This window comes from Gambusia affinis, linkage group LG11 (assembly GCF_019740435.1).
Source record: "Gambusia affinis linkage group LG11, SWU_Gaff_1.0, whole genome shotgun sequence".
Taxonomy (NCBI): Eukaryota; Metazoa; Chordata; class Actinopteri; order Cyprinodontiformes; family Poeciliidae; genus Gambusia; species Gambusia affinis.
Genome location: NC_057878.1, coordinates 64,531 through 125,478, shown reverse-complemented (window position 1 = coordinate 125,478; position 60,948 = coordinate 64,531). Strand labels below are relative to the sequence as shown.

At 40.4% G+C, this 60,948-nt stretch overlaps 1 protein-coding gene across 1 annotated transcript; it reads right to left on the bottom strand.

The window, feature by feature from the left end:
* Positions 1-364: 364 nt before the first annotated feature.
* On the bottom strand, positions 365-55,135 carry ubxn4 (UBX domain protein 4). The gene is made up of 12 exons (XM_044132325.1): positions 55,059-55,135; positions 54,003-54,031; positions 53,780-53,898; positions 49,662-49,827; positions 44,838-44,958; positions 38,985-39,039; positions 28,259-28,423; positions 28,051-28,166; positions 25,098-25,200; positions 24,297-24,428; positions 14,532-14,740; positions 365-781 (listed from the first exon to the last, which is right to left on the bottom strand). The coding sequence occupies exons 1-12, from the start codon at positions 55,133-55,135 to the stop codon at positions 643-645; spliced, it is 1,431 nt and encodes a 476-aa protein (XP_043988260.1). The 3' UTR covers positions 365-642.
* Positions 55,136-60,948: the final 5,813 nt, after the last annotated feature.

Below are 60,948 nucleotides of genomic sequence, written 5' to 3'. Positions count from 1 at the left end.
CAGTACCCAATGGATGTTTATTCCTTTCTTCAGCTAGCTCACACACTTCTGACTTGAAATAGTCAAATGAAAAACATTTTCAGTAAAATTTCTAATTCCAATGTAAATCAGGGTCAAAGGGTTTTTCTGTTTCTCATCGTTGTGTCACTGGGGGAAGATGCTTCACCCACCCTGCCTGCTGGTGTTCGTACCCATGGTGCTAAAATTTGCAGCCTGTTGTAATCAGCATGTGAATGAGCCCTTTGAGATTTTAATTGGAGATATAAAGGCCAATATAAATACATTTGATTATTATTATTATTATTATTATTATTATTATTATTATTACAAAGAATTAGGTACCAGACACAATAAGGTCCCCATGACTGGTTAAAATTTGTTTATTGAATTTACTAGATCAGTAATGAGCACAAAAACAGAAATAGTGGCTTCACACAATCAAAATTATCCATTCAATCATGTTAAATTCAGAAATATTTTACTCATGTCAAGGTCAAATGGGACTAAATTTACATGAACATGCAGACAAAGTGCAGGAACGCAACTACTAAAATGGAGAAAGAAGAGACTGAAAAAATAAAATATAAATCAGAATTTAAAGCGGGGATCTGGGGGTGCAGCAGCTTTATGTCACCCAGGGTATTACATTTGTTGGGTCGAGTTTCCATTCCAGGTATTGTTATCCTCATCATCATCCTCTTCTGTCCGAAGTGTGCAGATTTTACCTTCTTTTTTGAAATCCTTTGGCTGGGTCTCCAAATTTTGTTTGGTGGGAGTTTCTCTGAACACAAATATAGAAGCAAAAGTTAAGAACAAAACAATATTAAAACAAATACAACCTTATATATTTACATAATAGCTTTTGCTAACAGGTATTAGTAAATACAATAATGTATTTTATACACTCAAAATGAGCTTTTTCCAAAACTGATACAAGATAAAGAAAACAATTTTTCTTGATGAAAACCAAGATTTATGCCTATTGTAGCTCTTATTGTAAAGGAAGAAGACCGTAGTATTTTCCACAGTAATTAAAGCCAAGACAAAAAGTTCTATGTCCAGCCAGGACATGGAACTGTCAGGGATTGCACTGAGTGTGGCAGCAGAAAGGAGGGAGGTTGACCGTTCTAGTACAACCGTTGATGCAATCCTGATCATATACCGGTCAAGAAAATCTGGTGTCTGGACGTTGAACTGTTGGTGATTGGTCTTTGTCAGTTTTACAAAACCCACAAGTTGTCATGGTGACTGTTTACATTCACCATGTTCACATTCCTCCCTCTGCTAACCTCAAGGTAGCTTGTGACCTCGCTTGCAGACTGGACATCTGGCAACATTCATGGTTATATCATGGTTATATCATGACATCATAGACAGAACTCTTCACTCGGTATGTGAGCTGTCCCACCAGAGAGGAGAGGACTCGCTGTATGCTGATGTAAGAGGTGCATACAGTTACTCTCCTCTCCCTCTGCTCGGCCGGTCCGATCATAACCTGGTGCATCTCAGCTCATGTTACGTCCCTCTGGGGAAGAGCCAGTCTGCAAAAATGAGGAGGTGATCAAAGGTCACCTCAGGTCACTGAGACACCACAGCAGGGGTCTCAAACTCCTGTCCTGGAGGGCCACTGTCCTGCAACCTTTAGATGTGCCTCTGCTGCACCACCTGAATAGAATAATGAGGTCATTCAGGCTCTGGAGAACTGATCTACACCAGGAGGAGGTCATTAAGACATTTCATTCCAGTGTTTTGTAGCTGTGGCACATGTAAAACCTGCAGGACAGGGGCCCTCGAGGACTGGAGTTTGAGACCTGTGCACTACAGGGATGTTTTGAGGCCACTGACTGGCAGGCACTCTGTGTGCTGAATATGAAGGACATCGATGAGCTCATGAGTACACGACATCAATTTCTGTGCTGACTCCATCATCCCTACTGAGACAGTTTACCCACATAACAACCCCTGGGTAACAAAGGAGATCAAAACTCTTCTGAATGAGAAGAAAAGGACTTTCGGAAATGGCAGCAGGAATAATGTGAGAGTAATATAGAGCTGCTTGAAGGTGGAGATCAGAAGAGCTAAGGAGGATTACAAGAGGAAGCTGGAGAGAACAGCTGTGTGAAGCTGACACCCCACCCACGTCAAAAAATTCAGCAAATAGTCTGAATGGTTAGTGCTCCGTTTGTGCAGGTTTGTGCCGTTAAAATTTTCGTTTGTGCAGTTTTGGTTTCTGAGATATTAAAAGTTATTTTTTAGGTCATCTAGAGTTCACCATCCCCCCATATCGCTCCAAAACAAACCAAAGTGCGCTAGTTCGTTAGTGCTCCGTTTGTGCAGGTTTGTGCCGTTGAAATTTTCGTTTGTGCAGCTTTCGTCTTTGAGATATTAACAGTTATAATTTTGGCCGATGACGTCACCATCCCCCCATATCGCTCCAAAACAAACCAAAGTGGGCTAGTTCGTTAGTGCTCCGTTTGTGCAGGTTTGTGCCGTTGAAATTTTCGTTTGTGCAGCTTTCGTCTTTGAGATATTAAAAGTTATAATTTTGGCCGATGACGTCACCATCCCCCCCATCTTGCGCCAAAACAAACCAAAGTGGGCTACTTCTTTTAATTCTTCAGATTTTCAGCTGTTGTACAATGTGTACCTTTTGTTTTGAACTTCAATAAAGACTTAGAACAAGAAAAAATGTGTCTCATTTCAAGTAATGTTTCAAGATAGCAATGTTTTCTCGCGAACGTAGCGTTCTCTCCACAATAATTGAATCCTGCTAATAAAGGACATGCAGCCTTGACTCTAACGTAATGTGTATAACCTGTTCAACTGTGCTTTGACTTCGGAGGTGGTCTGAACAATTATATTCACATTGTTGACGTACTGTCTGCTGATTATGCAGCAAACGTGTAAAAAATATACATTAGCCTATAACGGTTCAAAAAATAGAAAAAAAAAATCCACAGCCAATTTGCTAGTTGCTTGAGCAAAGTTTTTGCAGAGTAAAACGGAAATGTGGCATTGGTTCAGAGTTCATCCAAGTAATGTACTTAATATTTAGTAAATATATTTTCAATGCAACGACTTTCATTTCATCCAATTTCTTACATTAAATGTGTATGGGCTTCAAGGATTTTGAAAAGCTCCACATGTTTTGCGAACTTTGACATAGTTCTCACACAACTGGGATTGGCTTCACCCACTAGTGAGCCCCCTCCCTCACCACCCCCGATCTTGTTTTGGCGGCAGAGCAAGTGTAATTTCAACCTCTCGTTAATATTCTAGCGGTCTCAAATCGTTTTGAATAAGTCATTTTTGGAATTTTTTCAACCCCGATTTTGATTTTTTAACAAGGTAAGTAAATTAATGCTCAGGCTTCACATAAAATATTGACTCAATGCAATCCATCCCCATAAAAGCAAAGAGGATGTATGCAGGGCTAGCTTATATATGCATTTATTTAAATTCACAACTTGTATTAAGTCGATATTTCAAACCTTTTGAAACATAGCGAGGCATCATCTTGCAGCCTTTACATTTATATTGAATCATTAACACTTAAGCATATGCACAAAGGGCACATCTTCTGAATTCAATTAAAAATTTATTCCAAAGGAAAATTTAATTTTAACAAGTACTTACATTTTCATGTAACAATGCATTATTGAATTATATATTTTTTTAATTAGCTTAAATGTTAGAAATTAAACTGGGAAAACCAACTTGATATTTTTAAATTCAAGACTATTTTAAGTGTGCAGACACTGCTAGAATACAATTTGTGTCATTTTTATGCAATTGATGCCTCGCTATGTTTTGGTAGAAAAGGTATTATAAATCGTGTATACAGTTAGAGTAAGACAATATCTGGTAATTGTCTTTTTGTTTTTTTATGAAGTTGCATGTGCCTCATGGTTTGCTATTGACACACCCAAATATCTGTAGTGTGAGGCAAAGGGTTTCTATCCTAATTGAGAAGTAATGAACCATGAAAGTGACTGTTTTGAAAATGCAATTTAATTATACATTATTATAATTATTACTATATTATTATTATTATACTCTTTTTTCTATTTTTTGAACCGTTATAGGCTAATGTATATTTTTTACACGTTTGCTGCATAATCAGCAGACAGTACGTCAACAATGTGAATATAATTGTTCAGACCACCTCCGAAGTCAAAGCACAGTTGAACAGGTTATACACATTACGTTAGGGTCAGGGCTGCATGTCCTTTATTAGCAGGATTCAATTATTGTGGAGAGAACGCTACGCTCATGAAAACATTGCTATCTTGAAACATTACTTGAAATGAGACACATTTTTTCTTGTTCTAAGTCTTTATTGAAGTTCAAAACAAAAGGTACACATTGTACAACAGCTGAAAATCTGAAGAATTAAAAGAAGTAGCCCACTTTGGTTTGTTTTGGCGCAAGATGGGGTGACGGTGACGTCATCGGCCAAAATTATAACTGTTAATATCTCAAAGACGAAAGCTGCACAAACGAAAATTTCAACGGCACAAACCTGCACAAACGGAGCACTAACGAACTAGCCCACTTTGGTTTGTTTTGGAGCGATATGGGGGGATGGTGACGTCATCGGCCAAAATTATAACTGTTAATATCTCAAAGACGAAAGCTGCACAAACGAAAATTTTAACGGCACAAACCTGCACAAACGGAGCACTAACGAACTAGCCCACTTTGGTTTGTTTTGGAGCGATATGGGGGGATGGTGATGTAACCCTTTAAGTGTGGGATGAGACCTCGCTGTTCCTTAGACTCTGCGTTGTGTTTTTCTTTAATTGTTGTTGTCGGAAGGAAACTTGAGGCAGGAATCGGACACACACGGGTTGCGATCGTGGTTCAGATCGTTTATTCGGCCACCCGACAGCGCAGCGGCTTCGCCTTCAGAATTCACAGCAAATACTTCAGAATTCACAGCAAATACTGCCGTGTCAACATAAAAAGAAGAAAAAGACAAAACGATACAAAACTAACTATTTGGACATTAAAAGTAACATTTGGCTACATTGAGGAGCTGGCGGTCAGTATTGCTTACCTTCAGAATTCACAGCAAATACTGACCGTTGTACTGCCAGCGCACCGTAACGGACGCCAAGTACGGCGTTCTTTAACGGACACACTTTACCAATTTCCATAACTCAAAGAACAAATCTAACATTTTGGTGACATCCACTGATATATTTAAGCTACTGCCCTACATTCACCCGTTGTTTCTTTGATGGCGCCCCAGTCATCAGGCTAGACACAAAACAACAATGAACATACAAATAAATGAATAAAAAAATAAATAAAAAAAATAAAACTGTGTGATGTGTCAGTGAAATGGCTAGCATGTACTCCATTAAGTGGAATTTTCTAAGTGTTTTACTGCTTTTCTGGCTTTAGCTTTCTCCCACAGCTTCCGTCCTCTTATTATCTTTTGTTCAGTGTCTTCAGTTCCCACTACTTGTGACTCACAGGAAAATCTCTTTGGGGGTTGTCGATTCCTCTGCATGTTCCTTCTAAGAGCACTGGGTCCAGGGGCTGCAGTGATACTCCCATCTGTTACATGTTCCGTCCACCCTTTAAATTTTCTGTCTGGTATATTCACTCCATCCATTTCAGGCTGCTCAACCTGTTTATTTGTTGTCTCGCCTTCGACTTCCTCCACAATTTCCTCCAACTTTTCGGGCTCTGAGTGCCCCATCCCTGCATTCCAGAGGCTTGTCTTGTCATAGCCTCTGCGTTCTCCATTATCTCTTCTGCTGTGCCCACCTCTGCCTGCTCTACTGGGAGGAACATACATTGTGTAAGAAGGTTCTGGTGGACCACTCTCTCAGTATTGCTGTTTTCTGGTCGCACATACACACACACAGGTATGTTGGGTTGCTTTTTCATCACAATGTAAGGTTGAGACTCCCACTTGTCCCCTAGTTTTTGCCTTCCCTCTACATGGCAGACTTTGACTAAGACTCTGTCCCCTTGGTTGAAAATCTGACCCTTTGCCTTCTGGTCATAATACTTTTTCTGTTGACTTTTGGCCTGATGAGAAGTCTGGTTTGCTTGGGCGTATGCCCGTGACAGACAGTCATGGAGTCTCTGAACATATGCACTGTATTCTCCTGGTTCATTAGCAGTCTGGAGCCCAAAGATGAGGTCAACTGGGAGTCTAGGATGTCTGCCGAACATCAGAAAATATGGTGTATACCCAGTGGAGTCATGGAGTGAACAATTATATGCGTGTGTCATTGCATCTAAGTACTCGTGCCACCGAGGTTTTAGATGTGGCTCTAATGTCCCGAGCATATTCATGAGTGTCCGGTTGAACCGCTCAGTGATGCCATTGCCTTGTGGGTGGTAGGGGGTTGTGTGGGTTTTAGTGATGCCCATACATTTGCACAGCTCCTTCACTACAGCACTTTCAAAGTTGCCCCTGGTCAGTGTGCAACTTAGCAGGAAGTCCAAAACGGCAGAAAAAGTTTCTCCACAGCACCCTGGCCACTGTGTTGGCCTTTTGATCTTTAGTGGGATATGCCTGTGCGTAGCGTGAGAAATGATCCGTGACCACAAGGACATTCTCCATTCCACCCTTTGACTTTTCTAAAGTCAAAAAGTCAATGCATACTAGTTCCATGGGGGCATTACTGTGAATACTGACCAATGGAGCTTTGACTCCTGATGTTGGCGTTTTCCTGAGGCAGCATCTCTCACACTGCTCACACCAGGTCTTTATCTCTTGGAACATCTGAGGCCAATGAAATCTCTCTTTTAACATCTGAACTGTTCTCTCAAAACCCAAGTGTCCAGAGTCATTGTGAAGAGCCTTCATAGCTTCCTCGCGCAGCTTCTCTGGTAGCACTAGCTGTTCCACCACTCCTCTTTGACGATCACGGCCTGCGACGGTACATGATACCGTCTCTGATCACTAGCCTCTTCCACTCTTTTAGGAGAAGACAGATCTGTCGGCCACTACTGACCCTCTCACTCCGACTGGGTTTCACATTCCGACTTTTGTAGTGCCAGACAGGGCCAATAACAGGATCCTCCTTCTGTCCTGCGGATCTCTTGCTTTGTCATGGCGGGAAGTGACTCCATACCCATGTCTCTGTATGGCTCATTAGACCCTGGTGATTCTGAGTCCAAGTTGGCTGAGGTCGTTGTGTTCTGCTTTGAGGAGTTGTCTGGATCTTGTATGGACTGACTTGCATCCTGTTCAGGCTTTTTGCTGCACACCCGCAGAGGGCATGAGTGCAGAGTCTCTGTGACCTCTTGGTTGGACATACGGAGAGGGCATCAGCATTCACATTGCTTTGTCCTCTCCGGTACTGGATATCAAAGTCAAAAGCAGCCAAAGCAGGAGACCCACCGTTGCCCCGTGGCATCTAACTTTGCAGAGCTCATGATGTACTTGAGGGGGTTATTGTCTGTCTGGACAGAGAACTTGCGCCCATAGAGGTGGTCATAGAATTTGTCTGTTACCGCCCACTTCAAGGCCAGGAACTCTAGCTTGTGGGCGGGATACCTTGCCTCTGCTGGACTCAACCTCGGCTCATGAAGGCTATGACTCTCTATACCATCTTGAACCTGGACCAGGACAGCACCTAGTCCTTCCCCTGATGCATCTGTCTGAAGCACAAAGCGGTAGGTTGTAGTTCGGGTATCCCAACACTGGCGCAGTTGTAAGTCTGTGCTTTAGGGCCAGGAATGCCTCCTCACATTCCTCTGTCCATAAGAATGGTGGGTCAGAAGCCAGACCTTTTTTCCCTTTTTTCTTCATTCTTGGGTCACCACTAGTGAGCCGGTATAAGGAGCTGCCAGGACAGAGTAACCACTGACATAGCGCCTGTAGTAGCCAGCAAACCCTAGAAATTGCAGAACCTCTCTGCGGTTTGTTGGCCTGGTCCAGTCTTTGACTCTATGAATCTTCTCTGGGTCAGTCCGATTCCCTCAGCAGATACCAGGTGGCCTAGGTACTGCACTTCTTTTCTCATCAACTGGCATTTAGAGGGTTTCAGTTTTAGACCGTGTTCCCGGAGCCGATCGAACACCAACTGCAGTCTGTTTAGATGCTCATCAAAGGTTTTAGAAAAGATGATAAGGTCATCCAGATATATTAGAAGATGGGTGAAGTTCAGGTCTCCAAAACAGCAAGTCATGAGCCTCTGGAAGGTTGATGGAGCATTCTGTAACCCAAAAGGCATCCGGTTGGCCTCAATCAGACCCATTGGTGTACTGAATGCTGTTTTGTGCTTGTCCTGCGCCACCTCCACCTGCCAATAGCCTGAAGTGAGGTCAAGCGTGGAGAAAAACTTGGCCTGCCCCAATGCTTCCAGAGCCTCTTCTATTCTTGGCAGGGGAAATGCATCTCTTGTGCTGCAGGAGTTTAGTTCTGATGTCGATACACAACCGTAGTGAGCCATCTTTTTGTCACCACCACTACAGGTGAAGCATATGGACTCTTACTGGGCCTTATTACCCCTGCCACCTCCATCTCAATCAACATCTTTCTGACATCTTGCCACTGTGATGGGGAATCTTGCGATAGGGGAGCCTGAATGGTTTGGAGTCCACTAGTGGAATTTCATGTTGCACTGTCTTTGTGTGACCATAATCTAGAGGATGTTGGGAGAATACATCAGCATTCCTCTCTACCAGCTTTTTAAGAGTGGCGCTGGTTCTCATCCTCGACTGCCGCTTTACTCAGGTCAACACAACAACTCGATATTACTTGGGTCAGATTCAGACATGTGTCTTTGGACCTGCTTCCACAGCTTTGGCCCTGCTTTTTGTCTGAGAAATCCACAACACCATCCACTAGGGAAACATTGGCTAGTTGTGTGTGTGGCTTAATGGTGACTGGATATTGAGACAGGTTCATCACTCTGACAGGGGTGCGTCCTCGTTTCACATTAGTAAGGATCTTGGCAACCAGAAGGTCTTGAGGAAGCTTCAAGGAATGATGGCCCTCAATCAGTGCTGTATAAGTCCTTCTCTGTGGGCCGGCTGTCACCTTGCACATTAAGTCAATTTCTTTTCCCCCAGGGATGTATTTTGTGACCTGTATACACAGCCGGACCCACTCTGTCCTCCACATTATAATGTCCTGTGTCACCAACCTCCAAGAGGGAGGTGTACCATTCTGGATGGCTCTCTCTGACATGCTGGAGAAATTGTTGGCCATAAGTTGCTTGCAGATGAGTTCTGGAAGCACGGAGAACATTAGTTCCTATCAGCAGAGGGACAGACAGGCGATATTCTGAGTCCTCAACTACAAAAGCTGGCACATTTTTAATAACTTATTCCAACACTTTCAAGTTAATGCGTAGAACACCATGGTGGGTTACACTCTGACCAGCTGCACCTTCTATAGGTATCTGAGAGGGCTGTAACTTCTGTTTTTGAAGGATTGGGTGGTTGGACCAGTAGCTGTGGGTAATACTGGTTACCTGAGAGCCAGAGTCAATGAGCGCTCTGCACTTCATTCCACTGATTTCCACCTCACCTTCATTTCTAGGTCCCACTAGTGGAGTGCTCTCTCCTCCATCAGTCATCTTTATGTCTTGTGGCTGGGGGTCTGCCTGCTCGCCCATGGTTGCCCCGGTGACCACAGGCTCTACTCGTTTAAAGGCTGAGCTGGGTGGGGATTGTTCCCATTCATTTTACTGGGATCTGGTAACACTGCTCTGCAGACTCTAGCTATGTGCCCTTGTTTACCACACCTGTGGCATGTCACAGTTGAGATTTGGGCTCGGATTGGAGGCCCTATGGGTGCCTGGACTTGTGGTGGTGGGGCAGGAAATGGAGCAGTAACTCTTGATTCAAGGTAGGTCAATTTAGTCATTTGCTCTGCTTGGCAAAGAGCTAACCTTTAACCAGTTCGGTAAGCTCTGACAACTCTGATACATGGGTGGTCTCTTCCACATTCACAGTTGGGCTGCTGCCAGATGCAGTCTGGATCTGGGTGTGAGCTCGCTTTGATTTGTGGAATGACTGGAACTTAGTTTCTTTGGTCATGTCTCTGAGCTCAGCCTGCAGCTCTCGGAAGCTTAAGAGCCTGGGCTTAAGTGGCGCGATCCTCATGTATACCTCCTCATCATTAAGACCCTTAAAACTGCCGGGTGAGTTTGCAGTCCCTGTCTGGAAATGGCTTGCCACCTCTTTGACTGTCCTCTACCGCCTCAGAGTAGCTTCCAGCGATATGGCATATGAGCAGGCAGACTCCTGGTCTTTGGCTCCGCCAGAGAAGTCAGCCAGTGGATCTAGGGAGCTCTGTGTGTCCCCGTACTCAGCCCTCAGTTCTTCAAAAGCCATCTCAGGGGTTTGGTTATGTAGAGGTAGGTTCAGGACTAATTTCCTGGCCTCGCCACTCAGATGACGCACCACAGTGGAAAACCGCAGGTGTGGCGGGAGCTCAATCGCTTCCAGGAGATATTGCATGTCCCGAATCCAATCCTCCACCAGCATCCTACTATCAGCATTACCGGTGAATATAGGAACACTTCTCACCTGGTGGGTCTGCAGAAATCCGCCGTACGCAGCCCGGCCGTGTCCGTAGAACGGATCTGTATGGTTGTGAGCTGCGTGATTCATAATTTGAGGGTTGGGCCTGTTTGGATGTACACCCCATGGACCACTGGCCGATGAATACAGTGGAGCTTGAGGCACAGTGGGATATCCAGCATAACCTGTGGGATGCTGACTCACTGGCTGATAAAAGTCTACTGGGTGTGGATGGAGGGCTGGAGCAGCAGGCTGCTGCATAATCTGGCCCCCTGTCATAACCGGAGGTGGTAGGGAGGGGCTTATTGCTGCAGTCATATGCATGCCAGTCCAAGGGGTAGAAGTATATTGATCCACATAAGGTGACAGAATTGGGGTTGCAGGGGTGGGCTGTGTGTTCACTCCTCCATCATGGGGCTGGGGAACTGGGGTGTGGTACTGTAGCTGCTGGCCATTAAGTCCTGTGGGTTGGTTAGTTGGCTCTGGCCTCACTGCTGGTGGTTGGTTGCTGGCATCAGCTGTTGCTCCTCCTCCAGGTAGGTAGGTGTGTGGCACCCCTGGGGAGTCGAATTTGTGGCTCAGTACTGGTTCAGGGGTAAGTAGGTGGCTGGATGCTACTATAGAGGGCATCTGCCTCATTGGGGTAACGTAGTTATTCATTATTTTCAAAGATCTCTCGTTTTTTTTTTTTTAAATTAATGTAGACAGCCAAAATGTATGTTTGTATGTGTATGTTCCTTTTTTAGCGTTTAATTGTGAATAAATAAATGAATAAATAAATACATAAATAACTTTGTGGCACAGTTATTTTGAATCACTCCCAAAATTACAGTTAAACTTATATAAATTATCAGAATATAATCACAATATAATAAATATTTCAAACAACATGTAATTAACTTTTTTTTTTTTTTTTTTTTATAAGTCAAAGATAAATAAATAATTAGATTATCTTAACGCACTCACACAAATTCTAATTAGACAAAAAAAAGAAACAGGATATCGTCACAATATAAGAAATATTTCAAACAAAATGTAGTTCACAAACAATTTTTTTTTTTTTTTTTTTTACCTTAACAGTGCAATAAAAATGACACTAAAATAATATGTTGCAGCTTCAGCTTCACACACTAACTCAAATTGTATACTCAACTAACTGCCCGAAACCGTTGGGTAACCGGGCTGCTGGCGTTGTTGCCTAGGTGATCTTGAAGCACCACGATCCGGGTCACGGCACCAAAGATGTAACCCTTTAAGTGTGGGATGAGACCTCGCTGTTCCTTAGACTCTGCGTTGTGTTTTTCTTTAATTGTTGTTGTCGGAAGGAAACTTGAGGCAGGAATCGGACACACACGGGTTGCGATCGTGGTTCAGATCGTTTATTCGGCCACCCGACAGGCAACCGCCTTCAGAATTCACAGCAAATACTTCAGAATTCACAACAAATACTGCCGTGTCAACATAAAAAGAAGAAAAAGACAAAACGATACAAAACTAACTATTTGGACATTAAAAGTAACATTTGGCTACATTGAGGAGCTGGCGGTCAGTATTGCTTACCTTCAGAATTCACAGCAAATACTGACCGTTGTACTGCCAGCGCACCGTAACGGACGCCAAGTACGGCGTTCTTTAACGGACACACTTTACCAATTTCCATAACTCAAAGAACAAATCTAACATTTTGGTGACATCCACTGATATATTTAAGCTACTGCCCTACAGTGACGTCATCGGCCAAAATTATAACTGTTAATATCTCAAAGACGAAAGCTGCACAAACGAAAATTTCAACGGCACAAACCTGCACAAACGGAGCACTAACGAACTAACCCACTTTGGTTTGTTTTGGAGCGATATGGGGGGATGGTGAACTCTAGATGACCTAAAAAATAACTTTTAATATCTCAGAAACCAAAACTGCACAAACGAAAATTTTAACGGCACAAACCTGCACAAACGGAGCACTAACCATTCAGACTATTTGCTGAATTTTTTGACGTGGGTGGGGTGTCAGCTTCACACAGCTGGAGAGAACTATCACCGGGTTCAGTAGTGCGGTTATGGGCAACTTTAACAGAGCCAAAAACTGAACCTCTTTTTTTTTTAACAGATTTGACACTTCAGCCCCTTCACCTTCCACCAACACTCCCATCAATACCACTGGTGCAATACCAATACCAACTCTCTCCCCTGTTCCCTCCTCAGAGTCCTTCATCCCCATATGAATTTCACCTCCTCCCCTCCTCTTCTACTCGGTGACCATCCCCTGTCTGCTAAGCTGGCCACCTCAACGGTAAAAAAATGTTAGACAGCTGGTGAGACTCCTTCATGACAAGGCTGCAGGTCCTGATGGTGTCAGCCCGAGAGTGATCAAAGCCTGTGCTGTCCAGCTTTGTAGAGTCTTTCTTCATATTTTCAAAATGTTGCTCATGTTCCCTGTGATGTGGAAAACATCCCGCATTGTTCTGGTGCCAAAGACGCAGCGTCCCTGTGATTCCAAGGACTTCAGGCCTGCAGCGCTGACCTCCCACATCACGAGGACAGTGAATGCAACTCCACCCGTCCGACTCACCTGGGTGAGAAACAGCCGGCGATGCAGGTGGATCCCCCCCCGGTTGTGTCATGGTTTGTGGGCTAACCGGCAGACCACAGTTTATGTGCCTGTGATACTGTGTGAGTCACAGGGGCTCCAGAAAAAGGACTGTCCTTTTGTGTTGCTGACAACAGCCAGCCTGTCATCTTCACACTAACTTCAGCTATTGTTGAAGTTGCACTGCGACCTGTGATCTCCAGAAATTTTCAAATGACTCAGCTGTGGCTGGTTGTATGAGTACAGGGTTGCTGCAGACAACACTGTCATAAAGTATAGGAGCCATGGTTTGTTAAATGTAAACAAGTTTTAACAGCGAGTTATGTAATATTATATTACTGACCCTAAAAGAGAAATTTGCTTAGTCCTCTTGCATCTAGACAGAACTGACAAAAACCAAACTGTTTATAGATTTATACCCAGGGAGAATACGTATTTTACATACCAAAACATCAGCAATTTTCTCAGCTTTGATTTAAGCAATATTTAATGGAAATCTAAAACCATGTTTGTGGTCAGCACAGTCTGGTTTTGCAGATATGACTCAATCCAGAGTAATGGCGCCTGCAGGAGGGTCACTAGCTGCAGCAGCTGATGGGAAATGTCCAAACAAGTAAAGTATATCAAAGGAGAAATCCTACAACCACTAAAATCTAATGCCACTTCATTTTTGTTTTACATTTTGGGAAGAAGTTCTTTTAGTAATTCCTGGTCCAGGCAAAAAGGTGCATGTGTGTGTGGGGGTTGGTGGAGGGAGGGTAGCAGGTTTTTCCAATTCTTTTGGGTTGTTTGACTCAGTGAAGTGTGAAAGCAAACTGCACCAGCTGAAAATGTAACAAATGTTGAAATTTTGGTTCCCGGACTATCAGGTGAGATAACAGCCCAACTCTCAGCAGAACTGCAGCTGGTCCAGAGGTTCCAAAGCAGGGCTAGGTTAATAAACAATATTCCAAGCTTTGAACTTTTCAGAGCTTTTTTCAATTCAACACCCAAAAATGGAAGTGGTATGGCACATTTGTAAACCCACCAACACATGAACGCAACAGCCGTGGAGGACCTGCAGAGATTCTGCTCAGGAACAATATGTTACAAGGAAACTGTTGGTCATGGACGCCACAATTCTGGCCTTCATATTACAAAAAGAAAACAAAGTGTCCCGTAATTCATTGCCATAATTAAGCACAAATAAAAGTAAATTTTATTATTAGTATATTTGGTAAAAGCATTAGATTTTACTTTCAATGATTATTCAATACAACTGCTTAAAAAAGAGATCAGTTGTTAACTTGATCCCATTTCTCTACACTGAAATCTGACAGCAAATCTTCACCCACACATTGATATTGTAGGGGCTGAAAACAGGCAAAGTTAAAAGTTGCCTGGCTTACTACATACTTTGGTACAACACCTTAAACTGAAACCTTTTGTTTCTCACCTCTTAGCTTGGTTTGAGGAGACTTTGGAGCTGCTCGCAGGGCTGCTGTGCATTCCGTGGACTCTGGATGCTGATGATGAATAAGGTGCAGCAAAGAGAAAGGAGCTGAGAAACCTCCATACAGCAAGCAGAGGGTAAAGGAGTGTACCCAGAGCTGTCCAAATGCCAAATCCAGAAGAACGGGTTACTGTGTTAGCAGGCCTTCGAGACTGAAAGGAAAGTAGGGTCCAATTAATTCTCATACACAGGGGTCATTTAAAAAAAGTGAATCAATCTTTGTTGTAAAATAACAAGTTAAAATAGAGGATTCCAAAAAACCCCCCCCTAACTTTAGAATTCAAGTCTTGCATACAGTGATGTCAGTAACGTTACTGACGTCGGACCATTTTTTTCAGTAACAAGTAATCTAACGCGTTGCTATTTCAAATCCACTAGTCAGACTACAGTTATTTATCAAAATCACTTTGCATTACTGCGTTACTATCTTCTTTTGTTATTTAATGGTATTTCCTCTACTCGTCTTGTCGAGTGACCGACGTCTCTATGCAACAGAAATGTAAACAATGGAGGGAGATGCGCATTTTGTTGGTGGAAAAACTGGAACTATTTTGAGTTTCTGTCGCCAAGTCCGATTATTATAAGCGGTTTTGGGCTTCATTTTTTAAAAGTCGTTTGCAAATTTAATGAGTGGCGGGTTGCACCTTTTTGGGCTCGTTTTTGAACGTGAAGTTACTCATTTGGGTTTGGAAATAAGCAGAGACTCATAATAAATCCCAGAATTTGTCCGTCATTAAGCTAGTTTTAGTCAGTCTCTCTCTGTCCATCATTTCCCGGATGATCCGTCCCGCTGTGTCTTTGTTAATGTCAAGTTAATATATTACCTCTGAATGACGTCGAGCTTCACGTTGCGCTCCAGAAAACTGCAAACATCGAGACCAATATGAACAGCGCAATAAACGTGAAAACAGCCACGAATGAACGTGTCCGTAGTTGCCAATAATTATAATGGCAACTTAACGCCATTATAATTATTAATATTAAGATAAGTGTCACAAATCTGTGCAGCCATCTCAGTGGTGGAGCTGCAGGAGGAGCTCTGTGCGCTGCACTACCAACAAAAAGCGGCCCTGCCGTTCTGCGCTGCAACCTTATCAGTGGAGACACATTGTTGATGTTACCATTATAAAATAGCTTACAATTAAGTATTGGCAAAGATCAATGTGATTTTCACAGGAAGCAGAGGGTTGTTGTTAGCAGCTGCTGAAAGTAACTAAAAAAGTTACCTTTATTGTAACTTAGTTACTTTATAAATCAAGTAGTCAGTAATCTAACTACGTTACTTTTTCAAAGTAACTGCCATCACTGCTTGCATACAGACATAAAAGACATGAATGTCATATTAACTTCTAACTTTTGACTTCTGTGATCTTTTTTTTCCACACTAAAGGAAAATGTACAACTTTAGGGATTTAAAAATCAATCCGTGAACAAGTTTAGATTCATTGTTGATTTTCTCGAATTCAGTCCCCAAAAGATGCACTGATAGAAATTCAGAGACACCAATATTTAATTCAAATTCAAAGCTAATTTATTAATTCCAAAGGGAAATTAAATGTTGTATGATTCATGAATTCTTGAACGTGTAGATTGTAATGCCTGCCGGTATGAAAGATCTCCTGTAGCGGTCTGTGTTACAGTAAATCTGAAGAAGCCTCTGCCTTCCCAAGACATTCTCATGAAGAGGATGTTCAGGGTTGTTCATAATCTTCTTGATTTTATGAGGAATTTTTCTTTACATAATCATCTCCAGAGGTTTCCATCAATTTTCCATCATATATTTCAACAGCAGGAAGAGTTTATATACAAATTAACAGCATCAAAGAGTGTCTAAGTCAGTTCAATCAGCCTTTCAGTGTCATCACTATGTGTGAAACCTAGATTAATTCTGAGAAAGGGGCTGACTTTGAACTATAAATTCAGCTATAATAATTAACAGAGAATGGAAGAGCAGTGTATATAGACAGAAATCTTATATAAAATAGTTAAAAACAAGACTAACTTGCCCTGCAGTGCAAAATGGAGGACTATCATTGCCCAACTTTCAGCATTACTATTGGGTAGCCAATTTCAGATCTGTTATGATATAAATCACATTCTTATGGAGAACTTGTCATGCTAACTGTTGTGTGCTTTCGGCACATTGTATTTATTTCTATTTTTTCTCATGGATCATTTTGTATTGACTTTAGTTGTATGATGCTTTGTTGTTTAATATACTTTGGAGTTTGGATAATTCTTTCTTGTAATTTGGTGCGTTAATTTGTGACGCTGTTGGACCGCCTATAAATAGTCTGGGTTGCGCCAGGTAAAAGGCGACGCCCACTCCCAACAACCACCGACGATGCGTTCTGACGCGGTGCGCACGTCTCCAGCCTGCCTCCCGGTAGTTTTTTGTTAGCCGTTTGTTTGGTTGATGTTTTTTCGCTGTGATTTTGACCTGGTGGGACCGGTTGTCCTATTTTTGATTTTTCCTTTTTCAGTAGTTCTTTTTTTCTTGTAGTCCGGTACTAGCAGGGGCTTCGGCGGCCCTGTATACGGTTGGCCCCCTGCTGTATCGTTTTGTTCTTTTTGATCGGCTCATCAGGTCCAACTTTCTGTTGATACTTTGGGATTTTTGTTTTCTTTTATTTTTGGGACACGGGGAAACTGAGGATTTAATTCACTCTTGCTTTACAGGAACTCAAAAGAAGCTCGTCTAAAAGAAAAGCTCCAGAGAGTTGTGAAAATAAAAATACGTTTGAATCCTCATTTTTGTCTTCATGTCCTCAAATATGTTGAGCCCTTTGTGGATGTAACACCAACCCACTTCTCTTCATGCATCACTTTGCTCAATATTCACATCACATTGTCCAGTAGGTAAATACTTTCTAAATCCACTGATTAAGAACTTTTTAATAATATGGCCACAGTTCAGAAAATCTTTTTTACTTCCTAAAAATGTCAAGAAACCACACATTTTTCCCAGCTACAAATTGGTCTACAAAGGCCTTGCAGTTTTAAAAGACATGTATATCAAAGGTAATTTTGCAAATTTTGAGCAAATGGAGATCGAAGTCCAAATTCTGGACCCTCACTTCTTCAGGTATCTTCAACTTCATAGTTTTGTGTGTAGCTGTTGGTAACTTCCAGTCTCTATTACCTGTGTCACTTCTTAAAGCTATTTTGGAATTCAAGCCACATGATAAAAGAGATATTGGTAAAATTGATCAGGTCATTAATTTCCATAATAATGAGAATTAATGACATGTGAAAAGACAATGGGAAGAGGAAGTAGGTGTTGAACTCTTGGAGTACATATAGCAGTCTGCATTGAAAAATATTCACTCTTCAACTTGCCTAAAGCATTGGTTTGAAGTGGTTCACAGGTTGCACTGGTCTGTCTGGTAAAACTGGCAACATTTAGACCAGACCTACAACCCCACTGTGATAGATGTCAATTGGAAGAAGCCACTCTGTCTCTTTTTTTTGAATTTGTACAAAACGGAGAATTTTTGAAGTCTACATGTAAATTTATCTCTGATGGAATGGGAATATTTGTTAAATCCAACGCCATACTCTGTCTATTTAGGATTGTGCCACAGTTCCCTTACTTTAATCAAAATAACAAAATCCTTTTAGTTTTTGCTACTCTGTTAACATGGAGGAAGATATTGCTTCAATTTAAAGATAAGTCCCTTCCAACTTTTAAATTTTGGCTTATTGACCTTTTCCATAATTTAACTGTGGAAATAATAAGATATGTTACAAGTCTGTGTCTACAAAATCTGGCGACCGGTATTGGATCAAATTAAGAAAGTGAATCCCTCATTTCAATTTCAGAAGAATATACATGTCTAACATTGATTTTTCTGTTTTTCTTTTTCCCAATGTAATGGATAGTGAGTCATTTCAAATAGATTGTCTAAATTATTTACAATTGTAGACTATTTAAAGTAAATTGTTCAAAGTGAATTTTCCAAATTAATAATATCGCAGATTGGTTATGGATGTTTGTCTATTTTGATTAGCATTGTTGGTGGTTTATATTTTGTTTGTTTAATGGTATTTGCACTTTGCAATGTTTTGGTTTTTTTTGTATGTCCCTCACGGGCTGCTGTAGTTAAAAGCTGGTAGAATCATTGTACCAATGAATGACGTGAACTGTCAAGATGTTTGGCACAAAGAAATCAACACTTAGTGTTCCCCAGTGAAAGCAGCGAGGTATGTTTTGTTTTGTTATTTGTATTGCAAGTTTATGTTTCGGATTCTAATATTTGTATATGTTTTAGTTTTCACGGTGACGGAGGTAATTGTGGTGACTGTGATGATTATGGTTGATCTTCAATAAAACGCTAAATTCACCCATTGAGACTGGCTGAGTAATTCAAGTGCTGGGGAGCTGCTACACCCAAAATTGACCTTTACATATCACTACTAAAGTTCCCTATATTGCCAAAACTATTTGCTCATTCATCAAAATCTTTAGAATCAGGTGTTTCAATCACTTCCATGGCTACAGGTGTATAAAGTTAAGCACCTAGGTGTAACCCAGAAGAGAAAACATCTCCTTCTCTCTTCTTTTATTCCCATTAATAAACTTGTGTTCTTTAATCTTGGAAAAAAAAACTCATTTTAAAATTAATTGTCACTGAACTTTGGGAACATAAGACGGAGACTGTGCAAAAATAGTACTGAAATTGATGAGACATCTTGAGCGTGACCCAAAGAAACCGTGTTGCTGCCCATTGCTGTGTCTGTTGCTCAAAGAAATTCCATTTTCTCTTAGTGGTAACAAACCAGACCACCAAATGAAAAAAGGAGCTGAACTCAAAAACACAATTTGACTGGACAAACAAATGAATAAAATACTAAATGAAACATTCAGCTCAATAGGACTGGGGTTTAACTTTTGATATGTCAGCTTATTATTGAAATTGTTTTTATTGTTGCTAACTGTGATTGTTAAACTATTTAACGTTTTTGGTTTCTATTCAATAGCTATCTTTTTGCTAATTTCCTGCCTCCAACCAGTTCATTTCACACTCACCTTAATTCCTGTTGAATCTAGCAACTGGTCCCTAACATCTAAATTATTTAAAATTATTTCCTGAGTCCGGGATTACATAGGCATGCAGCCTGTTTCTATTTTTACAAACATTTGTGAAAGAATGGCCCTCTATCAAGAGGTCAGTGAATTCCAGTGTGGAACTGTGACTGGATGGCACCAGTACAACAAATCCAGTCGTGAAATTTCCTCTCTCTTAAATGTTCCACAGTCAACTGTATTATAAGAAAATGGAAGTGTTTGGGAATGACAGCAACTCAGCCACAAAGTAGTAGGACACATAAACTGACAGAGATGCTGAAGAGCATAATGCCAAGAGGTTGGCAACGTTCTGCAGAGTCAATCACTACAGACCTCCAAACTTCACGTGGCCTTTAGATTAGCTCAAGAACAGTGTGCAGAGAGCTTCATGGAATGGGTTTCCATGGTGAAGCAGCTGCATCCAGGCCGTACATCACCTAGTGCAATACAAAGCCTTGGATGCAGTCGTGTACAGCACACCACCACTGGACTCTAGAGCAGTGGAGATGCGTTCTCTGGACTGATGAATCGTGCTTCTCCATCTGGCAATCTGATGGCCAAGTCTGGGTTTGGCAGTTGCCAGGAGAATGGTACTTGTCTGACTGCATTGTGCCAAATGTAAAGTTTGGTGGAAGGTTGTTTTTCTGGGCCTGGCCCCTTTGTGCCAATGAAAGAAACTCTGAATGCTTCAGCATGCCAAGACATTTTGGACAATTCCATGCTCCCAACTTTGTGGGAACTCTTTGGAGCTGGACCCTTCCTCTTCTGACAAGACTTTGCACCAATGAACAAAACAAGGTTCATAAACACATGGATGGCAGAGTCTGGTGTGGATGAACTTGACTGACCGGCACAGTGTCCTGACCTCAACCCAACAGAACACCTTTGGGATGAATTAGAGTAGAGAATAAGAGCCAGACCTTCTTGTCCAATACCAGTATGTGATCTCACAAACGTGCTTCTGGAAGAATGGGCAAAAATTCCCATAAACACATCCCCTAACCTTGTGGACATCCTTGTGGACCAACATTATATTGAACTCTAAGGATTAGGAATGAGATGTCACTTAAGCTCATATGTGAGTCAAGGCAGGTGAGTGAATTCCTTTAGCATTATAGTGTATATATCCACTTTGGTGCAATTGTTGGAGGTTGTTGGGAGGGGTAAAGGTTTTAGTGTTCCCTGAACTGGAGAAAAAGGTGTTATACAATGTATTATGGTTTTGTTGAACTTATCAATAAGAAACTGAAAAAATATATAACAGTGTAAAGTTATTTTATAATGATTATTGTTTAAAAATGTATCAGAGTAAGTAGACTAACTTATTATTAAAAAGTTGCTGTATTGATACTATAAAGAGACATCAGTGTGTCTGTATAACACCAGAGACACTGGTGTTGTTTCTTTGATGCTCTGCTGAGTGTAATCTGACTGTGGGACACATTTTTGTCCAACTGGAGTTGGGTTTTTGATGGGCAGAATGAAAATCTAAATAATTCTTCAAAACAGTCAGTTTTCATGCACAACCTTCAGGTTTCTGCTACAATGACAGAAACAGATCTTATGAACAAAGACTTCATGCTGTGCTTCAACTAAGTTTTAGTTTAAAGATGAGCACACTTATTCTACCAGGTTTATGCAGGTTTTATGTTATTTCCTTTAATAACACTGTACTGATGTATGAAAGTATGAAATGGTCATGGATTCATTATTTATTGATAAAAAAAAGTTAAAAAGGTGTTGTACAATCTGTCTTAATAATTTCACTAATGACTATTTCACTGCTTAGTTTTCTGTAAAGACTGGAACTTTCAGCCAAAGGTGGTCAATCTAATACTATGTATGGAAATATGAAACTGTGACACCACGTCAAAAACTAAAGATGTACCTAAGCAGTGGCAAAATCAATTTTAACTGTTTTTTTCCCACTACACATGATGCATTGACATTATTTGAGAATTCATGCCACATAAAATCAATATGGACCTCTGATATTAGGCTGTCTATACAGTGGGGAGAACAAGTATTTGATACACTGTTGATTTTTCAGGTTTTCCCACTTGCAAAGCTTGAAGAAGGCTATTTTTTATCATAGGTACTCTTCAACTGTGAGTGATGGAATCTAAAACAAAAATCCAGAAAAATACAATGTATGATTTTCAAATAATTAATTTCCATTTTATTGTGTGAAATAAGTATTTGATCAACTATCAACCAGTAAGAATTTTGGCTCTCACAGACATGTTAGTTCTTCTTTAAGAAGCCCTCCTGTTCTCCACTCATTACCTGTATTAACTGCACCTGTTTGAACTCGTTACCTGTATAAAAGACACCTGTCCACACACTCAATCAATCAGACTCCAGCATCTCCACAATGCCCAAGACCAGAGAGCTGTGTAAGGACATCAGGGATAAAATTGTAGACCTGCACAAGGCTGGGATGGGCTACAGGACAATAGGCAAGCAGCTTGGTGAGAAGGCAACAACAGTTGGTGCAATTTTTAGAAAATGGAAGAAATACAAAATAACGGAAAATGTCCCTCGGTCTGGGGCGCCATGCAAGATCTCACCTCATGGAGCATCACTGACCTTGAGGAAGGTGAGGAATGAGCCCAGAAATACACGGCAGGACCTGGTCAATGACCTGAATAGAGCTGGGACCACAGTCTCAAAGAAAACAATCAATAACACTCTACGCCGTCAAGGATTAAAATCCTGCAGTGCACGCAAGGTGCCCTTCCTCAAGCCAACGCATGTCAAAGCCCGTCTGATGTTTGTAAATGACCATCTGAATGATCCAGAGGAGGAATGGGAGAAGGTCATGTGGTCTGATGAGACAAAAATAGAACTTTTTGGTTTAAACTCCACTCGTCATGTTTGGAGGAAGAAACATGATGAGTACAACCCCAAGAACACCATCCCAACCGTGAAGCATGGCGGTGGAAACATCATTCTTTGGAGATGCTTTTCTGCAAAGGGAACAGGACGACTGCACCATATTGTAGGAAGGATGGATGGGGCCATGTATCGTGAGATTCTGGCCAACAACCTCTTCCCCTCAGTAAGAGCACTGAAGATGGGTCGTGGCTGGGTCTTCCAGCATGATAACAACCCAAAACACACAGCCAGGGCAACTAAAGAGTGGCTCCATAGGAAACATCTTAAGGTCCTGGAGTGGCCTAGCCAATCTCCAGACCTGAATCCAATAGAAAATCTTTGGAGGGAGCTTAAAGTCCGTGTGGCCCAGCGACAGCCCCGAAACCTGAAGGCTCTGGAGGAGATCTGTATGGAGGAGTGGGCCAAAATCCCTGCTGCAGTGTGTGCAAACCTGGTCAAGAACTACAGGAAACGTCTGATCTCTGTAATTGCAAACAAAGGTTTCTGTACCAAATATTAAGTTTCATTTTTCTGGTGTATCAAATACTTGTTCTCCCCACTGTACATCCCTAGAATAAACTCTAACTATCTGATGGTTGTAGACTATCTGATAGTCTTGCGCTTAATCTGAAACAACCTAGTCAACAACATTACCAAACAGCAGCCTAAGCTTTTTTAAAGGTTTTGTTGGCTCTAGTAGCCTTTATTTGAAAGTAGTTTGACAGGAAACAGGGTAATGAGAAAGGGGGAAGACATGCAGCAAATGTCGTCAGGCCAGGAATCGAACCTGCAATCACCGCCACGAGGACTACGGTTGTACTTTTCCCCTGCGCCACTACAGCACCCCACAGTTCTGAGCTTTTGAAACAGGATTTTATTCATCAACTTGGCACCGTTCTATAGTTTCAACTTCAAATTTTTACCACTGGTCCCCTTCCCACCTTTGGCAGAAGAGTAGGCCATCTCAGCAGACTTCTTAGTCAAAACAACTGGCTGTCTTCTGTTTGCATTATTCAAAATGTAAACTTTTGTGGAAAATTTTGATATTTTCCAGAGAAGATGATTTTAAGATTCCTTAAGTGGTTTTTAAATGTCTCAATGGTCTTGTAGCATCTCATCTTGCATAGCTGCTAAATCCATATGAACCCCTGCAGACCTTGAGGTCCTCTGGAATCAAACTACTAACAGTTCCCAAGAGTCAGAACACATGCTTATGGTGAGGGTTCTTTCCACTATTATGGAAAGAATACTCATTTGTAGAATAGTCTTCCACTATTCTACACTATCCACTATAAATGTTGTTGTCTTTAAGAGGAGGCTCAAGGCCCATCTTCTTAAATCCATTTCTTGAATTGAATAATTTCTGCTCAGGTGAAAGATTTTTCATACAGTTGTGTTTTTCCATGTGGGGGATGAAGTGGGAAATTATTTTTTTTGTGAGTTTGTTTATATTAATCTGCACAACAGTTTGAGCTGTTTGAAGTATGAAAGGTGATTTATAAATAAAATTGATTGATTGATTGCCTTATAAGCAAACTTAAGCTTTACCAAGGTTTGTGAATTTAGAGAATATCTTGCCCTGTATCATTTGATTTGACTTTCAGATTTTATTTGTGATGTTACATGTCTTTTTGTAACCATCTGTTTGGTGATTTGCCATGGTACTTTTACACTTGACTGATCCAAATGAAAGAAATGAGAAACTAATTTAAATAGAAAGTGAGGGCATAATAAATATACATAATAAACTCTGGACTACTCACAGGGAGGACAACAATGGAAGCACTTGGAACCAATTCCAGCTCCAGCAGGGTCTTGTTTAGGTCTTCACTGGTGAACTCCCGTCGAGGATACATGGTTGCTAAGGAGAAGTTGCCATACAGATTTCCTATTTCCTGAAACAAAAGCAACACTGCTATTAGATGCGTTAGCTAAGCTATATTTCTGAGATGAAAGTTCAAAGCATACATCAGGAAGAAAACATGTTTAGTGATAAAGTCATTTGAACATATACCACAACAATGTTTCAGTCTGTGCTCGTTCACATAGACAGTTAATTTCTCTCAACATTTGTTTTAAGGATTTTTCTTCCAGGACTGAGAGTGCCAAAGACAAAATTCCGACTTCAGTCCAAAAGACCTAAGATTAGAGTGATAGTGGGAAGGCATTTCTAACTGAAAGGCCTGGACCTGACAAGCATAGATTAATCATCCAAAAGACAGTGGAAACATGCGAGGCTGCTAAACAGTTATGAGGATATGCTTTTTGTAATCCATATAAAGATTTTTTGTTCATCTGATATTCCTTCTAAAATAAGATGCTTGTCTCATTTCCTCTCAGAAAAAATGTCTCTTATTTATATTTACTACATGTTTATATTGAGTTCTACACTCAACATAATAAATAGATGTACATGTTTTACTGTACATCTAACAGTTTGGCCATGTTTCAGAAAGAAAGTGCAGATGAGCAGTTTATATGTGGTAAAACATATTTACAAAAACAGATAAAGAATGAATATGGGGAGGACATACAGAATAAGCACATGATTAAGTCAGACAGACCTCAAAAGCAAAATCCCAAGCCTCCTGCAGTCTGGTCTGTGAGAGAAACTGGTTGGTGAAAGACGAACCATCAGGAAGTCGAAACTGTATCCTTGAATTGGTACTGATCACACAAACACAATGAAGATGCACAAAATTAAAGCATCATTCGCAGAAGCAAAGATAGTTGTAGTTTTTGTCTTGTTTTGGATTCACAGTTTAAATCTGTTCTTCTAATAATCAACTCCACAACCATGCATCAATGCAAACATCTATATGATATTGAAAATATTTTCAATATTGTACAGGAAGATACACTTCCTAATTCAATGGTGCTGAAAATGCCTAAACACATTTCAAGGGCTACATTCATACAACAGGCAAATGTGACATTAACTTTTATATTTTTTTATTTCTTTATTTTTTTGCTCAAATGCAAATCATATCAGAGTCTGAATGGCCCAATCCCGATCTTTTCACCACCCAAAAAATTTGATGTGATCCACTTTCATATACAGTCTCAATTCACATCTCTGATTGGTTTTAAAGTGTCTGTAGTCTGCACAGTCATGTCGCATTTTATCTGGCATCGATATTGTTGGCATGACACATACATGATAATTATGGAACAGAAGAAACTAGATCAGATGTAAATAATAGCTGAAATTTACAAATTTAAAATTATAAAATAAATCTGTCAGTGAAGCACATGACACGCTAATAACACCCTTCTGGCTCTGACTACCACATCCAAACAGACTTCTGGGTTTACTGCTTAAACAGAAGTTTGATTGTAGTCACATCATTAGGCCCTTGCAGCTAAAGCATTGCGAAGACCTATTGTTTTTGTAAAAAAAAAATTCTAATTATTCTTCTGTCAGATGAATTGGCTTTTTGGAGACTTTATCATATTGAAAAAGTCACCAAGCTTCACAGAGAATTGTCCCCCTAGTAAAATTTTCAGATTTTGGTGGAGTCGCGAGTGGGCGTGGCGAAACTGATATAGGAGAAACCGTAAGTCGTAGAGATCCGAAACTTGGTATGTAGGTAGAGTCTCCCAAATAAAGAAAAAAGGTCTCCTGGCGGTACCCCCCAAAATAAACAGGAGATCGTCCATTTTGGGTCAAAGGTCAAATTAAGGCGATTTTTCATTTTTACTCATGTTGAACTTTAACAAACTCCTCCTAGGGATTTCGACCTATCAGCTTCATTCTTGGTCAGGATACAGATAAAGCATGGGGCTTTGAAGTTATCAATAAAAAGACTTTTTGTATATGTTCAGGGGCCGTTACAGGGCACTGAAGTTGGCGTACTTGCCAAAGAAAACAAAACACTACAACTTTCACATAAAAAACTCAATTGGCACCAAACTTGTCGTGAGTGATCCTGGTTGGATGCCTTACGGTCCTAAGTCGTCAGGGTCTGCCACCTAAGCCCCATCCCCTCAGAACAGGAAGTGACTTTTTTTTTACTTTGAAAGCTCTGTGTCTGACCCCCTTGAACTAATCAAGCTGATCTTGAGTCAGAAGATCAGCTTGTGTATCTACCTAGTTGGTCTCACTTGCTCTAAAACGCCAAGACGGTGGAGTGGAAGGCGTGGCCATGGTGGCGCAGCAAAGTGACAGGTCACACTGTTGTCATACATTTAGCTCTAGATTCCATATAATTTAGCCGAGCTGCACCAAACTCACTAGGAGTGATCCTTATCCAGGAATCCACAACAATCTTTGGTGGGTGTGCCTAATTTCCTCTAGAATATATATATATTTAAAAATCAGCCCTGGCATCAGCATTGCCTCCAGCACTTTAGTATTTAGTTAACATCCCCCTCCCCTCCTTCACTTCATCTGGTAAGTTTACACCTTAAAGACGTTTTCATTAGCGCTCTGTCAAAAGAATCCAACAGCTGTTGGTTGGAACACAAGAGTTGGACAGCAGAGGGAGTTCACGCTAAAGAGAGAAGTGATGGAAGTTGTCTATTTCGTCTCACCGATGCATGCGTCATGTTATCACACATTACTGTCATTTTATGCGGGAGTTTCCTGCATTACAAATACCTGCAATCCTCCAGTGAATTGTCAAGGCCCGAGCTAGAGGGAAACAGATACGCACTGTTGTTCTCTCCCGTTCACAATGTGACACTGATAGACTTTCACAGCTAAATTAGACTTTCAAGTTTTCAACATGAAAAGTTGAAAACTTACCATTGTTGTTGTTGTTGGCACTCAGTCTTACAACATTACCAGTCGCTCTCTGCCAGGGAGGACATGGCAATGCATGCGCTCATGTGAACTCAGGAATCGCTACTTAATGCACTAATGCATCAGCAAACACATGTACATATTGCTGATGCCAATACAAGAAGAGAACAAATATCAATCCAAAATATCGGCTGGCCTATGTATCAATAGATCTCTAATAAGAATCTGTAGGATAAGTATGCTTTAAGAATTTACAGTTGCCAGTTTTAAGAATCTCTGTCAACTTATGCGAAGAGTTAAGCTTGACAGCTTCTGGGACAAATCCTGAAAAATTATGACACACTGTTGCTTAATCCTTGCTTGAAGTTTGTTAATGATGTTCCTTTGTTGCTGGGTTTTTCTCACCATCCAGTCTATTAAGAATAGTTCACTTTCTCTATTTTCGCCTCGTGAAAACCTTAGACCATGGTGTGTTTTTTTGAAAAAACAAAAAAAACAAAAAACAAAACAAAAAAAACTTTCTGCACTGTGGGGAATCAAATTCCCAGTCCTGTGGGCATCATGAAGATGTTTTTGTCAATGTCAGTGGTTTTTACAGAGGACATTTTCTTTTAAGGCCATTTTTGCTGACTCACTTTCTTATGGTTGATTTATTTCAACAGTACAGGAGCTACCTTCTTGCTTTAAAACAAATTGAGTTGTCAATAAATTAATGATGTTAAACACTGATTATGTAGTAGTCTTCATTTAAAGCAATCTGTTTAATTATTTACCCCCTCTCTCTGATTAGCGCCTCCCTCTTGGCCTGCTGGGCCTGTAGAAGGTTCTGCTTGGCATCCTTCTCATCCTGACGTATCTTGGCATAACTGGCAGCTCTCTCTGCTCGGTCCTACAACAACCACAATTTCCTCAAGTCAGGAACAGAAATTTCATACAATGACAGCAACCTTCAAATTTAAGACAGGAGAAAGACCAGATTACCATAGCAATCTGTTGCTTCACTCGTTCTCTGGCAGCTTTCTCATCTGCCTTTTCTCTGTTCCTTTCTTCCAGGAGTTGCTTTGTTTTCTCTTGATCCTGCTTTTTCTTAAATTCTTGGTTTTGCTTCCCCATCTTCCTGCGCTCAATTTCTTTTCTGACATCATTCTGAAAAACATGCAAGTAGATTAATAATGACTGAGTAACCCCTCAGTCATTAATAATGACTGAGGGGCTTCTCAGTATAAATAAGTGTTTCTTTTTATATTTAAAAAATATTAAATGCACAATAATTTATCTCGATCTTAAAAAGGGAATAAAATGTTTTTATAGCATAAAATGCTTTTTGAAAGTTTATGTTCTTATGTGTGTTTTTGTCTTAAAACAACGATCCTAAATTCAAATTGTGTTATCTGCAGACTGGCTAAAGTGTTCCGTACAGTGTAATTTCTCAGTGATAATGATAAGTGACAAGCATGATCTCTGAAAAAGCTACATGGGAGGATTACAGATCCCTGACAAAGTAAAACTGACACCTAGCCTAACCTTAGTTATGAGCCATCAACCATTATACAAAGCATTAAAATTGATTCCCTTGGATGATTTTGATCGTTTCCCAAAAGACTTCCACCCATCAGTGCCTCTGGAGGCCTTCAAGTAAATCTATGAAACAAGCTTAGCATTTAGACCTTTGGAAGTGTACCTCCTCCATTCATTTTAGACATGAGCAAATATAAGGTGACAGTGTGACTCTACATTCATTTAAGGCATTCAGATAATGTCATGACAATTTGAAAGAGGCAAAAGAGAAAGCCATTTGGTAAATCAAAGTGGAGCAGAAGAGCCAAAATCAATGCTGAAGCCTCCAGAACAATATCTTCTGCTGTCAGGTTCCTCGACAACAAGCCGGATGAGCAACAAGGACAGAATGGAGAGACAGGGAGCAGCTTTAGCCTGGTAACATGAAACAGAAGCTTGCAGCAACAGCTGGAGGTGATAAGGCTGTTCTGAGCAAACATAACAGAAGCCAACGTGGGCAAAAACTGTTGGCTACACACCAACAAAGGCTGATCTGTAATGGCTGCATTCAACACCACATTCTTTACGTAAAGTATGACTGCTGTGATGCAGCCAGCAGGATTGAGGACCTCTGCAACACAGAGAGCAGACTAATGTGGCATGGAGTCCTTTCTCTTCCAGACAAAATCCAATATCTTTTTGATGTTGTAGGCATCAAATCCAATAATCTAGGAAAGAATGTGGGGCTAGTGTATAAAGTGTGCGTATGCCCAGAAAATGTGTGGCGTACATATATGCAAATTTTTGACCTGCCGTGAAAATGTGTGGCAACAACGCAAATGTTATGTGAGGACAATAACAAACTACAAGCTACTAGCTCTGCATGATATGGTGACTGGCTCGTTAATGAAGCTTCAAACTGCTTTGCTACTGTAAAGAAAAATAATTATTTTTAGTGCTTAATACAGCTAATCTTACCCCAGGTGTAAAGGTTATAATGAACAGTCTGATTTTGAACAAATTTCTTAATTTTGGGGTAAGGGATTTGAAACTAAAACTACTCTATCGGTAAGTATTCAGAAGTAGGAAAATAATGCAGATAAAAAGGGGATCTCTCTGTGAGGCTCCTGCTGTGTCAGGAGGCCATAAAATTAGCATTGCCTGTGAAACAGAACCCGGTTTGGTTCACAGAACATCAAAGGTCTTCTAGAATCACATATGGCATGGTTTAAACTAAATACAACATAGAATGTTGAGATCATTAACATTTTTCTAAGTATTAATAGCAAGTTTTTTAACCAAAGTGCATTATCTAAGTTTAGAATGGTGAATGCTGAATGTATTTGAAAATTGTACTGTCTATGATAATATCTGAATCAAATGGAAATTGTTTCAATGAAAATGTGTTGTTTAGTATTAGAAAATTGTTCAGGATTTATGTGATAAGGCAAAGATTCAAATCTTTGGAGATGCTGATTGCAGATGAGAAAAACTAGGTTTGTGAAGGTAATTTTTCCTTAAATTAAATTACTGAGTTTAACTTGTGAAGGAGACACTTTAAAATTCACAGGTCTATGTGAAGCCCATGGGGTCAGGACGCAGCTGCTTGCTCTTTTGTCTTACAGGAGACAAAAGGGGCTTTTTGATCCTGGCGTGAAATTAGGGGAAGTTCTAAGTTTTATTGCCGTCCAAGGTAGCGTCTGATTGGTCATACAGAGCTACGCCTTAATGAATACATTAACAAGGAGAGAAACGCCTTCACTATAAGAGATCGAACATGATAATAATAATTTAGATTGCTGTTATATTCTGCCGTTTTGGCATCAGCCTTCTCCAAACACATGTCTTTGCCTTTTCTTTCTCTGTCTTTGCCTTTTATTCTTTGTCTGTCTCAGGTAATGAGTCTGTATCTTGGCTGCTTTGCAGCTTTTGTTGTTACTTCATTGTGGTTTTCTATTGGATTAAACGCTGTAACTCTGTGACGTCATCACGCATCGTCGTTCCTGATTGCCACACGCTGCTCGCTGGAAGAACCCGGGAAATAGGAAGAAAGAGAGAGCCAAGCTTTTTCCAAATTAAGCTAACTTAGTAATTTCTTCTTTCAATACTACGTAGAAACCAAGCAACCTGTGCATAAGCAACACTTCGGGTGTCATCGTCTTTCATCACTCCCAGAAGGACCATCTGGTTGCAGAGAAACAAGCTCAGTTCTCCCATTAATTTGTGGTTATCGGGAGTTAAAATTTTCACAAAAGTAAAATGTTCGTTTTTGTGGCGCATCTGTATCTTATTCTGAAGGGATATGTAAATGTTCCCATAGCGACCAGAGTCAGAGAGCGTTAGGGCAGTGGAGAGACGAGATAAGAGGAGTAAAGGTTGTGAGTTTTAGGTCTGGTTCACATGGCACGATTGAAGGATTGTGGGCCAATTTTCTAAACTTCTGTGACCACAGAGCCCATAAAAGTCTAACAGGTTTGGTCGGTTTGTGTGTCCAGCCACACGGCAGGAGCAACACACCACAGACAAACCGATTCCAGAAGAAAATCCAGTAAAACCCCCAACATACTATACATAAATTTAGAATAATCAAACACGAATGACTATGTAGAAACAGTAACAGTTTGTGGACTCATTTTAGGCAACTTTCTCCAGCTCAACAGAAAAGAAACTGAAGTTATTATTTTTGTACCTAAAGAGGAACAATCTAGAGCAGGGGTCTCAAACTCCAGTTCTCGAGGGTCGCAGTCCTGCAGTTTTTAGATGTGCCACAGGTACAAAACACTGGAATGAAATGGCTTATTTACCAGTTCTCCAGAGCCTTAATTACTCTATTCAGGTGTGGTGCAGCAGAGGCACATCTAAAAGTTGCAGGTGCACATCTAAAAGTTCCTCGAGGCCTGGAGTTTGAGACCCCTGGTCTAGAGTTATAGATCTAGAATCAATGCACAGTTTCAGTTATTACAACTAAAAACCAGCGATCAGCCCGACACTTGGGAGTAGTGATGGACTCTGACCTGAACGACCAGAACCACATAAAGACAGTTACAAAGTCGGCCTTCTATCACCTGAAGAACATTTCCAGCATTAAAGGACTAATGTCTCAGCCAGATCTAGAGAAACTCATCCATGCGTTTATCTTCAGTTACATTGATTATTGTAACGGCGTCTTCACAGGTTTGTCCAACAAATCAATCAAACAGCTGCAGCTGATCCAGAATGCTGCTGCTCAGAATGCTGCTAAAACCAGGAAGATAGAGCACTTAATATCAGTTTTAAAGTCCCTCCACTGGCTCCCTGTAGCTCAAAGAAAAAACTTTAAAATACTGTTGTTAAATCACTGAACGGCTTAGCACCACAATACATTAAAGATCTGCTTTTGCTGTATCAACCTGCGAGACCTCTCAAGTCCTCCGGTTCTGGTCCGTTCTGCATCTCCAGAACCAGAATCAAATGAGGAGAAGCAGCATTCAGCATCTATGCACCACAAATTTGGAACAAACTTCCAGAAAACTGTAAAACAGCTGAAACATTAAATTCCTTTACAAACCCACCTGTTTAGAGTTCTATTTGAAACTTTGACTTATTGTTCTGATTGTTGATTCTAAGTTTCATGACTTTGATTTTTATGATGTAAAACACTTTGAAATGCCTCGCTGCTGAAATGTGCTATAAAAATAAAATTTGATTGATAAACACTCAGATCAGCTGAGGATATATACAAAGGATATATACAATCCTGCTTGAACGTTTGTGAACCACCCAAACATGTACTTTGTGGCACCTCCTTTTACAGCCATTACTTCAACTAGACGTCTTCTGTAACCACAAACGAGTGTCTCATCTGTTTTTTTAGGATTTTTGTCCACTCCTTCTTGCAGAACTCTGCCAGTTGAGTGAGGTTGGAGGGACATCTGGCATGTACTGCCCGTTTCAGATCTTGCCACAGCATTTCTATAGGATTGAGATCTGGACTTTGACTGGGCCAATCCAGAGTGTGAATCTTCTTTCTCATAAACCATTCTTTGGTACTTTTGCTGGAATGCTTTGGGTTGTTGTCTTGTTGCATAATCCATTTCCATCCCAGCTTCAACTCCCTGACTGATGGCAGGAGATTCTGGTCAAGAATTTGTTGACAGTCCTGGTAACTTATGGTTCCCTGGATGATATGGATATGTCAGGGTCCGGAGGCAGAAAAGCAGGCCCAGACTTTAACATTTCCACCACCACGTTTCACTGTTGGGAGGCACCTCTTCTCTTTAATCTCTAAATATGGCACCTGTGATTAAACATGTTCTATTGGGTTTAGGTCTAGAGACATGCTTAGCCAGTCCATCACCTTTACCTCTTCAATAAACCAGTGGTCGTCTTAGTGGTGTGTTTGAAGTCATTGTCATGCTGGAACACTGCTCTGTGACCCAGTTTCCAGAAGGAAGGGATCAGACTCTGGTTCAGTATTTCACGGTACATCTTGGAGTTCATGACATGTAACTACGGTACCCAACACCTGTTGCACTCATGCAGCCCCAAACCATGGCATTCCTACCAACATGCTTGACTATAGGCATCTTACACTTATCTTTGTGCTCCTCACCTGACAGCTGCCACACATGCTGGAGACCATCTGAACCAAACAAATTAATCTTGGTCTCATCAGACCACAAGATCTGGTCCCAGAAATCCATATCCTTTGTTGACATGTCTTCAGCAAACTGTTTGTGGGCTTTCTTGTGTGCAGATCTCAGAAATCCATGTTCTTCTGGAGTGACAGCCATGCAGACCAAGTTGATGTAGTGTGTGGCGTATGGTCTGAGCATTGACAGGCTGACCTCCCACCTCTTCAATCTCTGCAGCAATGCTGACAGTACTCATGTGCCTGTCTTTCAAAGACAGCATTTGGATGTGATGTGCACTAAGCTTCTTTGGATGACCAACACAATGTCTGCTCTGAGTGGACCCTACTCTTTAGAAAGCTGAATGATCTTGGCCACTGTGCTGCAGCTCAGTTTCAGGGTGTTGGCGATCCTCTTGTAGCCTTGGTCATCTTCATGTATCTTTTAGGATCCTCAGAGAATTCTTTGCCATGAGGTGACATGTAGGAACTTTCATTGACCAGAATGAGTGCTGTACTACGAAGCTAGTACAGCTAACTAGTCACATGACATTTTGGAGGGAAAATGACAAGCAGTGCTCAAATTGGACATTTAGGAGTGTAGTCTTTTAGCAGATTGACAGTCCTTTGAACATGATAGGGGTCGATTTCAGGAATTTGCCAAGCATGCAAGTTGGTTTCTTGTAGGCGGTTACGGACAGTATGAGATGTGATGAGCTGTGTGTGGCTGGTCTTAGTCAATTCTGCAGATGGACAAGCTGGATGTGGCGATCTTGTGCTGGAGTGGCTGATGAGGTAGATTTGCAGTAATGCCAGTCTGTTGGAAACAAACTCTTAAATGGCCTATGGTCCAAAAATGGACATTGAGCCATCCAGCTACTGCTCTGGTGGACGTCCCTGCACTCAACATGCCAATGGTATGCTCCTGCATAACTTGCAACACCTGAGGCATTACGACTTGTGACAAAATGTTACATTTTGGGGTGGCCTTTAATTGTCCAGTTGTTGCTCATTTTGTCTGATCACCCACTGGACATGTCTCACCCATGCACTAAAAAAAACAACTCACTGAGTAATGCTCACTGACAGGAAGTTGGATTAAAAATTATACACAAATCAAAAGAAATACTACTTTTATACAATAAAATGTTAGTAAATGCTCATTTACAGCTGTTAACTCCACGTGAGAACAATATCTGACATGGGGCGTTTATATTTTGTTCAATATATAATTACATTCTGGCACTTTGTTTTTGTAAATATGTAACCCTTTAGTTTTAGGTAATGCAGTCAAAATATGTAAACCAACTTTGAACTTTACTTTTTTTTTTTATTTTAATTCAAAGGAAAGATAAAATTCACATCACAAGCTAATACTATTTAGTTCAGGTGTTTCCCACTGTCTCCACTAAACTCCAGCTCTGACAGAAAGCTAACAACTGAACTGTTTTTCTTTTTATTACCGTCAGTTCTTCAGAGAGATGAGCTGCTAGCTGCAGTGCTAAATCACAGTCATTCTGCTCCAAAACTTATAGTGTTCCAGGTGCTGATTGTGATTAAACTCATAATTACGCTCCTCTATACTGAGCAGCTCTCTGATAGCAGACAGCCTGTCCACAGTCCACAGCTAAACTATGTTGTTTGGGGTTTTCAGTGAGGTAAATCACGAGCCAATCAGTGAATGCAGTCAGTTGTAAATCAAGTCACTTTGGTGCCGTACCCTGCCTAACCCTAACCCTGGCTATCTGTTCTCAGATTCTCGTACCTCCCTGGTGGTAGTAATAACCTTTTCAGAATGTCAGTGTTCTTCTTAAGCCCTTTAATGAGCCATTCATTAGATCCAGGTGTTAAACCAGGGAGAGAACTAAAACGGCGGTTTTCAAAGTGTGAGGCGCGCCTCCCCGGGGGGGCGCCAGAGCACTTTAGGGGAGGCGCGGTGCGAGGGAAAAAAATAAACCGGAAAAGCTATCTGCTTGCTGTCTAGTGATATGAGAGAAACGTCTTTTACGCACACGATCAACTCTGTGGATTTAGGAAAAAGTTGGTACTGTGGGTGCGCGTGTGGAGCGGGGATCAGTGGAAATGTTTCCCCCCTTAGAGGATGTTTTGGCCAGTGATGTCAGTAACGTTACTGACGTCGGACCACTTTTTTCAGTAACGAGTAATCTAACGCGTTGCTATTTCAAATCCAGTAGTCAGACTACAGTTACTTATCAAAATCATTTTTGCGTTACTATCTTCTTTTGTTATTTAATCGTATTTCCTCTACTCGTCTTGTCGAGTGACCGACGTCTCTATGCGACAGAAATGTAAACAATGGAGGGAGATGCGCGTTTTGTTGGTGGAAAAACTGGAACTATTTTGAGTTTCTGTCGACAAGTCCGATTATTATAAGCGGCTTTGGGCTTCATTTTTTTAAAGTCGCTTGCAGATTTAATGAGCGGCGGGTTGCGCCTTTTTGGGCTCGTTTTTGAACGTGAAGTTACTCATTTGGGCTTGGAAATAAGCAGAGACTCATAATAAATCCCAGAATTTGTCCGTCATTAAGGTAGTTTTACTCCGTCTCTCCCTGTTCATCATTTCTCAGATGATCCGTCCCGCTGTGTCTTTGTTAATGTCAAGTTAATGTATTACCTCTGAATGACGTCGAGCTTCGCGTTGCGCTCCAGAAAACTGCAAACATCGAGACTAATATGAACAGCGCAATAAACGTGAAAACAGCCACGAATAAACGTGTCCGTAGTTGGCAATAGTTATAATGGCAAGTTAGCACCGTTATAATTATTAATATTACGGTAAGTGTCGCAGCCATCGGAGCTGTGGAGCTGCAGTAGGAGCTCTGTGCTGCGACATCAAACTCAGGGGCGTAACGCAGAATCTGGAGGCTGGGGGGAGGGGGGCTTTAAAATTCTTCTTAGAGTTTTCCAGACAACAGTGGACCACACAAATTACTCATGTTTTTTATTTTTTGTACAATCTGCTCTTCAGTTCAACCTTATCAGTGGAGACACATTGTTGATGTTACCATTATAAAATAACTTACAATTAAGTATTGGCAAAGCTCAATGTGATTTTCACAGGAGGCAGAGCGTTGTTGTTAGCAGCTGCTGAAAGTAACTAAAAAGTTACTTAATCCTGCAGTTAGTTACTTTCCTGCAGTTAGTTACTACTTGACTTGGAAAGTAACTTAGTTACCTCCCCCCCCCCCCACCGCCCCCCTCCACGGGGGGGGGGGGGGGGGGGGCGCAGCAGGCCTTAAGCTCCTTGAAGGGGGGCTCACCCTTTCATACTTTGAAAACCCCTGAACTAAAACATGCAGGATGCCTGCAGTTATGACTGGCCCTAACCCTAACTTAATTATGCAAACATGAGTGTGCAGGTGCCCGTCCCTGATTGGCTCCCAGAAGATGGCGGACATGTCCAATTGGCGACCTGCCATAGGTGACTGACATAAAAGCGGCTGATGCGGTCTTCCTGGATTCCATCGTCACCTCCTCTCGACCGGCGACACTGTTTGTTAAAACATCTTATGAAAGTTCCTTGAGTTTGAAGGAGCAAGCTGCCATTTATGTTTGATTACTTTTCTCATGCTTTTCTTAATGAGGGAGGCAAGTTTTTGCATTTTTGAGATCTGAAGAGGATGGATCCTTCATGTTATGATCTGGCCACCACTAGACAGTCATAACACTGGCCCTCGAGAACTGACTTTGGGCACCACTGATGTAGTGGCAAAAATTGGAAATCAGGAAACATATTTCACCAATGGAAGTGATCAAAAGTCAGCAAGACTCTATAATCCAGCAAACACTCTCCTCAGCAGGATAATGTTGTTTGGAGTTTGTTTTCTGCATTGGAAATTAGGTTCCTGCATTGTTTGACTGCCTGACTGACTCACCTGCTCACCCACTGACTGCATGTGAACCATGTGTGGTTCACATGCAGATGAACCACTGCATGTGGTGCAGTGGTTAATCTGCGCCACATGTGCTCCAAAGCCTCTGGTCCATAACTCTTCAACGCGCCTCTGTCAGCCCTCAGTTAGTGTCCAGATCAGAGATGACACTCTAAAAGAAGTTGTTGTATAAAGTTGAAATTGTCTGCACCTAGTGGCTGGTGTGTGTAACCATGTTAAGATATAAGCAGACAGCTGACTGTGCTTAGCTAAGCTGTCAATGGGTCGGGGGAGATATTATTTTAATTAAGCTTTGACTGCTTTTGTTTTTAGTGGACTAGAATAAGAAATGTAACTTCTCCTGTTTTTAGAATTAAGCATTTTTTTATGTCCTCTAGGATGTGTGATTAATTTTAGTATAGTGGTGAAGCTGTGTGAGCATTTATTGTGCAGCGCACCCCTCTTCTTAGTTGATGGACATCTACACTTTAATCTCTCTTTTTACCGTTCTCTCTATTGTTTACCTACTCTATTTATACTATAATAAGTACGGTAGATAAACACAACTTGATCTAGAGTTGTCTCTTTTGGCACAATCTCTTTTGGCCTTTTCTGTGGATGTACTGAAGGCTCATTAAATGTGCCACAGAGGCTTGAGTCACTGTCAAACAAATAATTTTGGTCTGACCTGAATTTCGGTGAACATTTGAAGACTAAACAATTTGTAATGCTCCAAGCAGAGGCCCTGTAGGCTTAAAAAGGAAAAGAGATACCCCGTCTTAAAAAAAGTCATTTGTTTTCAAAAGTTATTGTGCAAAGTATAAGAGCCAACTTTTTCCCTTGGAATCAGTGAGTTCCTAAACTCAAGTACTCATACTCACTAGAAAAAATCTGGTATCAGGACCAGAGGTCACGCTAGACTTTTTTGTTCTCCATCATTTTGACCGATAGGTCATGTACTATTTTAACCTGTCAAACTATAATCATATTAACATAGGCTAATTAGCCACTTTTTATGTGGTTTAGTTAATATTCACCTAGCTGAACCGTGAATTACCACCACTTCACCTGTTGGGGTCTGAACGCACAGCGCCTCATAAATTTCTCCTGGTTGCAACTGCAGAGAAATCTGCGTTAGTTCATCAGTCAGTTGGATCTGTCTAATCCAAACCGATTAAAAAGAAGGACGGGCTTCAAAATTTCCCTTTATTTTAAAAAATAACCACTCAAATAAGGAAAATTGTCGTGATCTGTGTTTTTTGTGTTTATTTTGAGTTCTTCTGAGTCTCCGTGTTGTCCTGTCTCCCCTTGATTAGTTCCCAGGTGTGTCTCATTCCCTGATTACCTCCTGTGTATTTAGTGTCACCTGTGTGTCTGTGTCGGGTCCTCGTCTGATGTTTGCTCGTGCTGTCATTGTGTCCATTCGTTTATCCTGTTTGCTACCAGTATTGAGCCATTTCCTTCCGCTCAGCTGTGCTGCCAGGAGTTTTGGACTTTGGACTTGTTTTTTCATTATTAAAATCTTCATTTATTCACTGCAACCTGGTTCCATCGTGTTTGCCTCACCACCTCATCACACTACTTCATGACAAAAATAATCCGTTAACGCAACCTCGGATCGGGACACCCTTTCATTGTCCATCGTAATTACATTTCCTGGATCCAAAGAAGTTCAAGTAAAACTATGTTTAGTCATTTTATTTCCTTACTTCCTTCTGTTCTTTGTTCCTTTGCTCTTGTCTCTCTTCCAGTTTCTTGGTCAATCTGTACAAAATTAAAAGAAAAAGACAGGGAAGAAAAATAAAATATAATTAGAATTATGCCTATAAGTGAAAAACAGACCACTTTCTTTCTCTTGCCTGTAAGTTTGATTGAAGTTGGAAAAAAGTTTAAAAGGTGTGCCTGTAAAAGGTAGTAATGAACATAAACTGCTGCCAGACTGGTAGATACAAGCATAGATTACAGGCAAACATGATACAGGTTCACAGAATCCCTTGCTGCTTCTCCTAACTTGGTTCCTGCGTTGTTTGACTGCCTGATTGACTCACCTGCTCACCCACTGACTGAGTGGCAGACTGACTGGTGTTGACTAATTACTGCTGACTGGGTGATTGGTAAAAAAACCCAAAAACAACTATATGACCACCCACATGCATGCAGAGCTCCCTCAAGCCTAAATGAACTATTCAAACCACAACCTGAATTATATACTATATAAATACAAGGACATTAAGTGATTCTTCTTTGCTCTTCAATTCTCTTAATGAACCTATAAACAGAAGAAATATAAAGTTGAAAATAGAAAAAATAGAAATGTCTTTCGTCCACAAATTCCTCCAGAAGCAGACAGAGCTTCATCTTCGTTTTGGTCTGAAGTTGCACTGAACAAACCAGGCCTCATGCATCAGCGTGGACTGCCAGGACTCTCCTTATCTGCCAACCTCCTCTGGGTGATGTAGTAGCTGCAATCAGGACAATATCTCCAGAAGAGATGTTTCTTCCTGTCTCATCCACTTTTGTCTCTCCTGTATCAAGGGCAAATACTCGGAGACCTATCTTTTCCAAAATAGTTCAGCTTTATACTGTACTTGTTTCCATGGTCACCTAACATACAGGTAAATTCAAATTCAATTCAAAATTCCTGTCTTGAGCCCAAAGGAAAATTACATTTTTCTTGTCCTTGAAACAGTCCACCTGACAAAGCAGGTTTGCTACTTATCAGGATGTGATTTGGTCTTCTAAATCATCTGGATCATCAGAGACAAAGAAATGGGCCTGTCATTCAAAATGGCTTCAGCCTCACAGAAAACAGTTTGCAATGTTTCATAAATTACAGGCAAACATGTAATTTATGATATGATGTTTTATAAGTGAGGTGAGTACACTTCCGACTGAATGAATCAAGCACTCCCAGCACCTTGATGTGATGAGAACAGGGTTAGGATGGTCCAGGCAGAGCCTCTCTTTTGAGATTTTCTGGGGTTATGGTTAGGGGAAAGTCTATATTCAGGTTAAAAAAACATTGAAAAATAATAACCTCTAAACAGAAAGAAAAATATTTTAAGTCAACATTTCTGCATAAATGTGTTCTTTTTTTGTTGGTTTGATATGATACTCAACTCTTCTAAGAAATTAAATCTGGTTTTTGTTAGCATTAAGTAGAAAAATCCCCATAAAAATACACATAACTTATCACTTATTAAGTTGGATGGATAATGAATTTTCCCTGTTGAATACAACAGCCCAGTGATGGAGATGACATCAGTGCCATGACTGAGTTAGAACACCTTTAATTTCTCTTTGAGATTAATAAAGTATTTTTGAATTTGAAATTGAACTGAAAGCTCCAGATGTGGACATGGCCAGACAAAACGCTTGCTTCTATAATTTAATTTCTCCTTGGTATCAAAGAAAACTATTGAAAAATATTTCTATGTACAGAATCACTGTGTATAATAATACTAAGTGTAAAAGAGGAAATTCAGCCTTTGAATGAAGTCCACTTCCTTTTTGGTGTGCCTGAATTCTCCTCTATAATTTTAAAACAAATTCAGACAACTGCAACACTATCATTTTGCATTCCTCATAACACTCAGTCAAAACACCACATGAGAAACACAACACATGATCAAACATAACCGGTTGCTAAGTGACAAGTAGCTGCTGTGATGATGTTTGTGTGTGTGTGCGTGTGGGTGTGTGTGTGTGTGTGTGTGTGTGGGTGTGTGCCCTCTTGTGCAATGGTGGGATCTTAATTATGAAGTTTGCCTGAGATTTGTTTTTAATATTTGCACTAGACAAGTTCTTGCCAACATCTGGAGAGAATTTTAAGTGAGCTGCACCTTTAAAAATGTTCCCATTAATTTCTTTTAAATCAAAAAGCTTTAAATCTTTGGTATTTCAAAGACAAATATGTCTGTTTTGCTACAACATTGTCTATGCATCTCAGAGATTTTCCTGGTCAGCTATGTGTACAGGGATTGAACTAGGCCCTGTAGGGATCCTGCTCCTCCTCAGTACTGGGCAGTTCTGCAGGTAGGGCCTTGTGCAGCTGCCTGGCTCACAGGATGACCAGGTTGTGGGTTGGGTGTATTTTGCAAATGCAACTCGTCTACTCTGATGAAACCTTGATTTAATAAAGTCAATAAAGCAATTAGGCTAAAATATCCAGATATCCTTCATATAGTCTGCCTGAGACGCCATGACAGGAAAGGTGGAGAACAAAAGCAGAGTACAGCCAAACACATTGATTTAATGGAACCAAAACACGTTTAGAAAAAAGGTGATAAAGCAACAGGGATAGCTGCAGCCTGAAGAGAATTGTAAAGAAAATGTCACTTAATAGTTCATAAATTATACAACTAGAACACTTTAAAATAAAATGATTTTAAATTAAAACATTACAAAATGAAAATATTGCCAGATGTTAAACAACCCAACCAAAAGAAATTGCTAAATGACAAAACATTCAAAGTAACCCAAAGTTCTGCCTCTTTCTGCAGCTAGTTCTCTGCCACCACCTAATGGAAGCAAGACATTACAGCTATACAACAGCCTTTTAGCACATTGTCCAACAAAATTTCTAGAATAAAACCAATTTTGTTTCAAGCTATTGAAAGCTTTCATTTTTGTTATTATCCATGTTGGCCACCTCCGACTTACAGTCAAGCTTACAATACTTTTAGTTTAGTTACAGTACTGACAAATGTTGCAGCAAAACAAACATATATGCCTTTGAAATGCCAAGCTGGTACATTTAGAAATGTGCAGCTCACATGAAATTTTCTCCAGTTGTTGACAAGAACCTATCTAGTACAAATAATAAAAACAAATCTGAGGCAAAGTTGTTCATAACTTAAGATTCTAATAATAAAATGGAATAACAAAGGCAAAAAAAAGAAAAGGAAGTTTAAGAACGGAATTAAAATTCATGACAGCAGCTGAATCATTAGTGTAATAAATTAGAAACCAATCCTGCCACTTAGTGCTTGTTACTATCAGCTGATTTAGTGCCTAGGAAGTACAGAGAAATGTGCTCGTTTACAGTTTTTGTTGTTAATCTGTCCTTGGTTTGTATGTTTTAGGGGTACACCGATTTATTGGCCAGCCAATTTATCTGTGCAGATTTCCTTAATTTTGCAAGCTGGGTGATCGGCCAATATAAAACCGATCTAATCCCCTGATTTTATCTACCTCAGCAAAGGTCTAAAAATCCACCACTCTCCTTTATTTCTCTGCTGCGAGAGAGATTTGACTGACTGATTCACCCAACAGGTCATGTCTGCATGTTTGCAGTTAATAATAGTCACCCTACTGCTAAAACTCAACTACTTTCTTGCTTTATTTAGCAACATTTCATTCAAAGAAATTGGTCTAGGCCAAAACAGAAATTAGCAGGTTCGATTTTAAAGATTGGTAATTGGTGCTCAGCCAGAAAACTGCAATTGGTGCATCCCTAGTGTCTTTAGCTCCAAGTGTGAAATAAACTGAATTTAACTAGGCCCACTTGAAATTTCCAACCAATGACGAAATATCTCTTACACACAAAAAAGTTCTGCACAGAACTCCACAAGCTGCCCTTGTCTCTAGGAAAGTCTTTCTCAACCTGCTGTCCTGGACCACTGGTGATCCACGAGGTGCTGCATATGAACCACGGTTTATTTGCCGTGACGTGAGCTCAAAGTGTGACACTACAGTTAGCTTACCAAAGGATTGTGTTTAAAAATAATGGAAAACTGGCTTAAAACCCAGTTAGTTCAGATACCGGTGGAAGGAAAACAATTCCAGGAATATTATATGATCAGAGGAAGCGAAGTTATAACTGCTGAGTGTTGATGTGTCGTTCACTAGCGATTGGATTCCTTTGAACGGTTAGCAGTAGGAATTTCTCCAGTTAGTCAGAACTGTTCTTTGTTTTTTATGACTTTGCTTGGTAATTAATGAAGCTCTGCTTTCTGGTCAACAGTTATTATTGTTTTTATTTAGTTAAACATATTAAATTAAATAAAAATAAATACAATAACTAAATACAAAGCCATAGAAATCGATTAATTATTTTTAGATTTAATGGTGCAGAAAAGGATTTTTTGTTTCTGTTACAGCAACTCAAGTCTATTTTTCTTTAATTGTGCCTCTAAATTACAAATAGCCCTAAATGGTACTAATGACACTTGGTAAAAAAGAACAACTTTTCTTTTTATTTGTATGTGTTTGGCATCATTGGAAAGCTTAGACTCCACACTTTCAGAATCAGTAAACACAAAATGTCCAACTAGATGTGTTCATGGCTTTATCGTGACCAGGCAAATTTACCAAACAGCACCACTCTTCTCATTAGGATGAACAAAGAAAAAAACAATACATGAATTAAGAGACTAATATTTTTGTTTCAGGTTGCATCATATATTAAGATGCGTTATCGCAGGAGCTTTCAGGTTATGTGGTCCGTGACCATTTATTTAATGGGTTGAGTGGATCGCGCCTTGAAATGTTTGAAAAACACTGCTTTATGATGATGACCTCTTGTGAAGAGCTTCAAATTGTCCAAAAGGTATATGTGTTTCAAAGAAAACAAAGCACTAAAATGCTATGGTTAACATAGTAAATGGCTTTGTACTTGCATAGCACTTTATCAAGTCCAGAAGACCTCAAAGTGCTTAACCCTACAGTCATTCATCCATTCACACACACACACTACTGGATGGTAGCCACAGGAGCCCTTGGGCAGTCTGACAGAAGTGAGGCTGCCATGCAGCCCTCTGACCCCCCTTAGTAGGCAAGGCAGGTGACGCGTCTTGCCCAAGGACACAATGACAGAGCGAGGATCGAACCAGGAACCCATTGAACTCCAACCATCATTGCCCCATAAACACTACATCGTTTAAGAACAAGTGTACAATGCTACATTTATTAGGGGTAACCGCAAAACACCATAGTAACAGTAAATTCTAGAAGTGGGAACTTCATAGTATGAGCCTCTTTTTTCAGCATACAGCATTGGCTATATGTATAACGACAAATTAATGAAACATTTTGCTGCCATCTACCAAGTGGATGAAGAGACGAGACTCAGCAGGACAAACATACAGCTGAGATGCACAAATAGGATTTTCTGCAACATCTTTGACTTGATCTAAAAATTATTTTGCATTTTTTCCATTGGTTTTTTCTAGTTACAGAGGAAGCTGTGTACATCAAGTATGATTACCAACTTGTGAGATCATATTTTACAGAACTCACTATCTTTCCTAGAAGTTGACCTTAGTGCCAACAGTGCTGTCAAATCGCGCCTCCCCTATATTTACAATAATTAACTGTAGTGCTAAGTTATTTAGCTCAGCATCTAAGCAAAAACAAGAGTTTTCGACTGCAGTTGAGTTGTTGAGAATACTTCAGTTTTTAAGTAATTATCCTGGATTCAATGTATACATATTAAACACCATTTTGGCAAATTGGGGAAGGGATTCACATTTGTAAACATCTTACAATATTACAATAAAAGTTTGTTAGATACTCCCTCCCTGTACTATGCAGAAATGAATACAAACCCAAGTTGCTCTTACCTTTCTACTTTTGCATTCAGGTTTTCATTCTCAGAAACGGTAGCCTGACATAAAGAGGAATTCTCCATAGTGAGCTTTGCGCTGGAAACACCATCTCCATCTGCTGAACGTGAAAGGGATTCTATATTGAAAAAGACCACAATCGATCAATTGAATTTACTTGTATAGCACATTTCAGCATCGAGGCAGTTCAAATTGCTTTACATCAGAAAAGCACAAAAATGTGAAGTCATAAAAAACACCTTACAGTCAACAATCTTATTACTTATCACTAATCTTATTTCTTGTTACAACCTGAGCTAGTGGGAGCATATAGATATCAAATAAGAGGGGTCCTAGGATTAAACCGTGGGGTACACTACATGTGACTTCTGTTCACTTCGATGATAAGTTATTTATTGAAACAAAGAAATCCCTGTTCTTTATATAAGATTTGCACCAGTTGGGGATTGGACCGGAGAACCATACACAATTCTCCAGTCCAATCAGTAATATGCCATCATCAACAGTATCAAAAGCTGCATTGAGGTCCAACAGAACCAGCACTGTGGTTTTTCCACAGTCTGTATTTAGATGGATGTCACTGAACACTTTGATAAAGGCAGTCTCAGTACTGTGGTAACTATGGAAAACAGACTGATAGACAATAAAGCGTTTGGTTATCGTTAGGAAGCTATCTAACTGTTGAAACTGATTTTTCAATAACTTTGCTGATGAATGGAACTTTAGAGTTTGCCCTGTAATTCTGCAATAGTGATTTGTCCAGATTGTTTTTTAATCAGTGGTTTAATCCTGCTGTTTTTAAAGCCTGAGGGAAAACACCTGATGGAAGTGATGAATTTACTATTTGGATCAGATCATTTGCAACGGCAGGCAAAATTTTCTAAAGAAAAGTTGTGGGTATGATATCAAGACAGCAGAAAGAGGAGCTTAACTGATTTATAATTTCTTCTATACCTTTATAGTTGAGTAGTTGAAATTTAGTCATTTTTTTCTGGATTTTCTATGTGGGGGCATAGTATTGATATTGGATTTAGTGTGTATGTGCAGATTAACCCTCTAATTTTTTGGAAGTTCTTCTGTAAAGAAGTTGGCAAATTTATTCAGTCACAGTCTCAAGGGGGTTTGTGATCCTGTCAACTGTTGCAAATAAAAAACTCAAGCATTTGCTTGAGTCAGAATGTCAATGTTTTGTTTATGATTTCTGAAAGAACTTTTCACTTGCATGTTTTAGTGTGGAGTGAAAAGAAAAGGTTGAGTCATTTATTGTTTAACATACATGTAGAATAAATCTAATAAATTGTAAAAGTTAAACTTACACTAATATACAAATGAGGATCTCTGGCAAGCAAATAATCTATCCAAGCTTATGTGCAGTTGATGCAAGTGATTGTCATTATAAGCTAATAAACTCCTGATTTAACATGGTAAAAATCCTCACATTTCACCTGTGTCCTGAGCTGCACCACCTCTGGAAAAAAGCTCCCCCACAGGTAATTTTTAAGAGGAAAACTATGCCAGAAACCAACTCCCAAAGAACATTGTGGTTAAAGTCAACCAGAAAGGATGGATGCCACAAAATCTAATGAAGGACTGGCACCAATGATAATACTGTAAAGAAGGCTCAACTTTATTAGACTTTAAGATTGGTTTTGTAGTTTTTATTTTAGTTTTCCGAGCCTAAGTTAGGTCAGTAAATGCAACGCAGCTCGAGAGAAAAGGCTAGTATTGCGAGATTTGATGTTAATGTTCTGTTGATGTTATGGCTCTCACCGCTCACTGCGCAAACATGTTTAAGCGTTGTCTGTGCCAGAGCTAGAGGCCAGAAGCCACTCAGTTCTTACATGAGAACAACTCGGTTGTCGTTCTAACTCATCTGCTGCTGGAAGAAGTAAAGTTCATGCAAGAGATCTTTCTTTTTTTTGTCGTGCATCTTCACCTACACAAACGCCTCAGTCACCCTGGAAACCAAAAGCTCAACAATATAATAATTAAGAGAGAGGACAAAAAGTTTCACAAACAGGTACAGCTAACGTATTGTAGCTCTAAGCTAATGTCATCTAAAGACAGAATGGCTAGCCTGGAAGTGCTTTTAGAAGAACTGAGAGGGTTCCGTCAGGAATCCAAGAAACAACTTTCAACTAGTAAAGAGGAAATACGAAAAGCGAATGTAAGGATTAATGAAGTAGAGGAGCAGGCGGACAAGATGGAGGAGCAAACCCAAGAAGTTGTAGCAGAACTGCTAAAGTTACTCAAGTCTAGAGGATAAGCTGGTGGACTTGATCTGCAAGTCCACCAGCTTATCCTTGAGAGCCAATCTAGGAGAGAGAACGTCAGGATCCAGAGAGGGCTGAAAAGGACTCTGAATCCATGGTTACATTTGTGGAGACTGAAAGAGGGGCTCGGTCTGGAAGAGAGCAGGACAGACATGGAGATAGAACGAAACCATCAGATGCTGGTCTCAGGAACTGTGCTCAGCAGCTGGCCCACATCCTCACAGACACTTCGCTGAGCTATGCAGTTGTTCAAACCAGCTTCTAGGTTGCCACCAGCATACCAATCCCCCCCAAAAAACACAATTTCATCACTTAACTATCTCAAACTCCCTCCTCTTTTGATCTGCTCTAGTTTGCATACCGCTCCACAGAGGACGCCATTTCCTCTACAGTACACTTGAGCCTGAAACACCAGGAGGAGTAAAATACTTATGTGCGAATGCTATTTCTGTCCTTAGCTCAGCATTCAACATAGTCACCCCCCTGTTCATGGTGACCAAACTAGCTCTGCTTCAGCTCCACACCTCTGGGCAATTGGCTGCTAGATTTCCTAACAGACAGACCCCAGTTCCTGAGGGTTGGTAAAAATGCCTCAAGGGTCATCTCCCTCAGTACTGGCTCCCTCCAGGGCTGTGCACTGACCCCACTGCTCTTCACCCTGATGACCCATAATTGCCAAGCCAGGTTCAGTACGTATCACATTGTTAAGTATGCGACAGTGGCCCACTGTCTGTTGTTAGGAACAACAACAAACTGGCCAAAATAGAGGAGGTGAAACATCTGGTGGACTGGTGTGATGCAAACCATCTAATCCTGAATGTTGAGAAAAAATAAATTGTAGCCAATTTCTGGAAAACCCAGCCGTGGCACTCACTCCTCCTCATCAATGATGTTGCAATGGAGCAGGTCAGGAAGATTTAAATCCTGGGCATACAGATAACTGAGATGTTGATTTGTACCCTCCAAACCTCTGGTTGGGTGAAGAAAGCTCAGCAACGTCTGCACTTTAAATGTTCGATGAGAAGAGCAAATCTCTCCTCTCCCATCCTCACCACTTTCTCTACACAGGGACAATAGAGGGCATACTGACCAGCAGTATTTCTGTATGGCTTGGAGCATGTAACACCTCTGCCTGGCAATGCATCGAGAAAGTGATGAAAGAGCTGATAGTATCATCAGGTCTGAGAGTCCTTGCATCCTTGACACTGCTCACAGTTGCTGCCTGTCCAGGGCTTGGCCAATCACAAAGACCCTTCCACCCTCTCTATGGTTTGTTCTTCCTGCTGCCTTCTGGGAAAAGGTTCAGTAGCTTCAAATGCAGAACAACCAGATTCCACAACAGCTCCATCACTCATGCCATAGGACAACTAAACTACCGTTAATCTTTCTATTCTATATATTTATATTGGTACTTTTTATTATTCCTTATTCATTTTATGATTGAAAAGTACTGCTGAGAAGTAGCTCTTACAATGAGCTCTGCAGATGTTCAGTACCACCAGTTGTTTGCTAATTGATGCTATCTAGTGTAAAATGTGTTTTTATTGATCTGACGTAATTTCCTCAACTTACAAGCTATATTCTCAATAAAATTCAACTTATTTTTGGGACATGGTTTCTCTGACATTGGACTTTAGAAGACCCAGTGGGCCTCTAGCAGCAGACGACATGGCATCACTGAGTGGAGACGTCACACTGGAACTCAAGCAACGTGGATTCTCTGCCACTACACTCTCCAGGATAGACATCAAGAGAATAGCACTAGGCCCCCTTAAATCTGTCAAATTCCAGTTTGTTCAGGTAAATGATCAATCTTCTTCACACTCCAGTGTTACTTGTAGAATACCACAGGTTTGGGACACATTTTTTGCTATAGAGCAGGGGTGTCAAAGTCAAATGGACGGAGGGCCAAATAAAAAATTTAGCTACAAGCCGAGGGCCGGACTGATCGAATGTTCATTGAGATTTTTTTAAATGACGCATTTGGTCTAGTGCAGCGGACCGGCCCAAGCTCAGAATTTCCTTCGACCGCTGGGGTGCGGCCGTGGAGGATCGAATGGGGTGCAAGCAGAGGATCGAACGGGGAGGAGGTGCGCTGCCAGAGGATCGAACGGACGGGGCGCACAGAGGATCGAACGGGGGAGGGGTGCATCTCGCATTTTTTCAGACGGGGTGCCGGCTTGCTGCGGGCCGGTTCTAATAATAAATCAAGATCATCCCAGGGGCCGTAGAAAATCTTCTCGCGGGCCGGATGTGGCCCGCGGGCCTTGACTCTGACATATGTGCTATAGAGTATATGCTTCCAATTGGAAAGTTTATCAGCACATGATGAATTTCCACTGTTATACTAATGACACCCAACTGTATCTGTCCTTAAATTCTTATGAATCCAATCAGGCAGGTTAGTTACAAACATGTACTGAAGACAAAATTCCCTCCTCACCCACTTTTAAATTGAGTAAAAACATAAATAAACATCTTTGGAGCAGAAACTCTGAAAAAAGGAACCTCTTAGACAATCACTGAATAAGTGAGCAATCATTCACACCTTTTGTTGCAGATGGTGCCTCTCCAGGTTCATCATTGATCATTTCCAGCCCAACGGGCACTGCTGGAACTGAGCTAGGATCTGTAGCTGTGCTCTCAGGTGATCTGGTCTCTAAAGAATCCTGTGCATCTGTTGCAGCAGTATCTTCTATTCCTTGAAAGTGCATCTATAAAGAGAACAGGAAAAACTTACAACATTTTATAGATTCAGCTTCCTTAAAGACAATTAGGTAAAGACAAGAGAAAAAAAGTTGTTCATATTTTTAGTTTTCATATTCATGTTTCCCAAGTTAAAATACATTAAAATCTCTGTGGTGAGGATTGTTTTGCCATTTTTACGTGGCATAGATTAATCCACAGCAGGGGTCACCAACCTTTTAGAGACTGGGAGCTGCTTCATGGGTCCAGAGCAACACAAAGGGCTACTTGTTTGATAGACATAAATATTCTTGGCTCAGCCTTTATAACAACAGTATATATATATATACATATATATATATATATATATATATATATATATATATATATATATATATATATATATATACATATATATATATATATATACACAGTATATGATTACATGGGGCCTCATCATATTAATGTTAGGGACTACTGACAATAGTTATCAGCAGTGACGTGCGGTCAGGGGAGGCAGGTGAGGCAGTGCCTCACCAGCCATCATGAAAAGAAAGAAAATATATAATCATAAAGTAATTTAAATTGTTATATTCATCCGGTGGTTTGTACTAAAAAATATTTATTTTTCATGTAGCTTCACCAATTTCGATTTTTATTTGTTCAAAATCGCTGAATTTTCTTATTTTCCCATTCAAATGCTTGAGCGATGCGGTGAGGCAGCAGCGAGCTCTGCCTCACCTTGGATTTGCAACCCCTGGCTCTCGCTGGCTGCTGAGAGAGCATGTTGCTGTCTGGCGTCAATAAAATGGTTTAAACAAATTTAATATGTGAACTTATTTCCAATAATTTAGCTTATGTATATAATGTACAGTGCTTTTTGTCACCAACTGTGTTTGTGTAACGTGTTTCGTGTAATGAGCGATTATAAACGGCAGAGAACAGGTTCGAGGTGAGGCAGGCAGTTCTCTTGCCTCATGGCAGGGGGCGCTCAAGATCCCAGACGTTCGTCTTGTTCACTCCTCAACTGCCGAGTAAGTGACAGCGAGCTAGGCTAAACGATTCGGGAAGCAAGTCAAGTGCAGCGATAGATTATAATAGAGATAGTGATTTTTTTCCTCTCGCTTATCCCGACTTTCGACATGGATTATTTTATTTTGTTTTGTTTTTTAAGGAAATGTGTGTTTTGTGAGCTACAGTTTGTATGTGTAAGGATGCAGAAGTGAAACATAACCTGTAAACTGCTGTCAATCTATGCATCTATTTGCAAATCTGATTCTGATGACGTCAGTGCCTCACCAGCTATGAACCTCACCGCACGTCACTGGTTATCAGTAATAATTTACCATGGCAGATATGGTTAATTGAATATTTGAATCTCCCGTTGTTCTAAGATCCCACCTGAGCTTTTTACAGTGTGCGGTTCTGGCGGGTTGCCGGTTTATTAGGTTTTTTAGTGGTTTTGCGAACTTAAAAGCTGACGGTCACCTGTTGGCTGACACCAGCAGATTTAGAAAAAAAAGTCAGACAGATCGGAAGGTACAAAACTATCACTGAATCTGACCTGCAAGAGCACAACCACCTCTCCAACGCACATCATGTGAGCGTCAAACCACTAAAGCAGCGCACACTTTTTTCTTTTTTTTTTTCTTTTACACAAACGATGCTAAAGAATAAAGACATGGAAGCGAAGGTGACCCAGTAGATCCGTGGAAAGAGGAGGATGTTGATTCCCAGGTTCAGATGGAGTCAGACGTCCAAAGGAGGAGGTGAAGTAACAATGTTTGATTAACGTTTCAACTAGATTAAATTGTTTAACCCACAGTCTTAGCGCGACACTCAGGAAGAGCGGCAGATGTCAGCTAACGGGTGACCCATCAGCTCTCCAGTTCAGAAAACGTCAAAGAAGCTCATAAACCGACGACCTAACAGAACCGACACGGTAACAAGCTCCACTGGTATCCAAACTGCTCTTAGAACTACAGGAGGTTCAAACTCTGATCATTCATTTTTAGTTTACAGAAAAAGTACCAAACCGGCAAATAAACAAAAGTAAAGTGACCAATAAGATTTAAGCTTTGAGATTTAAGATTTAGGCTCAACTCACTGCTGCTTCACCAGCTTCGCTTCTGAGCATTTCAATAGGAAAATGCGAAAATTCAGCAATTTTGAAGAAAAAATAATCAAAATTGGTTACGCTAAATGAAAAATAGGTATAGTAAAAACCACAGGGTTAAAATAGCAATACAAATTATTTTATCATTATATGCCATTTTCCTATGATGAACGCACGTTACTGGTTGGCTCTGATGGTGGGGGAGAGAATGCTGGTCGGACCTGGCAGACCTAAATGTATTATGAGGGTCTGCTGGGAACACCTGGAAGAGTCTCCCATGAGGAGCTATAACTCCCACGTTCTGAGGGAGGTGGGGGACATTGAGTCTGAGTGGACCATGTTTCACGCCTGTATTGTTGAGGTGGCTTATCGAAGCCGTGGTTGCAAGGTTGTTGGTGCCTGTCGCGGCAGCAACAATCAAAACAGCAGGTGAGTATCAGGCAGTCCAAGCAGCATGGAGCTCGTGTGGTTGCTGAGGCAAAAACTTGGGTGTGGGAGGAGTTCAGAGAGGGAGAAAGACTTCTCCAAGGTTTAAGGCAGGGGTCTCAAACACCTGTCCTGGAGGGCCGCAGTCCTGCAACTTTTAGATGCACTCTGCTGCACCACCTGAATAGAATAATTAGGACATTAAGGCTCTGGAGAACTGATCTACACAACAAGGAGGTAATTAAAGAATTTAATTCCAGTGTTTTGTACCTGTGACAGATTGAAAAACTGCAGGACAGCGGCCCTCCAGGACTGGAGTTTGACACCTGTGCTTTAAGGCGATTCTGGTCCACCATCTGACGTCTCAGGAGGGGAAAGTAGTACAGTATCAACACTGTTTATAGTGGGGTGGTGTGCTGCTGACCTCGACTCAGGATATTGTGGGCCAGTGGACAGAATACTTCGAAGACCTCCTCAATCCCACCAACATGCCTTTCACTGAGGAAGCTGAGCCTGGGAACTTTGCTTGGGCTCACCAATCTCTAGTATTGAGGTCACTGAATTGGTTAAAAAGCTTCTTGGTGGCAAGGACCTGTGGGTGCATGAGATTAGCCTGGAGTTCCTTACGTTTCTGGTGACTCTATAATATTCCATGGACACTGGAGGCAGTTCCCCTGGGTTGGATCCTTCCAATCTACATGTGTTTTGTGGACGTGGGGAAGGCAATAGACTGTGTTCCTTGGAGAGCCCTGTGGGGTGTTCTCCTAACCCTATGGTCATGACCGAAAGAACGAGCTCACAGGTACAATCGGTTGATATGAGTTTTCTTAAGTCTGGGCTCTCCATTAGGGATAGAGTGAGAAGCTCAGTCATCTGGGAGCGGCTCAAGGTACAGCCACTCCTCCTTCGCGTAAAGAGAAGCTAGTTCAGGTGGTTTGGAATCTGGTTAGGACGCCTTCCTGGTGAGGTGTTCCAGACACGTCCCAGAACACGCTGATATGTTTCTCAGCTTGCCTGGGAACGCCTTGGGATTCCCCTGGAGGACCTAGCCCGAGTGATTGGGAGAAGGAAGTCTGTGCCTCCCTACTTAGTCTGCTATCCCTGCGACTCAACTCCGGATAAGCAGAAGACTATGGATGGATGCATCTACGCTGTTCGTCTGAGCATGCTGCTTGCTTTGGAGTCGTAAATTATTCACATGAAAATATGATTACGGTCACATTTAATTAATAGCATCAATGACCAGACAAAAAAGGAGAATTTCAGCAAAAAACAAACAAAACAAAAATCGGAATTGAGCATCAAGACCTGGTGCATTAACTTAGCCATTGTTTCTTTTTTTTTTTTTTTTTTTTTGTCGAACCTTCAGTGACCAAATACTCAAGCTATCTTTTTATATAATGTGTTGAAAAGATGCCAGTGTTACAGGGACAATTTACCTTTTTTACTTTGTTGATTCTCTTCATCAGTTCATCGGGAGACACGCTTCCAGCAATGACCTCCAGAGGAATCCCAGTCACCCCGATGAAGAAGCTAGAAGGTATGCATACTACGGGATCTATAACAGGCTAATGAAGGAACACAAGCTTTAACAAAGTCCTGTACTTGGATATAAATATAGTTACAATATATGTGCAACACATATACAGCAACAAAGGATACAAATCTGGGAAAACTGGACACAAGCGTCACTGGGAAGAGAAAGTCATTCCATGAGGAATAAAATATACATTAAAGCATTCTGAATTTGTATGGACTGTTAAGTAACATCTATAGAGATAACATAAAAAGCTTATATAACACACCAGGTCTAGCTCAAAGCCAATATTTTATGAACATGGCTAACTGAGGTAATTATTTTGCAAAATACAATGAATGGCCTGAAAAGTGAACTCGCAGTGGTCATCGAAAAGTAGATGAATGTGAATATCTTGCTTGTTCTAAACCTTTTGGCTCCAGTTCCACTGCTGCACTTGCAAACTGGAAAATGACCCTCCTACTAGATGTTTGAACCCAAAAGAACCAGGGGCCTCATGCATAAAAAAGTGTGCAGTTTTCAGACTACAACCTGGCATATGCAAAAATTTAGAAAAGTGTGGCACACAAAAAAATGTGGATGTATAAAGTTGTGCACACACACTTTTTCTTTGTACATCCTAGTTTGCGGGAAATTGAGCGCAGCTGCTGGTCCGTCTGTCACCACTCATAAATACAATATGTAAATTAGTATAAATACCCGAATGTCAGCCATCACGTGAAGCAATAACCATGGCAACATCCTTGTTTGTAGCAGTATAAATATTTATAATAACTATATATCTTATTTAAAAGGTGCTTTCTAGACACATAAGATCACAAAAACAAAAATAACACATTTTAAAGAAAAAAAAATCCAAATCAAAAAAGAAAAAGAAAGAAATCATGGAAATGCCTGTTTGAATAGTAGCATCTGCAGCCGGGCAGACAGCGCGTCAGATATTTGAGTGAGAATGTGGACGTTTATTCTAAATAGTGGAATCATGTGCATAAGTTGTACATTTATAGAATAGAGATGCTTTCTGTCCAGAAAGGAGCATTCACAAAGCAGGCAGCTCAACTGAAGAATGACTGCAGCTGGACCAGCACCGGTACCTCACGGCTCTTCAAGCTTTGTTCAGACCTCCAGGATGATCAGTCTGAGCAATCTAATCCTAACAAACCATCATCAAAATTTCCCACCAGATCAATATGATCAATCGCTCGCTCTGAATTCTTCCATTGGCAATGTTCTCCATCAGAGGCAAAGCGCCCCACATTTACGCGGCATACCTTTGCACAGCTACTCAAATACATGTGATTGGATGTATGTAAATTTTAAATCATTCTAAAAATTTAAAACCTGTCTGAAGTTTCTCTGCTGACCCAATCCTATTTCCTTTTTCAGTCAGAATGAAATTACCTCACAGATGTATTTCATGACCAATCTTTGAGACAAAAACTGAGGAAAAGTACTATTTACATTCGAACGAGGTTTTCACATCCTTCTATTGTTATTTTATTTATTTTGTGTGCGTGCTATATTATTGTCTGAGGACAAATGCGGTTCAGTTTCATTGTTGATGTATAAACAATAAAATATTAAAATCATGAAAAATCATCGGGTTTGAAACTTCTTGGTCTAAGTAATGAATGGAGTCAGATTTCAGTGTTTTTAGGTGAGTTTTGATGCTTTGTAGTTTGATATTGTTCACTGAAAAAGTTTGCGTTCCTACCACACATTTTCATGGCAGCTAAAAAGTGTACGAATATTACGCAAACTCTGACCCAAAGTTCATTTTTATACATTCCGGCTTGTGCAAATTTTTTGTGCGCACGCACACTTTATGCATGAGGCTGCTGGAGTCCAACTGTGGGTTATCAGAGTAGCAGAATAATTCACACAAGAATTCCTCACAAACATGGCTGAGCCCAAGTCATTATAAACAATTATATCACATTGCAGAGTTCAGTAAAATCGCTGTTTAAATCTAATATTTTTACATGTAAACTATACTCTACATCATGAAGACAGACCTGTTGTCCTCAGACAGACTCAACTGTGTTTTATATAAGTAACAAGCAAACAGTTTGCTGCCTAGTAACTACAGTTGAGGGGGAAAAAGAATGTTACTGTTCTACATATCCAGTCATAATAAGTCATTTGGCCTTTACTAGATCTGAAAATTACTTGAATTCAACCCTAAGTTCAGAAGGTCACATTCCATACTGTCTGTATTTATTACATTAAATAAGCTTGGGAAGTCCTTTCCTGTATTACTTTAATAGTTCTATCACATGTATATGGCTAGACTTCGACCGACTCTCTTGTTTTGAGATGCAACTCTTCAGTTTTAAGAGATCTAACTGGGGTGTTGTTTTATCATATTGTGTTGTAGATTTTCTGCTGTATTTGGAGTCATCTTCCTGTAGAACAGAATTCAAACTAGAACTGTTAGTCATGTGGACTTATGTTTCACTTTGTGGAGGCAGCTGGATTAATAAAGCTTAAAAGAATTCTATTAAACTAAAATTAATTCACTTTTGCAGAACAGAATTGCTGCTTAGCTTGATCAGAGCCAATAGAAAGATGCAAAAAAGTTTAGGGATTTTTTTTTTTTTGCAAAAGACTAAAGTCTAGGTCAACAAATCTAAATACACAACCATGCATCTAATTTTTTTTCATCTTCAAAATTAAGCTCAACCCTATGGTCGCCTATCACAAAAGATTCCAGTAAAATGCAAAAACATATTTAAAGCATTATTTTTGTAAAACAATTGTATAAACAGCATATTACAATGGTTGTCCCTAAACAGCTTTAATACAAGCATGTGACAAAAATGTGGAAAAAAAATTCTGGTCTTAACACCAAAACTCAAGTACAGAGCAGGGAAAAGACCTCACTGGGTTCTTCTGTATGAAGTCTGTCAGCTTAAGAACCACAGCGATTCCAAATGTCTGTCAGACAATGGAAGTGGAACATCACACTAAAAGGTTCGGTTTTGCGTTTTCCTTTTCTCAATATTAAAAAAATATAGGATTGAAATATCTCACTCCATCTGTTTCACTCTCTGAATGAGTGACAAAATATGTTGAACTTTTCCATAATACTTGAATTTTATGACATGTTGCATTAAATTGCTTACCCTAAAAGAACTGTACACCTTCCATAAGGGAAAGTCTTCTACGGTGTTTGAAAGCCATAGTTTTTAGAAATTTGTGGTTGGCGGCTTGCGTTGGTGCTGGTTGGTAGCCATGTTTCCTAGTAAAATCAAAACAAGCAATGCCAGCTGGTTCACCTGCTGCTTTAATAAGTTGGATTTGACGTCATTCTCGTGTCTAATTGATTTCCGAGGCAAACTAGAAGCAGCATTGAAACCAACCGGTACGAACAATCATCAGCGAAACGTTGGAACGACTTTATCAAACACCGGGAGGTCGCTTGCTAATGCCTGAAAGCTCTCACAACAACGTCCTTTTAAAATTATTTTACCACAGTTACCTGCAATGACAACGACAAAGACCGAACTGCGTTGTTTAGCAGAGTTTATGGCCTCAGGAATGGATCCCTCAAACCAAAGCATCGCTGAATATTTAGTTTCTAGTGTCTACGTGTTCAATTTGCTGTGACATCAGCAATAATAGTAGCAGTAGAAGTGTCGTCTTCTTCTTCTGCTGCTGCTGCTTCTTCTTGTTGGTTTTACTGGCGGTTGGCAACAAACTGTTAGTAACATTACCGCCACTTACTGGTACGGAGTGTGCTTGTCCTTCTTCTTCAAACATTTCTTCTGTAAACACCGAAACTCCGTCACTAATCCTTTTCCCTACTTTCATTTGAAACTGTGGCACAATAAATGTTATCCCTACCCTATTAACTGTATTTTTATGCATCTGTGAATATTTGTATATAGTTATAATATTTATTTAAGTGTTCTTTCACTATATATTTATTCATAATGTGATATTTTTCTTTGTTCTTCTTTTCTAATGAAAAATCAACTTCGGCATCAGGAAGTATCCAAGGTGGAACTGCAGGTAATGGAACTGTCTGACATATATCAAACTGATTTAAATTAATTTCATTAACTTTAGAGTTTATTATCCAGCCAAAGTTCTTAAACTGTTTCTTTTCCTTTTACCATCCGGGTTTAAGCTCCTCTAATGTTGGATGATCATTTCTTTGTCCCTATAAATTTGACCAGCAGTTTAAAGATATTTGATCCCTTCTTACTTTAAGAGGTATTTCTCCCATTTCAACCTGTAATGCTGCTGTTTAAGATGTTTTAAAAGAACCAGTACATTTTCTTAAAGCCTGATGTTGGATAATATTTAACTTATGAAGGTTAGGGTTAGTTATAAACTATACATCCATAATCCAAGACTGACCTAATTAATCCAGTATAAACTGCATTTTATTATACTTAATATTTTTCTACATTTATCAATTATTTTCTTAATGTGAACACCCCATGTCATTCTTTCATCAAACCACTTTCCAAGAAATTTTTATTGTTTGACTCTTTCCAAATTCTGACCATATAATTTTAAGTTAATTTCTTCATCAACTCCTTTCCTTGTAAAAAACACTATTTTAGTTTTCTCAACAGAAAGTTTAAAACCACATTCATAAGACCATTTTTCTACAACTGAAATTCTTTATTCAAACTCTCAGAATAATCCTTCCCTATCCTCACTTGTAATTGTCTTTCTTCTTTTAATCCATCTAAACATATGACCATTTATACCCATTCTTCTAATTTTAATTAATAACCCTTCCCTCCACATCATATCACATGCTTTCTCAATATCATAAAATACTCATACAACACTCTTTATTCACTTGAGTCTTCCTAATTTCAGGCTCTAAACATAAAACTGGACCCATTGTTCCTCTCCCTCTCTTGAAACCACTCTCATAAGATGATATAAGTCCTTTATTTTCCATATAATATATTAATCTTTCATTTATCATTCTCTCCATTATTTTACATAAGTTGGATGTTAACGCTATCGGCCGATAATTTTCTGGTTTTCATTCATCTTTCCCTGGTTTTTGGATTGGAATAATCACTGCTTCCTTCTAGCTCTTTAAAACTATTCATTTTAAATTATTTTATTTTATTTTCAATTGTCCATCCTAAACTCTTCATTTCTTTCTTTTCTTTTCCCCACATGGATTTAAAATTTTCCAAGTTGGATGATCAAAGTTATTGCCTTGTAAATTTAACCAATAATTGATTTCTAATTTTGTTCTTAAATCTAATGGCATTTCTCCCATTTCTATTTTTATTGCTGCTGTTGATGTGGTTTTAAATGCACTGGTACATAATCTTAATGCCTGATGATGAATAATGTCTAATTTAACCAGATGTGTTTTAACTGCTGAACCATAAACTATACAACCAAAGTCTATGTTAGAACTTATTATACCGGTGTAAATCTGTTTTAGTGATCGCCTTTCTGGGGGCTCGGAAGGTGGGCACAATGTGCTGGTTTGAACAGGTTTTATCTGTGATACATAAAATGGGGAGTGGATCCGGGGAGAGGCTGGGAGACGGAGATGGACTGGAGAAGGCCTAATGACAGATTCAACTTCATATGGGTTGATTAATCTAGGAAAACGTTTTTTAGACATGGACTTTAACAGGATGTCATGGGCGGATAATCAAACCTTTTGATGCTGGAGCAGGAGTTCATTTGCAGTCTGCGAGGTTTTTTTTTTTCGTTCTGAGGTGTTATTGAAAGCGGTGATGGTACTTCTCCAGATGTTTATGTAGCGGTGGATGTGGTGTTGAACTGAGGTGACTGATTTGTCTTTCTCATCAGAAGGAAACTGAGGTGGCTGGTACCCTAGAGCGACTTAAAATCTGGTGAAATCAGTTGCAGTAGAAATGTGAATGTTTTGTGCATACTCAACCCTTGGAAGGAATTTGCTCCAGTCCGAGGGATTGGTTGAGGTGAGCTCGGTTCGGCCATTAGACTGTGGGTGGTATCCGGATGTCAATGTGATTTTGGCATCAAGTGCTGTACAGCAGTGTTTCCAGATTTGAGGTGAATTGTGGTCTGTGGTATACAAGCTCTCCTAAGGAATTCCAAGAAGTCGAAAAACGTGTTTGATAAGTAACTGGGCTGTCTGGAAGGCTGTTGGGAGTTTTATGAGAGGGACTAAATGACATGACTTTGAGAAACGGTCAATGATGGTGAAGATAATTGTCATACCTGTAGATGGGGGTAATGAGGCAACTAAGTCAACAGAAATGTGAGACCAGGGTCATTTGGGTATGGCTAATGGCTGGAGGAGACCGGACGGAAGCTGATGAGAGAACTTGTTTCTGGCGCAGACTGGACAGGCGAGTACGTACTCCTTCACGTCTTTGTGGACTGAGGGCCATCAGAACCTACGGTTATTGAGACCAATGGTGGGGCTGATACCTGGGAGAGCTGAAAACGTAGCATTGTGGATCCAGTGCATGAGATGTGCATGGACAGGGGTAGGTACATAGATCTTGTTATGGGGGACAGTGCCAGGATCAGGTTCAGTTTGTTGGGCTTGGTGGATGAGATCTTCAATCTCCCATGTAACATGCAATGGTGCAACTGGGAGGTAAGATGGAGGCAGGTTCTTTCTCAGTCATCAGGTGAGTGGAGTCAAGACAGGGCATCAGGTTTGATATTCCTGGAACCGGGGTGATAAGAAATAGAGAGGTTGAACCTGGAGAAAAACAATGACCAATGGGACTGACGAGGGTTTAATCTTTTGGCAGACTGAAGATAGGAGAGGTTCTTGTGACATGTCCAGACCTGCACGGGATGCTCTGCATCCTCCAACCAGTGGCACCATTCCTCAAGACTAGTTTAATGGCTAGCAGTTCTCTGCCACCCATGTCATAGTTACTCTCTGCAGGGGATAATCTCTGGGAAAACAAAGCACAAAGATAGATTTTATGGTTGGAATTTGAGGCTTGAGAGAGAACGGCACCAACACCTGTTTCTGAGCCATCAGCCTCGACAATTAACTGTTTGCTAGGATTGGGTTGCTTGAGAACTTGGGCATTGGAGAAGAGGGACTTGAGGTGACAAAAGGCTTCTTCA

What these genes read in the sequence shown, in the direction of transcription:
- ubxn4 (XM_044132325.1), bottom strand. Translation starts at nt 55,135, where the DNA reads ATGTGGGGCGCTTTGCCTCTGATGGAGAACATTGCCAATGGAAGAATT. An exon ending in GGAACAAAGAACAGAAGGAA is followed by an intron (nt 28,424 to 38,984) that starts GTAAGGAAATAA and finishes CATGTTTTTCAG; the next exon opens with AATGATGTCAGAAAAGAAAT. An exon ending in CTTCCATTGTTGTCCTCCCT is followed by an intron (nt 14,741 to 24,296) that starts GTGAGTAGTCCA and finishes CTTTCCTTTCAG; the next exon opens with TCTCGAAGGCCTGCTAACAC.